At 37.9% G+C, this 72,089-nt stretch overlaps 1 long non-coding RNA gene across 1 annotated transcript; it reads right to left on the bottom strand.

Annotated features, from left to right (window-relative positions):
• Window positions 1–33,904: 33,904 nt before the first annotated feature.
• Window positions 33,905–60,015, bottom strand: LOC129524774 (uncharacterized). The gene is made up of 3 exons (XR_008668699.2): window positions 59,948–60,015; window positions 35,003–35,231; window positions 33,905–34,199 (listed from the first exon to the last, which is right to left on the bottom strand). It is a non-coding gene; the product is annotated as an uncharacterized lncRNA (long non-coding RNA).
• Window positions 60,016–72,089: the final 12,074 nt, after the last annotated feature.

Raw genomic sequence — 72,089 nt, 5'->3', positions numbered from 1 at the left:
GAGATATTCAGCCCTCAGTTCTCCTGTCCCCCTGCTGTGTCCCTGAGCAGCAGTAACATACTATCTGCCATGGTGAATAACAGCCTTCTTCACTGTGCCCCTTAGGGTGGAAATGATCCAAGGGATCCTCAGAGGGCTTGATCCTGCATGGTAGTTGCAGCTGAGCCTGAGACACGGCAAGGTTTACTGAGGTCTGGGGTTTTATTCTGCTTTTGTTCCCATCCTGATTAATATCACAGCTAATGACTCTCCAGACTTGGTGATATAAGATGCTCCACTGAGGACAGAAAAAAAATTTGAGCTTTTACTAATTAAATAGAACATCTTCATATGCTGAAAGGTTTCGCAAACGAACGTAACTCACACAGAATTATGTTGGCAGGAGAGTCCCATGGAAAAAACTTTTAAGACCAGGGAGCAGTGAAACGAAGACCTAGCGGAGAAGAGAGGGAGGGGGACTTTTTTCTAAGGCAGAGGTAAAAAGCTAATGACATGTATATATTTAGAGAGAGAAAAAGAGACACATAAAGGAAACATGTAGCTTAACATAAAGGGATAATTGGCAAAGTAGAAATCTATACAAAGTCTGATATATATTAACGGCACACTTGATTATTTTAGTGAGTAGACTCATAGAGGTATTCAATAATATCCTGCTGACATTTTGAATACTTATGTCGTATCAAGATGTCTGCTAAACTTCTGTTTGTTCAACAAATGTTTATATCGAGCACCTTCTTTATGTAAGGTACTGTGCTAGAACCTGGAGATACAATGATAAGCCAAACAAACGCAAAACCTCCTCACTGAAGTCTAATTAGAAAGACATTGATTAAGCAGAAGAATAGAAATAAATAAATAATTTTGAGGTTGCAGTTACAGTGATGGATAGATGTATGGGTGTAGAAAGACATGTCCAACAACTAAGTTCCATTAAAGTGTAATATAAGAAGGAAAGTAATAACAGAACATAAAATCTATTTTTCTCTTTATACAATTTTAAGGTTCAGATAAGGAGAAGGTTGATCAAATTCATTGAGAAATGTATCTATTACATCCATTTTAAGCAAATTAAACATTTTTGTTTAGAAATTAAATAATTGCGGAATAGCTCAAACATGTAGAAATGCATGGAACATGATACTTGAAATGGCCATTCATCACTGACTGCCATAATTTGGGCTATAATCTGTATATTCACGTCCTCCTGAAATTCATATGTTGAAATCTCAACACCAAAGGCAATAGGATTAGGAGGTGGAGTAAGAATTAGGAGATGGAGTCTTTGTGAGGTGATTAGATTACGAAGGTAGAGCGTCCTCATGAACAGGATTACTGCCCTTATAAAAGAGGCCCCAGAGAGCTCGCCTAACCTGCCACCTACATGAGGACACAGCTTAAAGGCCTCATGTATGAGGAAACATGTTCTCACCAGATACTGAATCTGCTGGTGGCTTGATCATGGACTTCTCAGCCTCCAGGATTATGAAAAATGATTTTTTGTCATTTATAAGCTACCAGCCTCCAATATTTTGTTATAGCAGCCCAAACAAAGACATTTCATAATTCTAAATTTCAATCACTTAGAAAAAGGAAAGAGGAAAACTGAGAGCCTTCTATCAGATACCTTACTTGCATTGTTTGATCTTCACAATCTCAAGATGCAAATATCACACCCTTTGTACAGATGAGATAATTGAGACTCAAAAGGTTAAGAAATTTTCCAAGCGTGAAACCTTATAAGTGGTATAGTAAATAAAATTCTGCCCGGGCACGGTGGCTCACGCCTATAATCCCAGCACTTTGGCAAGGCAAAGTGGGTGGATCACCTGAGGTCAGGAGTTCGAGACCAGCCTGGCCAACATGGCAAAACCCCATCTCTACTAAAAATACAAAAATTATCTGGCTATGGTGGCGGGCGCCTGTAATCCCAGCTACTTGGGAGGCTGAGGCAGAAGAATCGCTTGAACCCGGGAGGTGGAAGTTGCAGTGAGCCGAGATCGCGCCACTGCACTCCAGCCTGGGTGACCAAGTGAGACTCCATCTCAAAAAAAAAAAAAAAAAAAAAAAAATTCCCACCTAGGGTTTGTTAATTTCATGCTCTTTCAGAAATGGCACACTGCTCTGAGTAAAGGGCAAAGAAAGAATAAAGAACGTTCAACGCTGATATTTGGAAACAGGACACCAGAATGCTTTCACTTTCTCTTCTGTCCTGCTTCCCCTCTTCTCATTTTATTGGCTAGGCGATTAGGAGACTTATTTCTGTTCCTTACGGATTATTCACATGTTCACTCCCACTTCATCTCAGGCCTAAGGAATGTTGGCAGAAAAAGCAGCACACCTGTTCCTCCTTTTCCACTTCTTCCCTTCCTGTTCACATCAACATCTGAAGCTGCCATCCTTTGTTAACTCATTGCCATGATCCCTCACTGAAGGCAATATGCTGCCAACTCACGGGTGTTGCTATGGTGACTATGATGTCATAAGGTGAGGCTACGTGTTCGGGTGAGTGCAAGGATGAATTTTTTCTTAATCTAAGATATTAACTTCACAAATATAGAATGCTAGATATTAAAGTAGAAAGGAAACTGGGTTTTGCAGAAACCCAACATTAGTGTCTATTTTTCTTCTGAGTAATCAAGTTGGACTCAACAACCTCCATATGGTCTTTGCCTGCTCTAAGATTTTGTAATTATGGAAGTTGATGAATAATTACTTCTCTCAGACAGAAGCAGCCTCACTGGCCTAAGGTTGCAAGGGTTATGATTTAAATAGGATTCTCAGTTGAAGAGCAAGATTGTCTTCCGGAAAATCTTTAAGATCTGGGCTCACTTCCACATAGCATCCGCGAGGTCTTTCTTCCTCCTAGCCTCAGTTCTGCCATCTGTTAAATAGAAATGAAAGCATCTAGTCTCAGGGAGCTACTGTAAAGACTGCATGAGAAAACATGGTCAAAGCACTTAGCACATAGTGGCTCTACATTGATGTTATTTTCTTTGCTTTAAATTCATCCAAGGCTATGTTACTTCACAGCATTAACTCAAGCAAGTCATTCTATTTCTTTTAGGCATAACTATTTTATTGTTATTTATAAAAATGAGGAAAGTTGGAGAAAATAGAGGAGATACAAAAGGTGAAAAAAGAGAGTTATAATTTTATTAAAGTCCTCCTGATTCTAGACTCCACGATCTAGAATCTAAAGCAAATGATTCGAGGAAAAGAATAAATAGATGTGTGTGTATTGTTCCTTTCATTTATGCAAACAAATCCAATTATTGCCAAATATAACAACTGATAAATGGAGTAAAATACTTGTCTTCTTAGTGAGTATTGATGAGTAGGATAATGCCCAGAAAAGGTGGCTGGGAACTTCAAACCTACTAGAATTATTGGTTGGACTGGGGATGTTGAAATTGAAGAGAGAGAAGTTCCAGGGAGAGTCATGATTCTCATTCTCAACTCTTTGAAGGCATTTTATATCCTAGAGGTAGAAGACTTGCTTCATTTGGCCACAGAAGTTAGGAAAAGTGCCCCTGGATGAAAGTTAAAGATTATGAACTATAGGTAGAAATTCCTTATGATCAGACTTCAGCAGCTGAGTATGAAAAATTCAGAGAGGCTGAATTCTCCATTGCTGGAAATGTTTTTTTCAAGGTTAAGAAACATGTTGAGGTGATTTGAGGGACCTAATGCATTAGATGGAAGTGTACATGGCAGGAAGAAAGGTTAGGAAGCAGTGGACCAGAGACCTTCAAGACCAGTAGTCAATTATCTGATCTTAGAAGGACATTTTACTATGAATACATTGCATTTGTCTCAGGAAACACATTTGGAATTGATACATAGACCATACATGCCTGCAATGGAAATTGCTGTATAAACGCATGTTTTTTTCCTCCAGCTTCAATTCAACTGCTAATGTCTTACATTTTGGGGGCATCTTTAAGAGATGAAATCTCTGGTTGACTATGAGAGATGGTTATTTATGAATGATGCAGGGGATAGTCAAGGAAGCAGCTGGACAATGCAAAAGTGAAAAATAGTTCATCTTTGAGTAAAAGTAGTTCCATACAAATTCAGTAACTAGCCATGAACATGTAAGTCTCAATCTGTGGCTACCTCAAAGTATTCTGGTGATACTGGAGGCTAAACATGGGACATAAAATAAAATCATTCTAAAAAGAAACATCACAAATATCTTCGTCTAGAGGGATGGGCCTTATAAAGGGGGTTGATATGGTTTGGTTGTGTCCCCACCCAAATCTCATCTTATATTGTAGTTCCCATAATCCCCATGTGTTGTGGGAGAAAACTGGCGGGAGGTAACTGAATCATGGAGGAAGTTTCCCCCATATTGTTCTCATCGTAGTGAGTAAGTCTCATGAGATCTGATGGTTTTATAAACAGCAGCTCTTCTGCACAAGCTCTCTTGCCTGCCACCACGTAAGATGTGCCTTTGCTTTTCTTTTGCCTTCCACCATGATTGTGAGACCTCCCCAGCATTGTGAACAGTGAGTCAATTAAACCTCTTTCCTTTATAAACTACCCAGTCTCAGGTATGTCTTTATTAGCAGCACGAGAACAGACTAATACAGGTGTTCAGGGTAGAGAGTAATGTTGGCCAAATGTGGTTGAATGGGAATTTTATGCATCATCAGTCATAGCCTTGCTCATCTGTGAAATGCCGTAATGTGTTTTTAAATTTTTATGAATAGTCATTACAAAAATAAGCACACTATTAAGGTGATCATCTCAAACTATAGGTCAGAAAAATACTTGTGGGCAAATAAAAGATAAGCATTTCAAGGTATTAGAAGCTCTGTTGTGATGATCCAATTCTGGGGGTGATTTTTTCATTTCAGGCTTCCTCTCTGTCAGGTGCATGTGTGACTTCAAGGATCAAAATTGCAGACTGTCAACAACTCAATGCTTCATCACGTATATGGGCTTGGGCAAACTTTTCTCTTCTTTGGGCTTTAGTTTCCTCTTCTGGCCATGGCCAGGTTGCTCACCATCTAGCAGGGAGCGTAAAACAGAAGCCAGAAGCAAATATTCTTTACCCTAAGATCAAGGATCACAATCTTTTACTCCGTGACCATTGTTGCTGGTTCTCTATCCTCTATGAATCTCCCTAGATGTAAGACCCCTGCTTCTTTCATCTCCTTTCACCAAAGCTTGCAATGTCCTAAGACCAGATTGTTGATGCTGGCTATTTCTTCATTCATTTAACAAACATGTGCCAATAATCATTGAGCTAGGCTGGCCAACTTTTTCTGGAAAGGGCCAGATAGTAAATGTTTTAGGTTTTGTAGGCCTATGGTCTCTGCATCTACACTCAGTTCTGCCATTGCAGGGCAAAAGCAGCCACAGACAATGCATAAGCCAATGGGAATGACTGTGTTCCAATAAAACTTTATTTTCAAAAACAGGCAGAGGGCCAGTTTTTTGCCATGTGTTATAGTTGCACCCCTAAGTTAGATGCTGAGCATTCTATGCTGAATAAAATCTGGTATTTGACAACAGAGTTCAAACTGTCTAGCCCATTCACTTTTGTATTACCCATAGCTGTTTTTATGCAACATTGGCAGAGTTGAGTCGTTATGACAAAGGTCTTATGGCCCACAACGCCTAGAATATTTATTATCTTGTCCCTTGCAGAAAAATAGTTTGCCAACTTCTGGTTTAGAATACTAGAAGTGTTATTATTAGATAATAATTAAGAATAAGGAATTAAGAGTGAGATAGATACTGTTTCAAATTCAATAAAAATGCTATTAAAATAACAAAAATAACCATGTGTCAACTATGTGATAAGTATTTTACTAATAATTTCAAAAATTTCATTTAATGTGCTAATCACAGCAATTATATAACATAATTATTGTTGTACTCAATTTACAAATGCAGAGATAGTTTACCTGAGTCACACACCAATTAGAATGTAAGAATTCAAACCCAGCTCAATGTGTCTCCAAAGCTCAAGCTTAATTAATTTGGATCAGGAAGGATGAATAGGGAATTTGCCAAGCTGAGGGAGAGCATCTGAGGCAGAGAAAACAGCCCCTGCAAATGTGCTGAGGCATGAATGCATGTTCAAGAAACAGGAAGGAGCATTGGAATGCAGGAGGAGACTAGACTAGGAAGGGCAATGGACTGGGTAATGGAGAGGCTGGAATGCCAGGAGAGAGTTTGTCCTTGCAGTTTCTTTAGCCAGGACTGGCTGGCGTCAATAAGCTATTTAGTGATGGTGGAGAGTATTAAAGCCCTGGGACATGGATTTCTCCCACTTATGAAACTTTTTTTGTTGCATTATGACACTCTCTAGGAGATCAAAGGTGACTCTTTATGGCATAACCATCCCTAGCTTATTGTTTAGATCCTTATCCTTTATTGGAGAGAACAGTGCCTCATCCTACTCAGGATGCTGCTGGTACATAGTTGCTCAATTCTGAAATTTACTCACAACAATTAAACAGAAAAAATATTAGCCTGCAGGAGATATAATGGAATTGGAGGCCTGGCTCATTTCAGAGATTGAAGATGCTATATTATTTTAAAAGAGGCGCAGGAATGCTGTAGGACACTGACTTCCAGGGCAAGGTCAAGTGCTCCAAAATGTCATAGCTCTGGGCTTCTGTTCACCAACTAGAACAGTCAACATTAGATATGACCAGTTTGCATTTTTCATGCTGTCCAGAAAAGGAGACTGGGGCACCATAAAAGGAATGGCCTTCCCTGGGTCACAGAACTGGTGGAATGCTGGCTTTGTGCCAGGAAGGTTGTGTAATTTGGATTCTACATGGTTCAGAGTAGCGAGTTGCACTGGTCAAATGATCGGAATATGACTGAGGAACCACTTGACTGCCCAGATAAAATCTGCTTCAAGACTTTGGCTTGACAAAGAGAGAATTATATCCTATTCTGAAAATTATGTTTAGTAAAAGGATTGGGCATTTACAACAGAGAGATTTTCAATATTTAGAGATGGAAGGAAAGGCAGATCTCAACTCAAAATATGGAAGCACATTCTGTGAATTAGAAATGATAGTGAAATAATTTTAGTCAGATGATATTTGAGAGCTTGCTCATCATTTCTCCCCTCCCACAAAATTTTATGACACAAGGCCCTAAGTATGTATGCATAGGAATCTAAGGAAGTGCAGCTCGAAATGAATTCTAAAGGTACAAAATGGATTTAAAGTCCTGTTTTATGTTAACATCCCATGCAAACTTTGCATTAAATTGAACAATATGTCTCTTTTTGTTTTAACATAGCCTTTGGAATACTTATTATCCTGTAACATTGATTCTTGGTACACCCCTGGAGGTATAGATGCTGTAATCTGAAAAGGAGCAACTGATATCATCATGTAATAATTAAGATAATAACATCTCACAGTTGAAATAGGCTCTTGGAATCACCCTTTCTGATTACTGTCCAGTGCAGATATTTGTGTGCAGGGTAATTTAAGGTCATCTGATGTCCCTTGTAATTCCGAGAGTCTATGAGCTCAGACTTCAATGAATCCCTACACCAATATATTCCCAAAAAGCTGATGTTCTCACCTCTTACATATTTCACGTATTTTATATTAATAGTACTATACACACATATATACACACACACATATCATGTTTCATAAAAAGACAAAACTTTAGATTATAGGCTTTGAAGTCAGGGAAATCTGGTTTCAAATTGTAATTCTATAGATTTGGTTAGTGCTGTGATTTCGGGTATGTTTCTTAACCCTGCTTGCCTCAGTTTCTTTATGGTAGAGTGGGAATAAAAACACCTTCCTCCCAGAGTTGGTGTATGTATTAAGAGGTAAGGAACATAAACATTTTACCACAGTGCCTAGAATATACAACCTGTACAGCAAATGAAAGCTGGAGTTTGTGTGTGTGTGTGGGCAGGGGAGGTGGGTGTGTGAGTGTGTATGTGTCTACATGCATACCCATGCCTGTTTATGTGTGTGCTGTTTCTTATGGTGATGGGTAAAAAACAAATGATACACTTAATAAAAATGTGTGGACTTCAGCAGAGTTGAGTCACAGTTTGGGAATAGAGGGGTTTATGGATTCCAAGCCTAACATGTAAACTGAAAGAACAGTCCACTGAAAACATTTGTTCCTTTACTTCTTGGCTCCAGGAAGCTCCTGACACATAAAAAATTCTGGAATTCAGTTCTGCAAAACTGAGAGTCTGAATTTCTTCTATGCCCAGACATATGCACTGCATCCCCAGACACAACAGATGGCCAGCTCTTTGCACACAAACCAGCTTTGTAGAAAGGCACTGGGCATAACAGGCAGGAGAGAATCTCTACACCAACATTACTCTCCTTGAATTGAAGAATACGTCTCTGTTACTTGTCTTCGTTGACAATGAGGAATTAACTGGACTTCTGGGATACCCTCTAAACCAAGAATTACCGGTGAATAGCACTGATGTCGTTCAGTTTCTTCATTAAAATGCCTGCTCCCTAGCTCTAAATGCGAGCTTCAGATCAAGAAGACAGAGCTAATTATTTATTTTTCACTGGGAGAAGGATGGTGCCCGCAAGGTAGTGAATTTCAAAAGTCCTTTATCCACTCTAGGCAAAGGGAACTTCAAGTTATTGAGCCTGTGTGTAGTTCAACTCCCTGGAAAAACACTGTCTCTGGGCAGCTCACAGCAGGTACTCAATCAAAGTACTGGAAAAAATCTGTACTCCACATAAACTTGATGATATACACTAATAGGAGCTGTGTTATATACAGTGAATGTACATAAAAAATACAACTCTATTTATAAAATCTTTTTTCTGCTTTTTTTTCCCCCAAGATGTTCCTTTTTCCAAATTGAGCAGATGGGGTCCCGTTTTTTACTTTGGCAGCTCTGAGACCCTTGGGAATTTCAAGGCATTTGCATATATGTGAATCCTTGTTATATACGTGTTTATTACTTAAGTTCAGTTAGTTATGATTGTGCTAATGTCTTCATTACACAAAAATATTCAATAAAACTATTGTTATAAAATTAACCTCTGCCGGCCGGACGCGGTGGCTCACACCTGTAATCCCAGCACTTTGGGAGGCTGAGGCGCGCGGATCGTGAGATCAGGAGATCAAGACCATCCTGGCTAACACGGTGAAACCCCGTCTGTACTAAAAATACAAAAAATTAGCCGGGCATGGTGGCAGGCACCTGTAGTCACAGCTACTTGGGAGGCTGAGGCAGGAGAATGGCGTGAACCCGGGAGGCAGAGATTGTAGTGAGCGGAGATCGCGCCATTGCACTCCAGCCTGGGCGACAGAGCGAGACTCCGTCTCAAAACAAAAACCAAAAAAAAAAAAAAAAAATTAACCTCTGCCTAGGCGTCTACTCCATTTCTTCCCATCTGATAAAAAAACTTTTTGTTGTCGTTTAGGCTGTCATGATTTTATAAAATATTTTGAGCACTAGCATCATAATGAGAATACAATGCATTTCACTTGTAAAGTGAAATTGTAGTCCTGTGAAAGCTATACAATATCATGAAGTTGATGAAAGTGATGCTAAGATTTGCTAAAATCACATCCTAAGCCATTCGCAAATAAGGATTTGGCTGAGTTAGACCAATTAACAATTGAAAAAAAGAAAATCAACATGGAAGATGATTAGAAGCTTCAAAAGAGAAATATTTGAATATCAAAAGCTTAGGAGAAGGCTCAGGGGAAAAATGATGAATCTCTCAAATATTTTTACAAAAATTACCTTTTCTCCTAATCATGATATGAAAGTTAAATGCAAAGTGAAGGATTTCATTTCATTTGATCATACAATTTTGTCAGAAAAATTACTGTTAAAAAATCAAGACCTGGTTCATTTTCTCATCATTTTATGAATTAGCTTTCAGTTAAAATAATTAAATAAATTCTGACTATATAAGTTAAATATATTAATGCATTTTAGTTTCAAATGCCAAACTGAACTTTCTGCATGCTTTTCACTGGAATTATGTTTCTATGTAAGGTAGACTCACTTTCCAGTGGTTTTGATTTCAGAGAAGCATGCTGCGTGGTAATTAAGGTAGTTAAGACTGTGCACAGAATCTGGAGTCAGGATGCTAGGTTTTGAATTCAAGGTCTCGTACTTATTACACAACATGGGAAGGTTGTTCAACTTCCCTGTTCGACTTCCCCGTGTCTGGTATTCTTTGTCTTGAAGGTTGAATTAATAGCAGTCTTATTTGAGCAGAGGATTGGGAGTAAAGCAGACAGTATTATATTAAAATGCATTTGGATAGCCTTTGCAGTTGAGTGTGTCTGACTTCTCTGACTGTGGGGTCCATGCTTTCTATGAAGGAATGACTGATTTCATTCCTTTTTGTATCCCTTATTGGAAACAATGTCCTGTTCCTCTTCTCCTAGTTACACCTTTTCTTCTTAGCTTTGTCATCAACTATTTCCAGAGGCCTTTCCTGACCATTTCTAATGCCATAGAGATTGGGTGCCCTTTCACTGCAATCCTTATAAAATTAGTGAATATTTCTATACCTTCTCTGGTTCAATCCTTTTTTACTTCCCCAGTTTGCTGAGGGGTATATGTCTTTCTCAGCTATGAGTAAACATATACCACACAGACACTCACTCACACACAGATTTTCATCTCTGTTTTCCTAGTGCTTATCACAGGCCACCCCTAATCATTATCAATGAGAGAATGATTGTCTCAATGGGACAGGCTAGGGCAGCAAACAAACAAACACAAAAAACAACTCTAGAGTGAGAAGCACTGACCAGGTCTCCCTTGAGTTGCCCTGGACCTTTGAACAATTCATTTATTTATAAGCCTCAGTTTCCATGTACTCTAGAGTGAAGGAACTAGATTAGTTAAATTCTGTGGGCTCATTCAGCTACAATGCCCTACGGTTTGGTGACATCCATAAAACTGAAGTGACAAACCTGAAAGGGGCTATGTTGACTTTTTTTCTCAACCTGTAAAAGGGAGTTGTCTTGAAATAGTGAATGAGGTCTCATTGCTGTGCTCTGTCTTTACCCATTGATGAATAGTGAAGCCCGGCAGTCTCTCAATTTAGATCAATCTGGGTATTCTCTGCTCTATTCGCAGAACTTCAGCTAAGGTAACGGGAGTCATTAATCCTTGCTTGGGGGTTTGTGCCTCTGTCTGTGCATCCTAGTCATCCCCACCACCAACACCCCACCACTGGTACCCTTTGTTGTGAGCTACTGTCTTCCAGAAAATGTACTAAAAAAATGCTTTTTATACAATATCTCATTTAATCCATGCACAAACTCAGTGAGACTGACACTATTGTCCCTGCTTAATGATTTAGATCATTGAAGCTAGGAGGGATTAGAAAACATCTTGGAGGTTTCCTTGGCAGTAAATTACAAAGAGTCAAACCATCTCTCTAGCTTCAGAGCCCTTGCTTTTAACCACCACATTTCACAATCCCTTGAGTTGTATTCTATTGTGCCATTCTCTGACAACACCTTGTCATATGAGTGTTTCTTCTTCCAGTTGACAAACCGTCTGTTGCCTACCTGTGTGCATTGTGGGTGCAACTGAATACATGTTGAATTTTTTGGTAAGTCTCCTAAAGGCCTATGGACATGAAAGATAGCAGATACAAGAGAGGCAGAACTTACCCAAGATCACCACTGACACAGCCATTGACAGCATAGGCTTTGAACTGCCAGCTTTGAAACCTATGTCTGGCACTTGCTAGCTGGGTGGTCTTGGGAAAGTTATGTAACTGTTCATGCTTCAGTTTCCTCATCTGTAAAATGTGAATGTATTTCCTACCTCAAAAGGTTATTGTAAGAATTTAATGAGTCAATGTATGTGAAGTACTCAGAATCGTGTCTGGCATATACTAAATACAATATCTGTTAATACCTTTACCTTATACAATTTTCTTTTTAAAATGGCCAGCACAGAGCTGATTTCCTTATCTTGTTGGCCTGATCTCGTGTCTCCTCCCCAGGCCTTTTAGTGAGGGGCAGGTGTAAATCTCTGGATCATTTCTATTTTTTTTTCTCACAATAGCCTACCACTTTCTAGCTTTCCTGTTTCTAGGTGTTGTTCTTTAGGTATCACAGGCTTTTTAATACACTTTTGAGAGTACAATCAAATGATACTTTCCCCACATTTTTTCCTCTAAAACCCTCACATTTGATCCTCATTCTCTGGTATGTCATCTGAAAATTAAAAATGAACAAACAAATAAATATGAAAAACACCACCACAACCAAAATAACAACAAAATGCTACTAGATGATTTCATGTCCTGGTACTAAAAGTATTTTTTAATTCAATCTATCCCTCATTTCCATGTGTTACTCAGGCCTCTGTGCCATAAATCTTCTTTTTGTAGGCTTTTAACTTATGTGCAAAACCAGTATTCTTTTTACTTCTACCTTGTCTTGGCTGCTAGAATGCTCAGAGTCATATTTTGTATCCATTTTAATAACTGGCAAGAACATAGGGTTCTTGCCTGATCTTGAATTTCCATACAAGTTTTAGATTCTCTTATTTTAATCAATTTGTATTTTTTCATTTTATTATGAATATTTTGATAAGCCTCCACATTCTCAAGGGAATAAAATAGAATATAATAATATAATAAAGACTATATTCATCTTTGAAATTGCAGTGACTAGCACTGCTTTATATACATAGTTTTAGGTTAAAGCATGTGAACATTCCAAAATATCCAACTATTTTTGACCTATATAAAGAGTAGTTTGTGATGATTCAACCTAATTTTTGCCTTAATAAGTGTTTGTCTTATTAAAAATCAGCATAATTCTGATGTATTCGTAATAGAGGGTAAATGAATATATTTTCTTTACTTTTTAAAAAATCAAAATGACATTTCTTGATTGTTTGCCCTCCCCCTTTTCTGCTTGTCAATAGTAACTGTTTATTCAACAAATATTACGCTGTCTGCTTTGGCTCTAATGGGACATGTAGCTGATGCCTGGAACCACTGTTACTTCCAACTACATTCATATTTAATTTATTACACAACTCTCCATTACTTTTATTGATGAACTGTATAGTGTAAAATGATTATATGTTAAATATTTCACAGTGTGTTTTTCTAACTTTATAGCTACCAAAAAATCCATCTCTCTGCAAAGGCATTTGAGAGGAAAAAAAATGCAAGATAAAGAACTTTGCAGATTAAGGATCTGCCCTGCTTACTCTCTTCATCCCCTGCTTCACATAAACAGAGTGGCCTTATTTTTCAAATAGACTTTCACTTAGGAAACAGATAAGAGGGATTCAGTTCATTTCCACCAATATTGGGAATCCATCATCAGTCAGGCTGATGATAAAGTGTTAAAAAATAATCGTGTTTCCTTACTACCAGTGAGGAGCAGGCTGTAGGTTTATGCAAGAGAAAGACACAAACATTTTTCAATGTGAGTCATATGTGTTCAGTTTCTGCTTTTTAACTGAAGTTTGTGTTTTCTTTTGATAAATACATACTGTGACTAAACACAAAATTAATGACAATTTTATTAAAATGTATTCTTCCAACTAGCTCTGCCCGAGTCGCTGACGGGGTCCCTGAGAGGCAAGCCCCTTCTTCCTGGCCCATACCTTTTAACAATCACTGTGAGTGAGATAAGCACAGAGGCCCTTTCAGAAGCTAGAAAAATATACGAATGTCACATTAAAAATAACTAAGAAAGAGTTAACTTTAGAATGACTGGACTGCAACTCTTTGCATCCACTTATTCTATCTCAAATTCGAGATAGAATTTGAGATGTTGTGGTCACCAAAAACGTGGTGTTTGTTGTCACAAATTTATGGACAGAATCATGGCCTCTGAGGCTTGAATGAAATCTTAGAGCCCACCTTGTATTAAACTTTGAGTTTACAGATAAAAGAAACTGAGGTTCAAAGAGCTATGAAGTCTTACCCAAGGTTAGGATCCAGGACTCTAAAAATCTAGTGCTATTTTCATAGTCTCAGATATTTCCTTCCTACCACTGAGGAGCAGCCCATGGGTTTCAGATATCCCCTGAAAGCCTCCATAATTCCCCAGTTGTGACTTCATTGTCTGTATCCTACTCTAGTTTTATTTAATACATAAATATCCTTATTATTAATTATTATTATTTTAGACCTTTTTCTCTGTTTCGATCTCAGTTTAGTGCCCATTAGATTGCATAGTGATGTAAGAAAACATGTCTTGGGTGCTTTTGTCTTTGTGTGTCTCTCTCGCCTTCTCCCGCTCGTCACCATCTCCCCTGCTTCCATACTCCCCCAAATGGGAAGAAATTGATGGCATATAACAATGAAAGAGAAATGTTGCACGCTTCCTTCAACCAAAGGGCATAACAGACTCAATGTAGCTGTAGAGCTGAAGCAATGTAACAGCAGGACTCATATCTGTAAGCATCTTTGGCTTTCACTGAACCAGTCTAGGGTGGAGCTGACCTGGATGTAGAAGGCCTCCTTGTACAGGTGTGCTTTAATCAGTGAACTTTCAGAACATTCTTGCACATTGCTCCAAAAACAGCTCTAGAGGACAATATCTTGAGTCTGTTTTCAGAATACAACCATGAGTTATGATGATAAGACAATGTTAGAGATGAGGAAGAAGAGGAAGCCAAAGAGGAAGAGGATTCTTTCTCATGCACGTCCACATCTACAATGCTTCATAATTCACTGCAGCTTTTTATGGCCATTATCTTACCCAGTTTTTGCAACCAATTTGTAAAGCATGTAATTTCAAGCCCACAGCATGATTGAGATTGTTTGGCCAGAGTGGCCAGGAATCTCCCTGACAGTGACAAAGATGTAGACTGAACACTTATTCTGTCACTCAGTAAATATTTATTGGCCACTATGATGAAAACCCACAGGAAACAGCAGCAAACACTAGGGATAGGGTTTAACACTTAACTGATCTGAATTCAAGTTTAGAGTAGCTCCCTAGAGTTGCTGAACTAATGACAATCAGAAATGTAAATGCATTTTAGAAGTTGTGACCAACATGAAGATTATCAAAGGGAATACCAATTTAAAGCTAGGGAAGTTTCACGGCACTTTAAATCTTTAGCTCAATCGTGTATCATTAAATATAGTTGGTGATTCTAGTAAATATAATATTGCTATATCTAAAAAAAGATGTATATTGTTATAGAAAAAAAGCATAACTCAGTAGAAAGACTCTTCAATGCAGATAACCACAATTCAGGAAAGTAAAATTATCAGGATCAAAGAGCAAAACCCAGGCGCCCCCATCCATGTGGAAGCAGCTTAACATAGTCTTTGTACACAGAGTGATTAAAAATAGCATCTGAAGGGCTAATCTTTCAAACTCAAACTTATAATTATGCAAACATCTCCCCAGGACACTAGTTCACTTAAAAAACAAAGATATTTTAAATATATCCTTTGACTTCTTTTGAAATAGCTTAAGGTGACTTAGCAGTTAAGGCAAGTAAGGAGAAATAACATATAAGGTTATTTGAAAATGCATTTGAGAAAAAGCAGATAGAATTGGCACTTTCAGACACTTGAGTTGACAAGATTATAGTACAACGACAATTAGTTTATTTTCTAGCAATTAAGCTATAAAAAGAAACATTCGAAATTACACAATAACAGAAAACATACAAATTCATCAACAGAGAAAATTCTTTCTGGATCTTAACCCAACCAGAAATTTAGCATGTACACCTATATGTAAAGGAAATACAAAGATAATTCAGTGCACTTTATCTACAACCAGAATTTTACAAAAGATATAGAAATATTCTTCTCTTGAGTGACTCACATACTAACCCTCCATAAAGGCAGAGGGTATGACATTAAATCATAACTCAGGCAGGCAATTTTGTGCAAAGCTGATATAATGGTGTCCAAGCACCGACTTTTTGATGCCCCAACTTAATGCTTGAATAAAACTTGGGAACTTGAGATGAATGGCTAGTTAGCATGTCTATTAGACTGCCTTTCTCAAAAGGAAGGTCTTTAAAGCAAGCTTTGGATAAGGACTGCATCTCTTAAACTCTTCTGGAGCTATTTAGCAAGTGCTTGTTTTGCCACTATCCCATAACATTCATATAAGGGGATGTTGTGTCTGCTCTTTTGCTCACACATTCCAAGTATGGTTTAAAAATTAAAAGCCAGAGGATGGTAACAATTAATATTCGTATCATCATTTACTGTTTTAAAGGTATGTTTTTGGTCCCAAGATAGACAAGCCAGTGACTATGATACCTGTTTAGTGTGATAAGAAAGACTGTTTATCCTAAAGCCTGCGATTCATTCATACCCTTTGCAATTCACCTTCATTCATTCACAACCTGCGCAATGTGGCTTTGTAGCCTCTCCCATCAAGAAATGTAATTCTTTCTACTGCACGAAACTGTGTTGGCCTTGGGATTTGCTCTGGACAAATGTTTTATAGTTGAAATGACTGTGTTGGTTTTAAGCCTAGACCTCAAGAGGTCTTTTCCACTTCAGCTGGTCTCTTGGAACCCTGCTGCTACCCTGGGAATACAAAGTGGGGCTGACCTTCTGGATCTAGATAGGCACTAGTCCTAGGCATCCCCATTGCTACAGCCAATAGCCAGCCAACCTGCAGGAGCAGAGCTGCCTGAATGACCAGTCGCTTACCGCAGGTCTGTGAGGGAGCCTGGCCAATCCCAGAACTGCTCAGCTGAACCCACATCAATTTGCCGACCAACAGAATGGTGAGCTAAACTAATGGTTATTGTTTTAAGTCATTAGCTTTGGGTAGTATATTTCACAACAATTGCTAACTGCTATATACACCATTAAGAAATTAATACCTGAAATAACATCTTATATTTGTATAGAACTTTATTGCTAAAAGGTATTTGGCACATATTATCTGAGTTGCCTCCTATCCTGAATCTCGTATTAAATAAAGACACTTATCCACAGCTCCCTTACAGCGTTGTTGTGAGGCTTAATGGTAGCATCAGGGCTGCAACACAGTAGGTGCTCAAAGAATATTCCATCCCTATTCTGTTTCATGGTTTCTCAACTTTTTTCATTACTATACCTCCTGAGGAGAAATTTTAGACTTTTTTTCCTAATTGCCCCCCCTTTCTATAAAATTTTAATATCACAGATATACTGAATATCTGTTTCTATGCATTATGCAAGTCCATGCTTTGTATATAAAAAGAGGAAGATTTTTTTTTCTTTTTATAAGAACCAATCATCACCCCCTTGGGGAAGCAGACTGTCTCATTGTCATTGAGAATGCACGCTCTGTTGGTACCACAACGTGTGTTTTGTTTTTTTTTTTGACCCTGAATCATGAACTGATTTGTAGTAGGTCATGTCGCTTAAAGACTGCAGGCCCCAAAGATTAACCCAGGGCATTTGACACCAAGCCAAGCACTCTAGGTACTCTATCAGAGTGCTTGGGTTCAAATGCGCATTTAATCTAAGAGGGGATAAATTGAATCATCTATCTTTACAACTCTGGGGTGAAAACCAACTAATTAAACTGCTTGTAGCTGTTATAGTGAAAGAGGGAAAAGCTCTATACATGCTTAATAATCACATTGACAGAATTGGAAGATGCTATTCGCTTCTCTGTGTATAGAGACTGTTCTTCAGATGAAGAGAATTCATTCTCTGGAGCCATCCATCCAGCCTCTCACTAAATTCACTCATACTACATTTCTTTAAGGATTTATAAGACAGAAAAGAAAATAGCAGTGAGACAGATGAAAACATTTCCTTGATACAGGCATAAAACTCGAAGGACTAAAAGCACAGAGGGGAGCCACAGACAGGGAAAGACTGGAGAAGATTAAGTGTGTATGTGTCACTAATCACCATATTCAACCTTTAGAAATGCTCTTTGTGAGGAAAGGCATTTGCAGAAAGAGCGCTCATAAAGAAATGTGAAACCGACCTGAGTCACAAAGTTCACAGGACGAAATGCAATAGTTATTAAGCTCTGAGTGGCTTGCAGCCAAACGCAGAGCTGTCCACGTCCAGTCCATTTAACCTGACGTTGGTTAAAGAAGCAGTTTTGCCTATGCATACGAGGAAGGGGCCTTGCCAGGAACTAAAATGTAAAAGCATCCAGAATCATCTCAACATCATCGTGTTTTTGTTTTAAGGACCTCAGAGTCTGACTAATTATTAAGCAATAACCAACACGTGTCTAAACTGGTTTCCTCCCAGAGCTCCTGGTTCTCTTTTTGAAGAGCCTCTCCCTTATTACCCAGGTAAAAGTAATTAAAAAAGAAGCGATTTTTCTATCCCCAGTGATTTCCCACAGTAAGAAGGAATGAAAGATGTTGTAAATATTTACAAAGGAGAAATAGAGACAAAATAAAGTAGGTTACGACTTCAAAAATCTTATAAAGCACTAGTATTTTATAGATAGGAAAACTGAGGCTTCAAGGCAGAAAGTGATTTCTCGCAAATCCACGGATAGAACTAAAAGCAGAGCATATTCATCTAATGCACTTTGTACCACACCAGATCATACCTCCTATAAAACAGTGATGTGCTGCCCTCTCAAGTATGGATTTAATTCTTCTACAGTTACTTTAGGGAAACAAACAAAAGCTCTTCTGGAATTACCTGTTGCCGTTTTTCACTGAGGTTGATTTTCAAGAAGATCCCTCTTGCTACAGAGATAATTCCAGCCCTTCCCAGTTCTACCGTGAGCTCTTACTCAAGCTCAGAGATAATTCAGGGGAAGAAGCACCTGTGTGTTCTCTGTTCTCATTGGGCCAGAAGAGCAGGTCAGCCCACTAGACCACCCTTTCCTTTGCACCCTTTTAAAGGAAAACTCCTCTTCAAATAGCGCTTCTGATATCAACTGCTCTTTCTAAATTATCTTTCTTTCGTATTATTTCTCATGATTACCTAGCGCACATGCTGCTGGTCTCACTGGCAATTTCTTTGTGAGATTCATTGATTCTGGAAGAACCCGAAATTTCTCTCCTTTTTCTCTCCCTTTCATTATCCTGCTTCATTTTTCCTGTCCTTGATATCCTTTCCTGTTTTTGGCTCTTTTGGAAATTCAGCTTGGCAATTTCACAGGGTTGACTTTCTTGCAGCGTACATGGAGCTTTCTTGCTTAGTGGAACCTGCAACTCCCTCTACACACCTGACCCTGCCTCACCTTGTGAGCATGGACCTCTTATGGTGGATCCAAGGAGTTCATGCACTCATGTACTTTCCTGCCTCTGGGGCTTTCTCATGCCTGGATTTTCCTCTTGATTTACTTCTGAACTCACTAGCATAGATTGAGCCTGAGGGATTTAGATCAAACATTGCCTTCATGGTTTATTGTGGCATAGCTGTGTCATGACCCCATCCCTGCTCCCTGAGCTTCTTCAGAAGACCTGCTTCTAGTTTTGGCACTATCATTCACTTGCAAAACATTTGGAAAATCTTTTCACTTATTGGCCTTAAGTGTTCTCACTTATAAATTAAAGAGAAGTGCTTCAATCTTTAGTCATTCATTTATTCATTCATCCATTCATTGACTCAGCAAACATATATTGAGCCCCAGCTGCCGGGAAGCTTAAAGATATTAGTTTGAGTGATCTCCAGGGTGCCTTCACAGAGAGCTCATATGAGGTTGCCTCCTTACCTTTTCCTACATAAGCCAGAGTGACTCATCCAAGACAGGCAGCACATCATCCCAGATCAGCCTGTGAAGGGTTGGAGCACCCTTATCTACAGGAATAAGCCAGAGTTGGAGTTGTGGTTTGCAGAAGGGGAGACCGAATTGGGGAAGGAAAGAATGAAGGAACAGCAAAGCTGCTGTTTCACAAGTCCTTCCTACGGCATCCTGTGGTTGAAAATAGACAGGGAGCAGAACAGAAATAGCAGCACCTGCTTAAACCCACAGTCTCTTACAACCTGAGCTTCCTGAATGGGCTCTGCCTGCAGGTGAATGCCCCTGCCATGGGGAACTGCAGAAGAACAAGCTGGCCCTTAACATTCTTTCAATTATCCAGCTGCCTGCATTCCCTGGGCCTCTTGTTCCCCTTCCTCTCACAGATAGGGTGGCAGAGAGCACACTGGGGAGAATTATGGAATGGGGATTGGCTTTGGCCTCAATTTGCTGAGAGACCTAGAGCAGGACTTCTGTTCTTCCTGAGCCTCAGTTTTCCCATCTATAAAATAAAAGATTGGTCTTGAAAATTCTCTGTAATTCTACAGCCTGGACCCAGTGGGTCTCCTCTGACCTACATTCTTTTCTTCTTTCCTTTCTCCTTAGTGTTATGCAATCCTTTCCACTGTTTTTTTTTCTTTTTTTTTTTTTTGCAGGAAAGGCAGAACTTTGTGTTCGCAGTGCTGATGTTGGCTAGACAGACCAACAGTGATGCCTCAGCTCACATCTCAGGCCTTGTATTACCTCTCTGCCTTGGGGACTTCAAGGGCCAGAGATGATGTTGGCTTCTGTGGAGAGGCCAGAGTCAGAGGAATCCAAGTTAAGTGCCTAAGTGGGCCAGTTTTGTAAAATCCACTGGGGCTCTTCATGGTTGCTATTTGATCCTGGGATCTCTCAATTGTGCTGCTTCTCCTTCCCTTTCTCATGGTCTCTTTCCATCTACTGTATCCGTTTCTTCCATAGCATACACTCAGACCTTTTAGTTCACCTGCAACTTTCTTACGTCTGCATGACCTTATCATCCTTGCCCACTCTGCTCATTAACTCACTGCCTCCATTCCTCACCTGGGGCCTGCCTTCTTCTAAGAACCAACTTCATTCTTCATTATGTTTCTTTCCTCTCTTCTCTTGCACACTTCCCATCCTCTCACCTTCTATTGATCTTCCCTCCCTTCTCCTCTTAGCAACATAGTGTAATGGAAAGACCATAGTCTTAGATGCAAGATGAACATGGATGGGTTCACATTCTGTGAATTTGAGAAAATTATCTAACTCAAATATGGAATTTACTCACATTCAGAATGTGTCAATAATAGCTATTACTCAATACTGCTGTGTTAATATGAGATAATATCGTGAGAACCTAGATCAGGAGAGAGAACACTAAAGGCAGTGCCTTAAAAACAGACATTAGCTGTTATAATTATCATCATCATTTTCCTTATCTACATAAACCATGAGGAAATGTTAGTCTGCTCTTGCTTTGTTGTCTTTCCATTTCCTTAGTCTCTATCCCAACTCTAGTTTCTCCTGGAGGAGGTTAAGTGCCCCTATTGTGTGTTCTTATAACCCCCTGAGTACCTCCTCTCAAAGGTTGTATCACACTGGCTTATAATTGCCTACTGACCTTCCTTCTGTTTTCTCCATTTGGAACGAGGGTTGTGTCTTGTTAAGCACTATGTCACCAGGGCCTGGGACAGTGCCAGAGCATATTAGATACTAAGGCCAGGGCTACATTGGATCATAACTCTCAAGGAGGTGCTCAGTCTCAGGGTCCTGCACCTATAATAGGTATTCCGTAAAAATGTATCAAAAGCCTGTAGTCCCAGCTCCCTGGGAGGTTGAAATGGGAGAATTGCTTGAGCCCAGGGGTTTGAGGCCATAGTGTGTTATTATGGCACCTGAGAATAGCCATAGCACTCCACCCTGGGCAACATAGTAAGACCCCCATCTCTAATATCTAACTAAATATAGAGAGTAGCAAACAGCCTAGTGGATTTTTTTTTTCTGTCTCCACTTCCCCTACATTTTCTCAATCCCATCAGTCTTCTTTTTGTTCTGTCTCTCTTCACTCTCTCTCCCTTCTGTTAACTGCTGTCCTCACCCATGCTTTACATGGCCCAACTCTGTCCCTTGAATAGCATCAGTATTTTATCTCCTTTTCTCCCCCTACACTCCTGCCATCAGACCTTCCCCAGCCCTTGCTCCTTCTACTTGCTTGAATCTGGCAAACTCTCTTCTCACTGCCTCTTCCTTTATTGATTTATGTGAGGTTATTTTGTCCATGAAGGAAAAGGATTTCTTTGATGCTCTAAAGGATAAGACCAGGCACAAAAGCTACGGACAGCTTTTGTTTGATGTGGACAATTTTATTCCCATTCAGTTCGCTGGGTTTTCAAACGGCTGCAGATCTCTGAACTCAAAACATCTGAGCCAGTACATTCTCTCTCTCTCCTGAAAGTGCACAGGCATTTTAAAGTCTTTAACAACCTTTCCTGTATCTCACTGAACGGAGGTCATATCATTAGTTAGGCCTTGAGTTCATACTGAAAAGGTAAAATTGTCAAATTAAGAACAGATCTACGTATTTTAGAATAAAAGAGAAAGGCACCAGTACATATCTAACTACTTCCTTCTTCTTGTCATGCGTTTGTTGCACCCTCCACTTTCTAAGGTCAAAACCTTTTGAACACTTACTTCTACCATTTAAGTGTTATTCACAATTAGCTGTGCAATTATGTCTCTAATGAGAATATTCCCCCAAATAAAATCACCTTAGAAAGTTTCAAAGGGTATATCAAATAGGGCACAGGTGGCTTTACAAATTCTGAGATCTGATACGTAAGTTTGCAAAAAAAGTTTTTAGGAAAACTGAACAATACATGAGAGAGGGTATGCTTTATTCTCTGTGATATCTCCCACCCCAAATTCCTGTGACTCTCTACAAGTTTACCATATATTGGCTAGCATACCCTATTTGTAATGCACGATACTGGATTCAATATTTGCTCTAGTAACTCAGGTATAAGGGATTAAATTCAAGGAGGTGAAAATGTAGATTCATGGGAAGCTCCACACTTTGGAGATATTCTGTCTCCCTGGGGAAGAATAGACAGTGCTGAGCTGGATGAAACCCAAGCGAAGAAGGAAAAAGGACCATCTTGAGCATAAGAAATGCCTAAGATTTGGTGGAAGGACAAGCTCCTGCATCCTCTCTGAAGAGAAATTTAGCAATATTTGGCAAAATTTTTAAATGCATATATGATTTGACTTCACATTCCCACTTCTAATAATATTGTTTACAAATATATTGGTACATCTAAGAAAGACACATATAAGGTAAATATTGAGGCATTGTTGGAAGTGAGAAAATGACTGGAAATAACATAAATGTCCATCACTAAAAGCAGTTGTTACACACATGCCTTGAAATATCGTGTAGCTGCTAAAAAGAGTTTTTTATTTAATAGTATGATAAAGCTTTCTGACACAAGACCAAGTACTAACATCACGTACAGCATGGCATCACTGGGTTGCTTTTTGATGTAGCAACTTGGCTAGGCTAAGCCATGGTCCCAGGATGTACTTCATAATACATTTCTTATTAGGGACAACTGTAAGGAATATTCTATCAGGAGAGTTGGGAAATATAAAGAAAGCTGTGGCCACTTTTTGTAGCATACCCACACTTTCTTCCAACTATTCAATCAAACACTAATGTAGATGCTACTGTGAAGCGATTTCACAGGTGTGATTTTAGTCCCTAAGCAGCTGACTTTTAGTTAAGTAAAAGGAAGATTACCCAGTGTGGCCCTGATTCAGTCACCTGGAAGGCCTTTAGAAAGAGTCTCATGAACTTCCTGAGGCAGATACTCCAAACAGCTGGGTCTATAGTTGTTCTTTCTTGATCTTCCTTCCTGGCCACTGCCTGTGCACAATGGGTTTCATCTTGTGTTTGTGAAATTCCAGTTTGCATGTGATCTTCCCTTCCTACCTGTCCTACAGACTTCTGACTTGTTTAGTGAGCCCCCACAATTGGATAAACTAGTTTTGCCTAATAAATCTCTGCATATGCATGTCTGTGTGTATGCATGTATTAGTGTATGTGTGCATAAAAGTGTATGTGTGTCTCATACTGGTTCTCCTCTGATTGAATCCTGATACATCTTCAATGTAAAAAGACAAGAAACAAATACACACACACACACACACACACATACATGTTTTAGACTCTCTGAGAGGAAACACAGAAATCATTAACAGCTATTGTCTCTGTGCAGGAAATCTATGGATTTAGGAGACAGAAACAATGGTGGAGGATCAATGTATTTGTAAACTTTTATATTTAACCTTGTGCTCTAAGTTTTTGAAAAGGTCATGCTTATTTTTTTCTTTACTGTGGTTAACAAAACACGTTTTATAACATTTACCATCTTAAGCATTTTAAGTGTACAGTTCTCTAGTGTTAAGTGTATTCACACTGCTATGAAATAGCTCTCCAGAACTTTTTTAATCTTGTGAAACCGAAACTCTATACCCTTTAAATAGCAACTGTCCTTTTCCTCAACCTCCAATGACCTATCCCACTTTCTGTTTCTACAAATTGAACTACTTTAAATACCACATATAAGTTTAATCAGAACGCTTGTTGTCATATTTAATTTTAATACAATGTTTGAAAGTGCTGCAAAAGTACAGGGTTTATCCAGTAATAACTTTTCTCTCCAGGGTAAGACTCTCATGAGTATTGGTTGACTGCTTGATTAAATGTTGTCTGTCACTTAAACACAAAACTTACTTTATAGTTAACTTCCATTTATTCCACAAATATTCAATAACTGCCAAAAAGTCATTATCAATGAGCCACTGAGTCGGATAGCTCAGGATATGAAGATGAATAAGGGGAAATAATAAAAGTTTTATTGATCTTATGGGTTGTCTTTGGAGCTACTGAGATAATGGATGTAATGTGACCACCACAGTTGTGGTATTATTAGTAACAAGAGCTAAGGTAGAGACCAAGGAGGAAAATTTTTATACTCTACTGCAAATCTGCTGACTGAATCTGAGGAAGTCATTCACCACTGGTCTGGATGTTTGTAGAGATAGACATTAGAGCTATACACACATTGGGTTGCATTGATTGATAAGTCATGTGCTCTTGTATATAAACAATTGAGGTATGCATTTTACCTTCCTTTAGATAAAGGAAAAGACAGGACGAGAGTGCATAATGCACTAGAGGCTGGTTTATTCTTTGTTGTGTTTAATCCTGATTCTTTGGACAACTGAATATTTTAAAAATTCCCTTTGTTCTTCTTCTTTCATCGAAACAGGCTATTATTACTACTATCAAAATGATCATCTTATGAATGATAATTTTAGCCACTCATTGTGAATATACTCTGTTACAGATACTAGTCAAAGTCTTTACATGATATATTTATTTAGCCTTAACAAAACTCCTATAAAGTAGGTTAGTGTTATTGTACCCATTTTTTCCAATAAAGAAACCAAGGCTTAGAAATGTCATTAAATGTGCATTATGGTCATGCATAGTCCAGACCCTTTGTTACTGTATGTGCTGCTCTACCAGCTCATGTGTTATGGTGGGCAGGGGTGTATGGAGATGAGGAAGATCCAGCCTCTGACCTTGGAGATAAGTGGGAGGCAGCAAATATAAACAATGAATTATAAATCAAAGCAAGACGGCATCAGGGTCTCAAGAAACATGCAAGCAAAGGAAAGCACAACAGAGAAATGTCAGCTCTTGCTGACCTCCTATGTGGGAAGCCACATGTGCTTATAACAAAGCTGTCATCATTCAAAACAGATGTCCTTTTGGCAAACACTTTTAGAATCAGTTTAAATTACACTGAATGCATACACACATGTGCAAATAAACACATTATTTGGTAAACTCCTGACCCTTCCAGTTCTATACTAGGATTACTTAGTTTTTCCACTCTCTGGTTCATATTGAGAGGTTATTCAATTAAAATTAAAGAATATATCTTAACAAATAGTATGGATTTTGGATTTCAGAAGATCTGAAATCAAATACTACTGCATGAGGAAGTTATTTAACTTCTTCAGTACTTACGAGTCCTTGTTTATTAAAAAGGGAAATTACAGTGTGATACCAACCTTATGAAATAAGATAACTCAAACAACATTATTAGCATCATGGCTGGCACATAGCAAGTGCCCAGTAAATATATGCTATGTTTGAGTCCTTAATAAATGACCCAAGCACCTTTTGAAGGATTAAGCCAGTAGAGGTTAAAAAAAAGGCTGTTATATAAAACCTCACTGCATTTTGTGTATGTGTGTGTGTGTGTGTGTGTGTGTGTATGTGTGTGTGTAGAGAGAGAGAGGTGCTAAGCCATGTTTCTTTAAAATCTTACTCTGCAAAGTATAAGATACATGGGCTATGTAAATTTTGGATAAAAGCAAAGTAAGTCTGGTTTGTGTAATCCCTTTGTACATTCAGTGGGAAAGTGAGCTAAAAAATGAAACGGTATGTTGGTAAACTCTGAACTAAGTACCAAACCTGAACTAATCCAAGTCTTCTATATACTCACAGCTTGGAGTTCACCTTGTCAGACCTCAGGATTTCAGCACTGACAAGTTTATTACTATCTTTCATCAGCTATACCATACTCTCCAGCTGTGGGCATTGTATTCCTCCAAACTTCTCCCTCAGTCACTGATACAGAAGCAGGCTGCCAGGTTGTCAGTGGATGGCTTCTGAATTGGGATGAGGATCAGACATCCACATTCAAATCAACTTGCTTTTCGAAGCAATTTTCTCTCTGCCTTCCCCTCCCAGATGCAAGCTGGAGTCTGGAAACCGCTTGCATATTACGGCTGTTATAGAACCAAGCTATAATTTTCAGGCTAATGGAAGATGTATTGGCAAAAGTTGACATTAAGTGGAACTAATTGCACTGTAACTGCTAAATAACTAAGAAATAACTACCCTGTAATTTATGGTGCAGTGTGGACTATTCAGTAACTTTGGAGCTCTTCATATAGCAAGGAGCTCAGTGATGCATGAGCTGCCAAACTTTCCACCATTCAGAGGGCCTCAGAAGCTGAAGATTGTGTGTTGTGTAAACATGCAAGGCTGCAGTTTATAAAGACAACCTGCCTTACTTAGGGATAATGGCTTCACTCCAGTACTTAGTGAATGAGAATTGTGCCTGAGAGAGTCTTAGTTGCAGGTCTATAGTAGGTTGAAATCCCAAGCCTAGTGCATACGTATACAGCATGCCTTTTATGCTGTGATTCTGCTAATGGATGGACATTCTTCCATGGACAAAATAAATTAAAGGAGAAAATAAGGGCAAGCGATGAGGCATAAAGGGTGTTACTCTCATCTAAACATGACAGCCCTCACGTCTAGTTCACAACCATCTTCTAACCATAGCCCTAATACTGACTCCATTAATTTTACATTAACTATTGTGATAACCTTCTAACCGGTCCCTCATGACTCATTTCTCTTTCCCACTGCAGGTGTGTCCCCAGTCCATTTCTGCACAGTTACTACTTACCCTCTAAAATCGGACATATGCTCAGACCACTTCCTCTGTTTAACGTCCTTAAATGATCTCCTACTGTCTAAAACGTCATTTTTCAAAGCTGTGATCCATGTAACACTAATCACAAGAGATGCATTTCTAAAACAATATGTATCTGGTTAAATATATTTTTAAAACGCTGAATACTATATTCTCCTCTTGGAAAATTACATCTTAAAGTTATAATAAGTCATGTAGTGAAGAATCTTGTTTAATTTTGGGTAAGTTTGCTTTGCTCACAGTCTGACCTCAGGAATCTGTGTGTATGCACAACTGCGCACGTGTGTGTGTGTCTGTGAAAGAGAGACAGTTTGTATATGTGTCTCCTCTAAATCTAATGTTGAAATCTGATTCCCATTGTTGGAGGTAGGGTCTGGTGGAAGGTGTTTGGGTCATGGAGGCAGATTCCTTATGAATGGCTTGGTGCCATCCCCAAGGTAAAGAGTGAGTTCTTTATTAGTTCACAGGAGAGCTGGCGGTTTAAAGAAATCTGGCATCTCTCTTGCTCTCTCTTGCCAGCGTGACACGCCTGCTCCCCCTTCATCTTCTGCCATGAGCAAAAGCTTCCTGAGGGCCTCACCAGAAGCAGATGCTGGTGCTGTGCTTCTTGTACAGACGGCAGAATTGTGAGCCAAATAAACCTCTTTTATTTATAAATTATCCAGCCTCAGGTGTTCTTCTATAACAATGTAAAACGGGTTAACACAGTGTGTGTATGTGTGTGTGTGCGCGCGTGCACGCATGTGTGTTTAATACCTTTATAATCCTATGCCCCTATATACCTTAGTATTCCCTGGAAAGAACTTTCAAGAAATGCTGTCCCTATTTTAGATCCCAGCTTTTTAATGTACGTTTTTCTTTGATGACTTTATTTGAATCTGTTCTTTCAGACACAGCCCATGGACACTGTCCCCATGAAACTTCTTCTTTCCTGCCCAGCCAGAGTTTGTTGCTCCTTTGGGTTCTAATAGGGATTTATCTTGATCCATGCACTTGTTTTGTAATTATCTGCCCTCTTGAAGTAAGCCAAGATTTTACAATTTTGGTACTGTTGACATTTTGGACCTGAACATTTTTTATTGAAGGGAGCTATTCTTTGCATTCTATAATGTTTAACAACATCCCTGGTCTGTACTTTCTAGATGCCAATAACTCCAACACCAGCTCACCATCCCAGTATGACAATAACAAATATCTCCAGATATTGACAAATGTCCTCTGGTGGAGGTTGGGGGGAGCAAAATAACCCCTTGTTGAGAACCACTGGTGTCAGTTGTGAGCTCCTAGAGGCCAGAAGTTTTATCTTCCTCGTTCATGTATCTTTACACCTTATATGCATGGTTGGTTATATATAAATATTTAATGAACAGTTATTTTTCCCTAAATCTTTGCTAACTACAGAAACACTGACAAAGAATTAAAAAATTACTTCATTACAATTGATGTCTGCATATAGCATTATAATAATCATTAAATTACTGTCATCCAGCCTCATTTTCAAAAGTTTACTTATTTTTGAGAGATTTATTGGGAAAAAACAAAAAGAAAAAGTGAAAGTATATTGTTGATATGGTAAGTAATAGTTGGAGCAAAATATTATGTAATAATAGCTCCTATGTTTAGTGCTTTTGCATTGATCAATTTACCTTCTTATCCTCAATTTCTTCATTTATAAAATTGATATTCTGCTACCTTCTCCATCAATCACAAATAGTTTCTCGGGAGATCAATTAAGACACATGTTTTAGAAAGACTTTGAATATTTTAGAATACTCAAGAAAAGAGATGATAATCTTTGTTTTATTCAACATGTCTGAGGACTAGAAGATGCTATCCTTCATAAGTTTATTTTTCTCCAGATAACTCAAATATAACTCCCTACAGACCAAAAATGGTTTTTAAATTTTAATGTAACAATTTTAGATAGAAGCTTCTGTGAGTTACTTTATTAATTTTCTGTTTTTTAGTAATTGCATCATGTTACATGTAATTGAAGTATTATTTTATGAAATGGAATCATCATTACAAACATTCATGTGCATGCTGAATCATTTCAACCTCTTTCTAGAAGGCTCAGAATGCTGTAACTTCTACTATTATTCCTTAGTTCTATTTGTTTTGTATTTGTTTTGTATCATTCTTACTTTCATCCATTAGTTGCATACCTGGAGCAGTCCCTCTTATTGTTTTCATTGTGTATTTGCCTAAAACTTATCTTAAATAGTGCTGATTCTGCCTATCTTCTATAATGATAAAAAACAAGTAACACAGATATGTTCCATTTACTTAAAAGTAAAGTGAAAATAAATAGGGTCTGAGGATCTTTTCTAAAGGATATACATGAACATTACTGCACAGATACTAGGTACCAATTTTTAACTGCTCATAAGTCTTTTATTATTTCACCTTTTAAACCTTCAAGTAGTATTACTATAAGGAAATGACATTGTTGTTTGGGTGGGTAGCACAGGCAAAGTAGGGATTGTGTAATATTTCCTGTAGAGCCAGAAGCAGTGAGAGTAGGGAAGGATGGAAAAGAAGAAGACAAGAAAGGATTTAAAAAAGAATCAATGGAATATCAAAGTCGAATGAAAGGGAGGAGATTTTGGAAATGGATTTGCTCCTTTAGATGATTTATTCCACCTACATTATTATCATGTGGTAGAAAAATATTCTTCAAAGGAGGATTCTTTGAGAATGTGTAAGAACGTTTCTCAGGTGAAGAGGTTCTTTCTGTTTTTACTATTTTTAGTCAGACTAACATCTGGTATATCAAATAATGGTTATCTTGAAAAACAGAATGCCTGCATCCACATGTAACAGCACTTTCCTGGTATCAGAGACCCTCTCTGGAAGGAACTAATTGATTTTCTCTAGGGAGAAAAAAAAAAGTAGACTCCAGTTCTTAGTTTTCCCATTGTTCTAGGTTAGGCTTCTGATAAGAAAGCCTTATCAGATACAGTTGTCCCTTGGTAGCTACAGGGGATAAGTTCTAAGACCCACTCCAGGATACCAAAATCTGTGGATGCTCAGGTCCCTTATATAAAATGACATAGTATTTGCATATGACCCATGCACATCATCTTGTACATTTAAGTTATATCCAGATTACTTACAATACCTAATATAAATGCTACGTAAATAATTGTTAAGCTTTATTGTTTTTAAGATTTGTGTTGTTTTTTATTGTCATGTTTTTTTTTTTAATTTTTGATCCAAAGTTGATTGAATCCACGAATGTGGAACCCATGGGTATGGAGGGCTGATTATATTCTCTTCTCCAGTATTCTCCATCTACTGTTGCAATGAGCTCAATGAAGCAGACAGTTAGTAATCATTAACACCCCCCTCTACCTTTGCTATACGTACTGTCCCAATTGCTTGAGAAAACTTGAGAAGATCTTCACAATCTGAGCGGAAAACTTTTTGTTTCTGAGGATTTTGATCTGTAACATAAGAGTAATCTTATCTAACTCAGTGTTTCTCATTTTAATACAAATAGGGATTAACTAGACATTTTGTTAAAATGTAGATTCTCATTTAACATCCCTGAGATGTGGCCAGATGCTGCATTCCTATCATTCTATTTAGTTCCTCTGTGTCTCACACACACACACACACACACACACACAGAGGCAGAGAGAGAGAGAGAGAATTACTGTTATTTTCTAATAACATATACTAAAATAGAACACAGAGTATAGATGAATTTTTTTTTAAGTATAAAGATGTTGGGATCTGAAAGTCTGGGTCCAGTCCTGTAATTTTAGGCAAATTACTTCCTTTCTTGAGTCACCACTTCCTGACCGATAGAATCAAAATGACTGCCCATATTACAAAAGTTAAATCAGAAAATGTATGTAAATGTCCTGGTATTGATTCCGGCAATCAATATATGACAATTTTATTATATTGTTACAAAAGGCACAAGATGCAGATAGTGGTATCTCGTTTTATACAACATGTGTGTTCCAAGATGGTTTCCAATTAGATTCAGAAGACTCAAAGAGGAAAAAAAGCATAATGAGATAATTAGTATGATAAATGGAAACGTTTTACTTGCAATCAGTACAAAAGACACTTGTGTCAAAGATGATATGGGAAGGAATTTGAGGATGTATAGCCCAACCTTCATTTACTTTCAATAAAAATAATAAAAGGAATATATTTTCATGCTTGTTAGAATTATGAAGTTAAAGTTTATAAATCCATATGTATTTTATTTATTCAGAATAGTTCAGACTGAATTGGATGGAGGTCTTCCTTGGTGCTATTTATGAAAAAAAAACACATTTTGCTGTGAAATTAAGAGTGTGAAGCACATCATACAGAGGAACAGGAGTACAGAGAGGGTGCAGAGAGAGAAATAGTTAACTGTTAGATCGAGTCATAATTTACTGCTCACTCTTTTTATCCACATTAAACCATTTTCCTAGCAGCACATCCAAGCCACTGGATCAGAAGCTTTAAATGTAGCCTTTGCTATAGCAGGTAATATGTAAATGTATGCTCTAGAGCAGGGATTGATAAAGTATGACTGTAGGGCTAAATTTGGCCCTCTTTATCTTGTCATGAATTAGGTTTTATTGTAATACAGCCATGCTCATTAATTAATATATTATCTATGGCTGCTTACACACTGCAACAGCAGAGTGGAATAGTTTCAACAGAGACTGTATAGACTGCAAAGTCTAAAATATTTGCTATCTAGCCCTTTTCAGAAAATGTTTGTTCAACTCTGCTCTAGAGCAAAATAAATCTAACATCTGTGAACTTCCTACTATATGCCGTGTATGTCATCCATGTAATTTTAATCAAGACCATTCTATAAAAATGTCCTGAATGACTTCTGTTTGCCAGGAAACATTGTGAATGCAGCAATAATCAGTAAGACACAGTTGTTGCTATCATGCATTTTGGAGGTGGGTAAAAGTAATGGCTCTTATTAATGTGAATTGTAGGGTGTTACGGACTCACATAGTTAGGATATGTAACTGATGTGGTCATGGAACACAATACAACTTGAGATAAATATTATCATCTCCATTTTAACAACAAAGAAACTGAGACTCAGAGAAGTTAGAAAATTGCCCAAAGCTAAGTAGCTAATACGTGTCAAAGCTATGTTTTCTTTTTTTTAAGAAAAAATGTATATAACTAGAGACCCATGCTAATTGCCCAACTGATACCGTGCTTCTGGAGTTTGTCTCAGAATTGTTTTCTCCTTGGTGTCTTATGCCTCACCTTTTCTGCCTTGTTCTATTCTATGGTTTCAGGAAAATGGATTTAATTCTGACCATATTTCTGACATATTGTGATTCCTTAACTCCATTTTCTCTTTTGCATCTATGCTTTCCTAGTGCCCGACCCAACTGCCTTGACATTCTCACTGATATCTCATTTATGTGCCTCGATCTGAAGTTTGTGGTGATCCCTGGTTCTGCTTTGATCACATTTTTTTTTTCTACTCAGGTTTTCCCTCCATATTTCAGAGCCAAAGGATCTGTGAGCCCCAGCTGACAATCACTTTGGAACTAATGAATAAGTATTGAATATGTTGAGTCAATTTATCTTTGGGATACAGATGGAAACTACTGATTATAGAAGAGTCTTGCCTGTTTCTTTTGTAATTCCATAAGAAGTGATATTCTAAAATCATTACAGGGAAGACCCCCGGGCATGGAATTAGTAGATCTGAGTTTAGGTTCTACCTCTAGCACTGAGTGTTATTTTCTCATTTGTAAAATTTAGATAATTATAGGTATCTTACAACTTACTATGAAGTTAAAATAAGCCAAGTTTTGTGATGAAACTTTGTATAAATACAGGTAATTGCACATATATAGGACAATGATAATAACATTAATTTTACCATTAGGTATTGTGTAAATGCATTTAAACTGTCATGCTAATTCTTTAATATTGCAATATGATGAAGAGAAAAAAATATGAACATGGAAGATTAGAAGTAAGACTTGAATACAAAATTCTGTTTTAGGAGAAAGCAGAAGCTCTTGGAAGAGCCAAAAGACACAATGTCAGCAAACCTCTAATCCATGGGAAAATCAGGCACAAAGGAGAACATATCCCCTCATGCCCAACTCTTTCTTGAAGACCTAGAAGTCGTTTCTATAGCTCAAAGGAACTAAATGTTTCCTCTTTCCTAATGCATATGTTATTGTTTGTAAAATCAAATGTGTTTTATAAATAAAATAATGTTTTCTTTTTTTATCTGATTAGTTTTCATTAAATCAAAAGTGTAGAGAATGACAATTAATGGGTATGGGTTTCTTTTGGGGCTGATAAAAATATTCTAAAATTGACTGTGATTATGGTGGCGCAACTCCGCAAATATGCTAAAAACCATTGAGTTGTATATTTTACACTGATTCACTGTGACACTCACCATGCTATTCACCACATATGTGCTGTAGTTCATTCATCTAGGCACATGGAAGAATTCCATTTTTTTACCACTTTGAAATTAGGCATGCCAGGTGACTTTCTTTGGTCAATGAACTATGAACGAGAGTGCACATGTCACTTAAAGATGGAGGCTTTCATAAGCCAGCATGTGATTTAATGTGTTTTATTTTTCTGCTTTGGTAATCATAGTTGAGAATGTTAAGATTAAGTCTCCATCAGGCTGTGTCTCTACTCACACTTGTTGGACAAGCAGTATAAGCAGAAGCAGAAGTTAAACCTTTATTTAAAATCTACTAGAATGTTGGTGTTGTTTGTTACCCAGCATAACCTAGCCAATCTGGACTGATAAATCTAGACAGTTATAAACTAAACTGAAAGATCCCAAGCCTTTCTTGCAGAAGAGTTTGCAAGGCAAGTTTACCACCTACCAAAGAGCAGGTCAACATGTTAGGCACCTCTAAAAATAGTAGTAGTTTCAGGAGGGATGAAAAGTAGCAGACATTCTCAATTTCTTCTCTAAAATTCACCAATTAAATAAGCCATTCTTCCCTGAAAGAATAAAGAGAAAGATCATGAGTTAGTCAAGTGAGAGTTCCATCATAGACACATGATTCCAGAGGAATTCTTCTGACATGGAGGTAATTCACCTGCACTCACTCAAGGGATGTGAGATATCTCAAGTGAGAAGTGTTACAACTCTCCCCACTCCTCTTCATTTCTACCATTCCTTATCCTCTCCTCTTTCGCCTCATGTTGTGAGGATTAAGTGAGGTGACATATAAAAACATGCTTTGTCAATTGCACAGTATTATATTACTATGAGTTATGACTTTCTGTTTTGTGAAATGAAAACAGTGTTCCCTGCCCTGTTAACCTTCCAGAATTACACAGAATCCCATTTGGATTGGTGCATGCAAACATAATAACCTCATAAATTTTAAATGACTACACATATCTAAACCATTAGTATTATTTTAATGTGTTCTTATTAATAATGTATGAATTTATTTGCTACCACACTGTACAAGTTACTAAATCTCTAATATTAAACTAGTGGCTCCTCTTTTGAGGAGTTTCTCTTTTCTGAAAAATGGGGAGAATATGGCATCTACATGTTAAGAACTAAATGAGAAGTTACACGTAAATTGCTCCACAGTGTCTAGAATTTTATCCTTAGTAAGTTATAGCTGTTACTGCTAGGCTTATCTTTATAAAAACTATACAACATTTTGAGTCAACACTCTGTAGATGTAACGTTATTTGCCATTGGCTGAAAGGTTATCTCATTAGCTGAGATAAGGCAGGGTTACACGTGAAGAAGACCACTGTGCATACACATGAAAGCCACATACCTCAATCCACCTTCTGTCTGTAGTAACAATGGTGTGTTCACTTTCTCTTGAATCGTGTTTCCACCTATCAATTTGTCTTCAAATTTCAAAATCAGGCTGGACCTTTTAGGGTCCAAAGTGAAGATTCCCTCTTCCAGTCCTTGTTGGATATGCAATATCAGCAGAAATTAAACTTTTTCTTTAGCCCACTGAATTGTTGTCATTGTTGCCCAATATAACCTATCACATCCTGAAAAATAAATTTAGCCAGTTATAGAGCAAGCTGGGCAACTCAAAACCTCCTCTGCAGAAAAGTTTGTTTTGGCAAGGGTGGAAAAAAGAAATGTTACTTATTGACTTCCCAAATTTCCAATTCTTGGTTAATACAGATGACTAAGATAACTTGAGGTTTGTATGTTTGGGTCTTCTCAATTTGCCCATTGCTATTTGTAATACAAAATTCTGGTTAGACTTCTTGGTAGAGGCAATGATAAGAAAAAGGAAATGAATAACAATAGGATGAAGAAAATTAATTAACCTAGGGAATTTTAAGTCTGGAAACTACATGAGGTAGTGTTCAGTTTTATATGTCATACTTGGCAGCCACAGGTAGTGCTGTAACTGAGCTTAGATTTCTTTGCAACAAAGGGAAATAAAACCAATGCTACAAAAAATGTAGCTGCCCCCTCTTGCCACCAAATAAAAGAAATGGAGCTGACTAATCCAAATTCTTTTTGGATTTAACATCACTAGTTTGGTTTTTAATTTAAATTGTGACAAAGGTCAAAAAACGTTGCATTTTTATATTGGTTTTTTGAAGTTCTCATGCAAAAAAACCCTACAATTTTAAAGAAGGAACAACAACAAAAAAAGAACTCTAAGACATGAAGGGAGATTCATTACCTATAGAAAGAAACACAGGTGGGCTTGGGAAAACAAAGACAGAATTTGAACATTAAAACCAGAAAGGCAATAAAACAACTCCCATATGAATGCATTTACTCAATGTGAAAAGTAAAGAAGATAGTGGAGGCTTTCAGAAATTAAAGTCAATCTACAATTTGTGATATGGCAAGGTAGAGGAGTCTAACATTTACTGAGCACCTACTGTGAGACGGTAATTGCACCACGTTACTGTGAGCCTCATTTCCCCAGGAACATGTATTAAACACTTATTTGATGAGTACTTACCAATAATTTTACATACATAGCTTCATTTAATCTATTTTTTAAATTGCCAATCTGCTGACTTAATTTTTTCAGCTTTATTGATGTATAATTGAGAAATAAAAATAACATTTTTTTTAAGGTGTACAAAATAATTTGTTTTTTAAATTTTGTTTTTGGGGCATTTTCTTTGTGTTTTTGGATGTTTTTCTTTGAGACAGTGTCTCATTCTGTCATCCAGGCTGTAGTGCAGTGGCAGGAGGATCATTGCTCACTGCAGAGTAGACCTCCTGGGTACAAGTGATCCTCTGGCCTCAGCCTCCAGAGTATCTGGGACTACAGGTGTGCACCACCACGCCTGACTAATTTTTGTATTTTTTGTAACAGATGGAGTTTCACCATGTTGCCTGGTCTTGAACTCCTGGACTCAAGTGATCCTCCTGCCTTAGCTCCCAAAGTGCTGGGATTATAGGTATGAGCCACCATACTTGGCCCTTGATATACATATACACTGTGAAATGATTACTATGATCAAGCTAGTTAGCCTCACACAAATAATCTGTGTGTGTGTTTGTGTGTGTGTGTGGTAAGAATACTTAACATCTACTCTCTTAGAAAATTTCAAGTATATAACACATTCTTATTAACCGTAGCCACCATGCTATGCAATAGGTCTCCTGAACTTATTATTTACCTTTTATTAAGCTCCCATTTCTCTTTCCTCCTGGCCCCTGGTAACCACCCTTCTATGAATTTGAATTTTTAGATCCCACATATAAATGAGATCATGTGGTATTTTTCTTTCTGTGTCTGGCTTATTTTACTTATCATAATGTCCTCCAGATTAATTCCTATTAAAATTCTAATAAAATTTTTATAGAAATAGAAAAAAATTAAATTATATGGAACCACAAAAGACCTCAAATAGCTAAAGCAATTTTGAGAAAAAACAAAGCTGAAGGCATCACACGTCCTGATTTCAAATTATATAACAAAACTATAGTAATGAAAACAGTATGATACAGGCATAAAAACAGACACATAGATCAATGAAACAGAAAAGAAAGCCCAGAAATAGGTCCATGCATATACCTCAACTAATCTTCAACAAAGACGCCAAGGAAAGGGAGAAAGGATGGTTTCTTTGATAATGGTGTTTTTAGTAAACTGAATATTCAGATGCAAAAAAAAAGAAAATTGGATCATTATCTTATACCATACACAAAATTAAAATCAAAATGGATTAAAGATTTAAATGTAATACTCCAAATTGCAACACTTCTAGAAAAGATAGAGGAAAATCTTCATGACATTTGTCTTGGCAATGATTTTTTGGATATGACACCAAAAACAGAGACAACAAAAGCAAAATTAAGCAACTAGGATCACATCAAATTAAAAGTTTGTTCATGGCAAAAGAAATAATTAACAAAATTAAAAGACAACCTATGGAATAAGAGAAAATACTTGCAAACCGTATATTCACTAAGGGTTACTATCCAAAATATACAAGGACTCATACAACTCAATAGTAAAAACACAAATTTTTAAAAAAAGAAAAACAGACAAAGAACCTGAATAGACATTTTTTTAAAAAGATATAAAAAGGTATACAAATGGCTAACAGATATATTCAAAGGTGATCAATTTCTCTAATCATCAGAAAGACGTAAATCAAAACTACATTGAGATATGATTTCACACTGTTAGGATGGCTATTATCAAAAAGTCAAAAGCTAACAAGTGTTGGCAAGAATGTAGAGAAAAGGGAATCCTTTTATATTATTGTTGAGAATCTAAAATTAGTACCAACCATTATAGGAAACCATATAGAAGTTTCTTAAAAAATTAAAAATAAAAATACCATATGATCCAGCAGTCTCACTATTGGGTATATATCCAAAGGGATGAAATCAATATGTTGGAGACTTATCTACTCTCCCATGTTCATTGCAGCAGTAATCACAATCGGCCAAAATATGTACACAACCTAAGTATCTACACACACACACACATATATACAAACACACACACACACACGTGCAGGAATATTATCCATCCTTAAAAAACAGTAAATCATATCATTTAATCCTAACTACAACTCTAACTAGGCTGTTTTTATTTTCAGATGAGGAAAGATAAAGTTAAGTAAACTCCAACAGTCAGCCAGCCAATAACTTGGTGATGTTAAGATCTGAACCCTAATCTGATTAACCCCAAAGTTCAGGCAGTTTCCACAATGCAGAAGTGTCCCCTGAGCCTCTCTCGTCTCTTGTCCTCCATGGTTTATGAAGCTTATCCACAGCAGCCCTCTGCTGACATACCACTAAGACCAAGGCTAGCAATTTGTCCTGTAAAGCTGGATTCCACAGAATGTTTCCCCTTGAGCTGGAAGAGAATCAGATGCTTTGCAACTTCCATTCATTGGTATTAAAAGAGTCTTCTAAAACAACACAGAACAATAGTCATTTCTAGATTGAAAATAGCAATTTAGGCACTATTCAGTCTTCACTATAATATTTCTTGACCCTTCAAATCATTAGTTCAATGTTCCTTTAAATGTGATGGTTGTAAAGGGACTGTTCTCTGTTGTGTATAGAGAAAATGTGCTTATTTTCTTCTCATTCCCTGAGTACAGCATACAAATTTAAAAGTTTCACTATAAGATTCATAAAACAAATTCTCTATCACTTAAGACTCCTCTATTTATAATTATTTGCATTTCCCAATTGCGAAAGAAGTGATACAAGCTATAGTGAAAAAAATGGCATTTAATTGACACACAGTGGAGGATAAAATGACATAATTATGTCCAACATGCATGAATATTTTAGAACTTTGCCCAGAGAATGTTAAATAAATCTCTTAACATTCTGCAACTGCAGCAAGCTTTTGGTTCCTCTCTCAATCTACTTTTGGCTCAGTGGCTTTTTAAGAGAATTTTGTCACTAGACTCATGAGGGCTATTCCTTATATTTAGTCATCTATTCCATTTCTATCATTCTCAAAGTAGCTTAATATATTTATTCCTTTGACTCTCATGGATTATTTATTAAACACAATTTTTAACTTGTGAATTTTCAAATTCATAATTTTGCTGTCTCCCACTTGGAGAAAGTAAAATTATTGTTTGAGGGGTAAACACAAATAGAATCATTTTTATTTTTCAAAAACATTCTTATTCTCATTGCACACCACATGACCACTGTAACTTGAGATATATGTCCATACCTCCAGCTCTTTTGCAGAATGTTTAACATCCAAAAGACCCTCAATAAATATCTAATAATCAAACATACTTATAAGAATTTCAAGGGAATTCCAATTGGCTATTTGCATGATGGGAAGGATGGGGCATGGACATGAACTTTTGAACCTTTGCATTTCTAACTAACATTCAGTGATTTTCTTTTTTTTTTTTTAGATTTTTATTTATATATATATATATTGATTATACTTTAAGTTCTAGGGTACATGTGCACAACGTGCAGGTTTGTTACATATGTATACATGTGCCATGTTGGTGTGCTGCACCCATTAACTCATCATTTACATTAGGTATATCTCCCAATGCTATCCCTCCCCCCTCCCCCCACCCCACAACAGGTCCCAGTGTGTGATGTTCCCTGCCCTGTGTCCAAGTGTTCTCATTGTCCGATTCCCACCTATGAGTGAGAACATGTGGTGTTTCGTTTTTTGTCCTTGTGGTAGTTTGCTGAGAATGATGGTTTCCAGCTTCATCCATGTCCGTACAAAGGACATGAACTCATCGTTTTTTATGGCTGCATAGTATTCCACGGTGTATATGTGCCACATCTTCTTACTCCAGTCTATCATTGATGGACATTTGGGTTGGTTCCAAGTCTTTGCTATTGTGAGTAGTGCATGTGTCTTTATAGCAGCATGATTTATAATCCTTTGGGTATATACACAGTAATGGGATGGCTGGGTCAAATGGTATTTCTAGTTCTAGATCCCTGAGGAATCGCCACACTGTCTTCCACAATGGTTGAACTAGTTTACAGTCCCACCAACAGTGTGAAAGTGTTCCTATTTCCCTACATCCTCTCCAGCACCTGTTGTTTCCTGACTTTTTAATGATCGCCATTGTAACTGGTGTGAGATGGTATCTCATTGTGGTTTTCATTTGCATTTCTCTGATGGCCAGTGATGATGAGCATTTTTTCATGTGTCTGTTGGCTGAAGGAACTTTGGCACTGTAAGTTTAGCCAATGGCTCTCTGTTGTCCTTCAGATACAATTTTAAAACTTTCGCAAAGCTTACAAGGCCTGGAATAAACTGGCTTCTGACTGTGTCTTCACCCCAACTCCTTTCATACTTGCTTCTGTTATATCCTCCCCTCTAGCCTTGTTTGAGTTTTACAAATAAGTTGAAGTAGTATACACCAGAGCTTTTGCACAGGCTGCTCTTCCTGCTTAGAATGCTTTTCCCCTTCCTTGGCTAACTCCCTCACTTCAATGTCACTTTCCTAGACAGGCCTTCCCTGTATACTCCCAGCATAAGACCAAGCATATAGTGGATCCTCAATAGCAAAGGTCTGAATTATTAAATGTCCATTATCAAATATACCACCCACAACGTGTATTATCTTTACTTGACTGAGAGACATAACATAAGAAATACCCTTGAAGAAGTTTTACATTAAGACTAAATTCAAAAGGATCTTTGCTTGTTTTGATGAAATAATTAGTATTGGGTATGTTCACACAGCACCTTTTCTTGAGGAGGAGCTAAGTTGTTTTTTTTTTTTTTTTTTTTTTTTGAGATGGAGTCTTATTCTGTTGCCCAGGCTGGAGTGCAGTGGCATGATCTCGGCTCACTGCACCTTTCGCCTTCCCAGTTCAAGCGATTCTCCTGCCTCAGCCTCCCAAGTAGCTGGGACTACAGGCGTGCACCACCATGCCCAGCTAATTTTTGTGCTTTTAGTAGAGATGGGGTTTCACCATATTGATCAGGCTGGTCTTGAACTCTTGACCTCGTGATCCACCCGCCTTGGCCTCCCAAAGTACTGGGATTACATGTGTGAGCCACCACGCCTGGCAGGAGGAGCTAACTTCTTTTTTGAAGTCTTAGGGCAGCAAATGAGGTTTGGACTACATGTAAATGAGCATGAGAACATATGACTTCTCATCCAAGTTACTTAGAGAACATTAGGGTTTATGTTTTGCTTGGAATAGCACCATGAGGTATGCAAGTCTTTTCTCATTATCCATCTTAATGGATGAGGGAACAAAGAAGTAATGAGGGAGATTACAAAGAAGTAATGAGGGAGAAATGGGATACAGAGGAGTCAGATAAGACGCAATTCTGCTGAATTTTTGGTTTCTGACTTTTTTTAAAACTATAATTATTATTACTCATAAATAACTCAAGAAGGAGGACAGGGCCAGTTGCCTATAGCAACAAGGAAGCATGAAAGTGTTGCATTCTTCTTGTCTTCATGATGGAAATGGCTATAATCTCAATGAATAGCTGCCAGTCCAGGGTTTGAGTTCAGTTTCAGGTGATGGATCACATTGATCAACCAGAGGAGTCCTACCTTATACCTTAAAGTAAAGGCCATTCTATCGTTATAGGAAAAGCATACCTGGAGTTAGGTAACACTAACTCATACCCATGATCAATGCAGAATAGGCAGGTTATGCTGAATTATTAACAACCCCCTAATTTCAGAGGCTGAAAACAACAGAACTTTATTTCTTTCGGAAAATACGTGTCTCTTGCAGGTCAGCAGAGTGCTCTGCTCATTATAGTTAATTAGGGAATCTGGTTGATAGAGGGCGCATCCCTACACATATTTCCAGGATCACCAGAGCGCTACAGTGTTTCACCCTGACACTCTAATGTTTCCTCATCAAAATGACACACAGCATGTCTGTTCATATTTTTTGATCAAATCCAGTCGCATGACAATGTCTAACTTGAAGAAGGCAGGAAAATGTGATATTTTTCATGTGCCAGGAACGGAGAAAATCGAGAGTATTTTTGAACAGTCCTAAAAACTATGGCAGAGTGCCTTTCTGGTGACAAATATTTCTTTATTTCTTCTTCCTACTTGTAAAACAAATTCATTCCCAAGCCAAGAGTAACCACTTCAGAGACAGCTCATCTAGCCAGGGTGACCAACTTGAAGTCCAGATCCCTGAATGGTTTCCTGTTGCTTCTTCATCATTTCCAGAGGTAGTTCCTTTTGGTTCAGAGATTTGAACAAAAAAAATTGAACCAAAAAGTTATATGATAAGCCAGGAAAACGTGCACAGGTTTACTGCAATGAACACTCCCAACCATAAATAGAGTAATACAATCATTGGTCTATAAGCAATTCTGAAATCCTATGGAGAGATGTAACAAGGTCCCCCTGGGAGTAGAAATGTTCCCATAACAGTGCTCCATTCTGCTCCCTGGTTGGAGCTCCTGATTCTTCATTTCCTAGAGCCCATGATCCTGTCCTCTGGAGTTCTTCCATTTCCATTAGCATCCTTGGTCACATCAAAAGTTGGCATTAGGGAATATGCTCTCAGAGTGGCTGAGCATTGGTTTCAGCCTCTTTTCTGCTTAGGAATTTGACAGCCCTAGTGTTATTTTAAATCACAAATAGTCACAGACTATTTGTGATTTATTTGCAGCGCCACTCAACATGTTAGTAGGCTTCATATCTCTTTGGATCGAGTCATTTCTGTGTGCCAATACCACCCTCACTGTTCTTTCCTAGATTTGTTTCTTAGATTTGCTGTGTCTTTGTTTGCTTGCTTCCTTTTGCTCCACCCCTTGTAACCTAAATTACAGCAACTTTAACCTACAAGGCTTCCATAGGCAAGCCAAGATTTTTGTCTGTCTTTCCCCGGCAGCATTTTGTGCAATTGAATGCATGTATTGGATATCAAGCTCTTAATTATACCTTTTCTCTGAAACACCTTAATTGACTGAGAAACTTACCAGCGGTTTTGATGGCCATTTCTTTCATTTGATTCTTTCTGCAAGTCTAAGGGTTTTTTTTTTCTTTGGCTTTTGTTAAATTCAATAACATTCTTAATGATACCTTTTTATAGACTGGGTTTGAAAAAGTTGCCTCTCTCAGTCCTACAAATTCCTGAACTTCTTAAATCTAGTCCCTTCTGCTTTTAGTCAATTATTTTCGGAACTCATTCTTTTCTAGTAATATATTGCCAAATGTTGCCAAAAACATCTACATCACATACCAAATCACATTAGAATGATGACGATGATGATGACGATGATGATGATAACAACAGAAGCTCTTAAATCTCAATGCTTTAATACAAGTCCAGCTTGGGTAAGCAGAAATTCTCTGCTCATTGTCATCTCTTGGCCCAGGTAGTTAGAGTTACCACCTGGACACAGGCTTCCACTGTCACTGCAGAAATGCAAAGAGAACATAAGAGAGGATGTGCTGTCTTATAAAAGCTTCTGCAAAAAGAAAATACAGAATGCTTCTGTTCACATTTTATTAACACATCCCATGACCATGTCCAACTTCATATCAGTGAGGAAGCACAATACTAAGACATAGCTCACAGAAGGGGGAGCCCAAAATATTTAGTGACCAGCATGAATAACCACAACACTCCATGCAGCTGAAGGATATTCTGGAATATCCTTTTTTTTTTCCTTTCTTCCTTTTTTTTTTGGCTCAATGTACCAGGCAAGAATAATGAATTTAGAAGATCACTAGATACTTCATTAAATTCATGCTTATAAATATAAAGAAATACGTTTAGAACAATATAAGTGTTAGGTTAAATATTGCACAGCTGTGTTTGATTGTTCAAGTGAAATGGAGAGTGAATCAGCCATATACAACGTTAGTAACTGATAAGGAACACTGCTATACTGAGTTAGCTTCACAAAATGGGAGAATCTGCCTTACCTCTGGGGCAGTCTGACACTATGGAATACTCTGGTCAGGCTGAACTGCCACAAAGGTTGGGTGGAACTTATTCTTTTATAGGCTGAGGGAAGATGACCCAGCACCTTTGGAGTAACTGATGAGGGATTTTTCTTTTTCTTTTTTTTACATATTGTTCATTCTGTTGGAATGCATTAGTTCTTTCTCTGTCCAGATGAGATTGTTTGGGGTTGGCCCACTAGCTAGATTTATTCTCCTTACTCCCACCTGAAACCTTGGAATTAGGGAGCACTGACATTTGGCAAATAAAAGTGCTCAATTGTGGATCCTGTCACAAAGCATAGTCTAAAATGAGGATGTTGAGACAGATCTATAACTATGGCTATTACCTGGCTAACGTTTTTTGGCCATGACTGTAACTGTGACATTGGTAATTATGTGATCTTGAAAATACTATTAAATCATCTCCTGACTCTGTGGCCCCATCTTTAAGATGGTATGATTAATTAAATCTACCTTGTAGAGTTTTTATGAAGATATTTATAACATACTAGTTGTATCAATTGCTGTACTAACATTAACACTTAGCATTGATTTCAGTAGTAATACTAATGTTGTTGTTGTTTATTGACTTTGCAGATCCACAAGGGAAACTCTCATGCATAGATGGAAGGAGAAATTAATATCACCATTCAAATTATTTCACCACTTCCATTTATGAATCAGTACAAACTGTACCAAGTATCAGCAATCTTGGGGGGATCACTTTGCTTGTGCACACTGCTAGAATTTACCTTTACCCTCCTGGTAGGGGTGGTGGTATCCATTTATTTTGGCCCAAATTCTAACATAAATATTTAGTATATAGGAGGATTTTCTGGAAATGATGACTGGTCATTATAATATGAAAGAGATTTTTGGAAAGCGTTCTAGGTCTGGATAAAGTTGGTTATAGCCATCTGCCTGGAATGGTTTAAGTTCAAGCTTTAAGAAACAAAGTGAGTGGATATCTGTCAGAGCCCAGCAACAGATGGTACAAGTGATTCAAAACATTCCATGATTTTAAAATTATCACATTCTTATTTATCAGGGAAGCAAGATAAACTAGTGGTTTGGAGCATGGCAGCTGTATGAGGCTACCTCGGCTCACCTGACAACCTTATCAGTCACTAGCTGTGTGCCCTTGGGCACATTACTTAACTTCTGTTCCTGCATTTTTCTATTTCTACCATTTAGCATCATATCACCTGACTCATAGGGTTGTTGTAAGAATTAAATACCATTGTACATGTATAGTACTTAGAACAATACTGACACGGGACATAAATTTAAAAACTATTAACTACTTTTAATAGGATGGCACCTCAAATAGAGTATACTTTATGTGACTACATATTTGCTTTCTATATTTAGATAGCGAACAGCTTGGCGTTGGCTAAAGGTGTCACTTAGCACTGTTATAAAGTAATATCAACAATGATAGTAGTAACAATGATAATGAGCATTGATTGAACACATACTATATCCTAAGAATTTTTAAGGTGATGCATAAACATTATCTCATCTATTCTTGTTTTACCCTTGAAAAAACTGAGGTTTAGTCCATTTAAGAATTTTGTTTAGATGGGAAATCATAGGGCTTGACGGTTAACTTGGGTCTGTATGGTTGTAAATTCAATGCTGTTAATCAACAGGCTGTATTTATTCCATGACATACTCTACTGCTTCTTTTGAATTCTCAACCCCCCGTAGCATCTACTTATTGAATGCTCCTTAAATGTTTGTAGAATTAAATGGGCTCTTAGTTTTGGGGAATGATGATTAAATATGATTGCTTAAGATTAAATTACCTGGGTACACTGAGCATATTTTAAAGAGTTCTTCATCCACTTGCCTCTCACTCTGTATTTCTTGTATTTTTTTTTCTGAAATTTAATTCTGATCCTGTCTGTTCTTTCCTTGAAATCTTCCATAGCTCTCCATTTATTATAAGATAAAAGCCAATCTCTTAGTTTTGAGTGTTATTTTTTTCATAGTCTTTTTCCCTCTATTTCAGCTTCACAACAAAGCTGGTTAAGAAGAAGAATGGTAACATGCATTCAATGTCAGCCCATGCTTTTATCTTGTTAAATTGCCCATTTAATTCTAAAATACCTAGTATGTAACCCAAGGGCTAGATGCTAATATTATTTCTGTTTCACAAGTGGGGCAAGTGAGGCACAGAGATATGGGTTAACTTGAAAGAGGTCACATAACTAGTAAATGGTAAAGTGAAGTTCTAAACTCAGGGAATCTGGCTTCAGAGCCTGCAAACAGGACATTAGGTAACATTCTACAGTGTGGGATGGGACCATATACAAATAAACCAATTCTTAATCTAGAAGCCAGAAAACTTGGCTGATGAAGTGTATCCAAAGAAGAATCTGTCATGAGTAGGCATTCATCAGTCAGAAAACACAGGAAATATCATTTTTGCTAGAGAGAACCACATTTGTGAAGACCTGGGAGAAAGAGAACAGAGAGAGATAGAGAACACAAGAAGAGAGAGACAGAGAGACCGCGAGTGTACACACATCTTTTTTAGAGAGCTTTGCAAACTATGTTAATGATAATGAAAAGACCCTGAGTTTTTAAGCAGAAAAAAGTAAGTGATATGTTGAGATTTGCAATGTTGGTAGCAATTCACCATGGCTGGAGAGAGGTTACAAGGACAGAAAGCCTGGAGGAAGGAAAATCAATTAGAAATGTGTGAAAGAAGGTGAGATGGATAGTGCCCTGGTCTTCAATAGTGATGGTGGAGATAAAAAATAGTGCTAGTGCAGATTTTAGTGATATTTACAAAGTAGACTGACAAGACTGAATGTGGTAAGGAAGATTTTAGAATTCAAGATGATTATGTGACATGGGTTGATCGTGTCCCCACTCAAATCTCATCCTGAATTGAGGTTCCCATAATCCCCGCCTGTCATGGCAGGGACCCGGTGGGAGGTAATTTAATCACGGGGTGGTTACCCTCATGCTGTTCATGCTGTTCTCATGATAGCGAGTGAGTTCTCAGAAGATCTGATGGTTTTATAAGGGGTGTCCCCCTTTATTCAGCTCTCATTCTTCTCCTTCCTGCTGCCATGTGAAGAAGGACATATTTGCTCCCCCTTCTGCCATGAGTGTAAATTTCCGGAGGCTTCCCCCGCCCTGTGAAACTGTGAATCAATTTAACCTCTTTCCTATATAAATTATGCAGTCTTGGCTATGTCCTTATAGCAGTGAGAGAATGGACTAATACATCATATTTGTTGGTTTTTACTTGAGCAACTATTTATTGAAAGGGTCATCAGGTTGAGGAGGAAGGTGGAAAATATGATGTGCAATAAATACAGTTTTGAACAAGTTGAGTTTGAGGAACTCTTAAAATGTCCATATGGAGAAATCTAACTAGGATTTATTCAGCACTCTCCCTCTCTCTATGCGAACAGGTTTCTTGTCTGTCTAATTCAGTCAATACTCAGATGCTAGAATTGGAGTGGTATCAGTCAGGTAGGCCACAGGTATCTCAGACGCTTTTACCAATGAAGTCTTTTGTTATGTTCATTTTCATATTAAGGTGGGTGAGTGGGGCTCTGCTCTCTGTAACCACAGTAGTACTTCGACTAATGGAAGCTCCATTAAAACATAATTGTTCATAACCACTAAGCTGGCAAAAACTGACTCAAACACTATCTATTATTATTTGCACCTGAAAGTGACACATTTCATTTACCATAGCCGGTCACATGGCCACACCTAATTTTGACAGACAGGGAAGAAGGATCTTTGTTTAATATTACATTACTTGTTTTACAGTACTAATGATAATCATCAGTTACCAATCTTAGTTGATAGCAAGATATATAAGTTGAATTATAAATATGAATATATTTACATTGATGTCTGGAGTTCAGAAGGCCAATCTGAGGTAGAGAGATTTTCGAGACTACTGAAATACCACATCTATGGTATTCACTTTGCTTGTCCTGTATCACCAAACCTGCCCCAGATTTAGCTCATGTGACCAGCTTTAGTGTCCACTATCTTTATAGCCTTATATTTAACTAACCTCGTTATGTTTAATTACATGCTTTCATAAGTAATTTTGCTATGTGACTGTAAGATCTGTGAAAGCAAGGTCCTTTCTCAGGCATCAATATATCCCAAGTCTTTGGAATAACAGCTAACTCAAGGCATCAAATTTCCACTTTTTTCTTTTCTTTTCTTTTCTTTTTTTAAGAGACAGATTTTGCTCTGTTGCCTGGCTGGAGAGTAGTGGCACAATCATAGCTAATTACAGCCTCAACCTACTGGGCTCAAGGGATCCTCTTGCCTCAGCCTCCTGAGTGACTGGGACTATAGGAGCATGCCACCATGCCTAGTTAATTTTTGCAGAGATGGGGTCTTGCTATGTTTCCCAGGCTAGTCTCAAACTGCTGACTTCCAGCAATACTCCCATCTTGGCCTCCAAAAGTGCTGGAACTACAGGAATGTGCCATTGTGCCCAGCCTAATACCTTTTTTTTTGGTAATTGAGGTATTTTTTTCTCTCTCCCTAATATTTCTCCCTTGATCAAAATGTGTACATGCACAGAGAAAATACATGCCCACGTAAATAATACCCCAACAACCTCACTGGGCCATCAAAATGGTCTGCTGAATTCATATTGCATGTAAGTGGAAATCACCGTGATAGTTCACAAGGGGGTATTGTGTACTCATTTTCATCTGAATAATCTGAATCATCTTTCTCTGTATCTTTCCAACACTTCAGCCTCTGTAATCTCCCAGCCACCACTTCACCTCTTTTGCCTTCCAGATCTGGCTTCCTTCCTGACATTCCTTACGTTTATGCTCCACTGAGACAGAAAGACACAAATCCAGTTCCAGCAGAAAGCACAGATATGGAACAAGAGAAACATTTCAGTTAAACAGATTGAGTGTTACAGGGCCCAGAACCTGTAAATGCATCTGTTCAACTGGTCTTTTTGTTGAACTAAAATTTGGTGAAGCTAGGTCAGCAAAATATAATGATGTCAGGACTTTCACAGAGATGAGGAAACTGCACTGCTAAACAAAAGCCTTCATTAGGTGATTTTTATTGAAGGGTTTATTTCTGCCTTTATGAACAAAAACATGTATATATCATATAGATATATTTAGTATCATTAATATTTCAATGCTGATCAGCCAAACTTATCAATAGCAACTACTGCCTCGTAATAATAGGTACCACTTAATCAGTTGCTTTCTATGCATCAGACACTGTGCTGTTTTAAAATAGAGCCTTTATCCCTGGACTTCCCTATTTTCCATGTGGATGAATTTCTACTCCAGTAACACTCCTGGCTTCCCATAGCAACCCTCATTCTAAGCTTCTCTCATAGCAGATAAGTGAGTCATCAACTGCTGTGTGACAGACATTGGTCTATGTTTCCCAATTTGGTAGAGAGACTTTATTACAACTCAGTGAATGCTAGGAATTCAGTCTCTTCCTTCCCTCTCCATCCAGTGATTCTGTAGGACATTGATTATGGATCACTTGACTGAGGACTTCACTTGTCCTTTTGATGCTATTGCAAGGTCTGAGGAGTATAGCAATGGGCTTTAGCCAGTCCATGTAGCCTCACACTAAACTAAACCGCACTGTTTGACAACTTTAAAAGTAATAAATGTAACATGTGATTTCAAACTGACTGGCTCCTGGATCTATTTCTGCCTGTGTCAGATTTAAGACAGACCTTCCTACACTATATATATATATTTATGTGCTACATAAACATAATAGATATATAGGCATAGATATATTATATACTATATATACAACATCATATATTATATATACAATATATCCTATATATACATACTATGTATGCATATATACGTTTATATATATATCCTAAATTTATTATGGAGAATCAAATTATACATATCTGCTATATATACATAATATATAGGTAATATGAATATATATCATCAGCTATAATAATAATCTTAAGAGGTATATATTGTTATCATTTTACAAATAGCCCTGCTTAAGCTAAGGGACCCGTAAGATCTTGTTTACAATTGTGCAACCATTTAGCTAATGTTTAAACTAAAGTTCATCTTAAATTAAAACTTATGCTCGTAACCAAAAATATCACCTCTTAAAAATTATTTGGCATAGTTGGAGACCAGCCTGACCAACATGGAGAAACCCTGTCTCTACTAAAAACACAAAAATTAGCTGGGCGTGGTGGCACATGCCTGTAATCCCAGCTACTGGGGAAGCTGAAGCAGGAGAATCGCAGTCGGGCGCGGTGGCTCATGCCTGTAATCCCAGCACTTTGGGAGGCCGAGGTGGGCGGATCACGAGGTCAGGAGATCGAGACCATCCTGACTAACACGGTGAAACCCCATCTCTACTAAAAATACAAAAAATCAGCCAGGCGTGGTGGTGGGTGCCTGTAGTCACAGCTACTTGGGAGACGGAGGCAGGAGAATGGTGTGAACCCAGGAGATGGAGCTTGCAGTGAGCCGAGATTGCAGCACTGCACTCCAGCCTGGGTGACAGAGCGAGACTCCGTCTCAAAGGAAAAAAAAAAAAAAAAGAAGAATCGCTTGAATCCGGGAGGCGGAGGTTGCAGTGAGCCAAGACCGGGCCACTGCACTCCAGCCTGGGCAAGAAGAGTAAAACTCCGCCTCAAAAAAAAAAAAAAAAAGTTATTTGACATCTTTTAGAATCCTGGATAAACTGTTTATGGATCTAGGAAACTAACTTAAATTCTGACTTTGTTATATTGACTATACGTTTTGAGAACCATGAGAACTTGGACATACATTATGCAAAGAAAAAGAGAGGAAGGTAAGACAACTGTGTAGGTTCTCAGTAATGAAAGTGCATAATGTTTATACAATAGTGAAAGATATAGTTTAATAGAACACAGAGTTTTGGAGGATTGGGGACAGAGTTACTCCCAAGAAAGTGGCAGAGTTTAAGACTAGAAACTAAGGCTGGAACTTGACTATGAAAAATTTTGAATTCGACGCAAAGAACTTTGGACGTTATATTTCCTTGTCAGTAGGAATAATAACCAAACAAATGCCAATTGTTGAACATTATCCATCAAGTACTGTGTTAGGTTTTTTATATGTTATCTCTATTTTTTCAATAAACACTGAAATATAGCTTTAACTATTGGTGGGGAAACTGAGAATCAGAGGGATTCAGAACTTTTCTAGGAATTACAGAAGATCTGACAGGACAGCAATCACATCCTACTTTCAGAAAATGAGGTATCTTCATGGAAAATGAGACATTAGAGGTCAACCCTGAACAACTGGAAGTATTTGAACATAAGAATATGAGAAGACGTAATTCTAGGCTAAGGGAACAACCTAAAAGAAACACAGACATAGAGAATTAATGAGGCACCTAAGAGTTTGGGGAGGGCAGTAACCTAATATGTAACCCTGAAATTTCTTTGTAAGGTGAACTGCAAGATGAAAACTTGCTCAAATATATTCTTCTGAGTCTATATGCATTTCTTTTTTCCATCTTGCTGTATAGGCTTCATAGAGGAATTTAAACAAGATTTCCTATTACTGAATTGGATTAACATCTTTAAAAACAGCTGTATCTTTATCAAAAGACAACATAATATTAATTTCTCACTGGTCTTGGGAACTCATGTAAAATGTATAGGCTGATTTTTAATTTTCTCTAGTGCAGGTGGCATGCTGTGGTGGGGGTGGCGGTGTGGAAGGGGAGGAAGTTTGTAGCAAAATCAGTTAAGTCACGCAGACCCATGCATGGAATGACCTTGCTTGCGTGCCAAACTTCAGGCAGAACGGTAATGAGAAGGTAGCAGAACTAATCAATTTGGAACAGGGCCCATTCCCTCCATCAGTCGGGCCACTTAGAATGCAGGCAGTGTCCTGAGATTTTCCTCAATCTTGCCCTTTGAACACAAACACAATGCCTTCTCTTACATAACTCAACAGAAAATGTAGATTTGCCATCTAAAATATAAGCAGAATTTGTGTCCATGCTAACGCAGCTATTTTTTTTGTGTGATTACCCTTTTTCTTCTTCAACTTTCCCCCTTTTCAGACCTTATGGAAGATTTAGTGCATTGTGCTAAACCTAACTCCATGTCTTTGATGACCCCCAGAAACCAAGAGTACTTCAGGTATCCTTCTCATAGAATATTTGCATGTTTTCTCTGAAAAAGTATCAACTTTCCCTGATCCTCATTGTACTCATCTATGAAATGGAGACAAAACAGAGCTTTTATGCAGATTGAAAAAGAAAATGTATATAAGGTACCTATTAAGATTATTTATGAGTGTGTTTTAACCCTTCTCCCCAGATAGATCTGCATTTGAAACATAGTTTTAGCACTAACTTGCTAATCTTAGGCAAGTTTCCTCATCTTTTTGAGCCTTGATTTTTGCCCTTTATAAAATAACGATCATTATATCAATCTTGTGAAATTGCTGTATAGATTAAATGATATGATATTTATGACATAAATATTTAGTTGTTACTCACCTCTGTAATTTCTACAGCTCTTTTGAAAGTACATATGACTTGTACAATAGTGGGATATTAGGGAATGAAAAACCAATTCAATAATTCCAAATTAAGGCCAAAGGCCTGAAGTCTGGAGTCTCTTTTAGCATGTGCTGCTCCATCTCTCTTGTAGGTGAATATATATTTTCACTTTCATGAGTGCTTTTGTCATTGGCTCCATTGACAAAAGCCCAATAGAGCCCTCCTCCCTAGAATTTGCTTGAATCAGGGGCTTAAAGGATTCAGAATCTCTTATATGTAGATGGTATCAAGCATCTTCGGTTAATGGTTCTGTTCTGTCATGCCCAGACAGGTATAGCAAAGATTATAATTGTTCCCAAGATCAGCTAAGAAAACGCATTAGATTACAAATAGAGAAGCTCCTCTGCTTAAGGACTTTCTTTTTATTATGATTATTTTTCATTTCAACTATTTTTTTTTTTTTTGGTTCAGGAGGTACACGTACAGGTTCATTCCATGGGTATATTGTGATGCTGAGGTTTGGGGTATGAATGATACTGTTATCTGAGCAGTGAGCATTGTACCCAACAGGTAGTTTTTCAACCCTCTCTCCTCTGCTAGTCCCCAATGTCTATTGTTCCCATTTTTATGGTGCTTAAGGACTCCCAAACTAGATAGGGAAAAAGTTTTGAATCAAAGTAAAAACAGATAATGTATTTGTCCACCACTAACGGTTGGAGTGTTAGCCTACACAGCATCAAGTAAGGCTACGAACAAAAGAATGTTCTTTCAAACACAACACAGCTTTTGAGAGAGAAGTCTCAGTGCTTGTAAATTCTCTGGAAACACACAAACATACACATTTTCTGGATTTTCGTCAAGATAGTTGTGTCTCAATCATGCAGAAAATGACACTAACGTGCTTTTTTCATTTGCAGTTTTTTTCTGGACTACTTTCGAGCTAATGATAGAGAGGCTGATAAACTTTAAGAGACTGAGATGTCCCCTAAACACTAACACAGAAAGAAGTTATGGAACAAATGAATCATCATGTGTAGTTAATTAAGGAGAAATAAACTAGTACGCACTAAGTTTCTACCAGGCTCCTCTCTTTTGGGTTCTATGCCAGGTTCTTTTCACATTTATTCCATGTGATCACCACAACTCCATGAGGTCAGAATCTTTGTGGACATCTTATAAATGATGATTCAAATGCTTGAACCTGAGGTTAATGATGATTTGACTCGTTGGGATTTGTTGTCCAAGCATAGAGATACAACGTGTACATCATTTTCTAAGGATGATAAGTTCCGCTCATTAGAGGACCTTTTATTTAGCTGAATAACTGTGATGACTTTGGATGAGCACTATTGGAAACAAGAGATCATTCAGAGTTGAATTATGGCATCTAGTACAGGCAAGAATAATATAAAATGCCTAGAGAAAAATATTGGAGAGATGAGCTCTAAGTAAATTAGAATGATATTTTCTTGCATTCAAAAAGGAAAAAGAAAGCCCCAGTGATAACGAGTAGAAAAGAACTTCAGAGAAGTTGTATCTTTACATGGGCATATTTTTAAGTTGTCTGCTTAAAGATGTGTGACGTAATCTCATCCCTGTTCATTTTTCATACAATTTTTTTAGTTAAATATGTGCTGTTCACCAAATCTCTGGTACAAGTGAATCAGTTAAAGGATTTCAGGAGGGTCCAGTTTCTGAATACAACTGTGTTGCAAGATAAAACAGTATCTTCTTTGAAACATGCAGCCATGAAATAACACTTGTAGTTATGAAGCTAGGGTTCCAGGGGAAGACCTAACGTGTGTCAGGGTTATATATTTTCAACACCTAGCACGTGGTTAAAAAATACAGCTCTCAAGATATATTGAGTTTAATTGAATTAAACAGATTAAAAAAACCTAGAAAGTGATGAAAATCAAGAATTCCATTCAAGAACAAACAGGATGTTATTTAAACAACCATTAGAGTTCTTGCTTTCTTCATCAGTGAGATTAGATTTTTGGAAGATATGCTTTCAAAGACCCCCTTAGTTCTTACATCCTTTATTTCTATAGACATGTCAGTTTCTCTTCAGACACAGGCAAGGTCATTAATAGCAGGGCCTTTTCCAATGTGGTAAGCAAGACACCAGAATTCCTTATTTTGCAGAAAGCACTATGTTCTATATTTCTAGTATGAGTTGGAATTCTTATCTTGGCAGATCTGTTCATTGGTCCCAAAGACTATCCAAGGAGAAAGTGATATCTGTCAATTATTTCTTAATGCCAAATGTTATATCCCAGATATGGTTTGGCTGTGTCCCCATGCAAATCTCATCTTGAATTGTAACTCTCACAATTTCCACGTGTCATGTGAGGAACCAGTGGGAGGTGACTGGATTATGGGGGCAGGTCTTCTCTGTGCTGTTCTCGTGATAGTGAATGAGTCTCACGAGATCTGATGGCCTTCCCTGCACAAGCTCTCTTCTCTTGTCTGTCACCTTGTGAGACATGCCTTTCACCTTCCACCATGATTGTGAGGCCTCCCTAGCCAAGTGGAACTGTATGCCCATTAAACCTCTTTTTTTTTGTAAATTGCCCAATCTCGGGTATGTCTTTATCAGCAGCATGAAAATGGACTAATACAATCCCTCTCTTTTCCCCACAGTCAAATAAATATGCTGGTATCTTCAGCCATTCCTTATTTTACTCAAACGTTTATTTTTTGAGTACGTATTATGTGCTAGGATCTAATCAAGGCATAGAAGACTTAACAGTGAAGTGATAAAGACATTGTGCTCACAAAGCTTACAGTTCATGAGTATTGAAGACGAAAACAAAGTAAATGAATGAATGAAAAAAAAATAGGCTCAGATCATTTTAAGTACCCTCACACAGGGTGGTAAGATAGAGAGTGAGTAGAAGGGATTACTTCACATTGGGAGATCAGAGAAGGTCCCTCAAAGAGTTGACATCTGAGCTGAGACCTGAGTTTTGAGAAACTCATGAAAATACCTAGGTGATGGGTGTTCCTGGAGAGGGAACAGTATGAGTAAATGCCTTAAAGTGAGACGTTATCCCTGACTCCTCTATTGACTTTCAAAACCCAGTACTGTCTACCACTTATTTTTGACCCTATTTATACTACTCTACTTTTTCCTTTCTGTTTCATAAAGGAATTGTCACTTTCTAACATGCTATACTCTTTATATTTCCATTTTCTTTATTGTTTATCTCTCTCCCCTTTCTGGGATTTAAGTTCCAAGAAGATAGGAAGCTTGATCAGTTATGTTCACCGATCTATCTTCAACACCTAGGAGAGTTCCTAGACACACGTATTACTTAACTATTTTTTTTAGTGAATGCATGAAAAAATCAATAATAAGTGGTTAGTAATGGAAACTGTTTAGGAACAAAAAGAAAGGCAGTGTGACTGACACATTGTGAGTACAGGGAAATATGGTATGACAGGAAATAGAGATGGTAAAATAAATCATGCACAGCTGTGTAGACCATATCAAGGAGTCTGGTTCTTATTTTAAATGTGTTCATCCTCTACCAGAGAGTTTTGAGTGGGAGAATAAAGAGATTGAATTTACATTTTTAAAAGATCACTATGGGCACTGTGAAGGATGAATTTTAAGGCATGAGGGGAGAAGCAGAGAGATCTTCTAGGGAGTGAAGACATCGTGATGCATAAGCCCATATCCTCAGGCTTAACGGATTGCTCACTGTGAGCTATTCTTCAAGTACAATTTGCATTAGCTTTACAGTAATGCATTATGGGGGATCTGCCAACTTCCTTTCTCCTGGCATGGTCAAAGGTAACAGCCTGGGGCTCAGTACAGAGCTAATCTGATAGAGCATCTTTTATGCCAAGAAAACATAAACATACGTCAGAGATGCAGCCTTGATTAAAAATACATGGACACTCTGTGGTTTTAAGCTGATAACATATGGCCTTTGATTGCCTGGCATTTTCAATTCATACAAGAACATTATGGTGCTGCATTATGGATTAGAAGACACATTTCACTATCTTAAACAGAGGGGCTTTATGAGTTTTTGTTCTTCCCATCCCCATCCTCCATCACCTCCCCCCACCATTTCTTGCTGGGAGATTGAACTGTTCAATTAAGTCCTGATTAACTGTACTTCCAATTTTGTCATGAGAGTGAGTTCCACAGCCTTGGCTGCTGCCTTTCTTAGTGAAAATGAGGGCTGGCTATGCAGTAAAGATGAAGTGTCCATGCCATCCAGCTCTGTTTGGTGGAAAGTTCTCTTCCATGTTTCCCTCACTATTCTCCACTGCAGCTTTAACATCCTCACTCCAATCAAGAAAAAGTGAATTAACCAAGTTTTATAAAAAGCATCCGCTATATGCATTTTCTGTTTTTGCTTAACACTCACCAAAATATTTATCTGCCTTTCTGATTATCAAAGGCAAGACAGCGTAGTGATTATGAATATAGACTCCATCATAAACACACACACATATGCATACATAAACCACACACAAACATTGGAATTGTGGGTCTATCACAAACTAGCTCTGAGATCCTAGCTCAAGTAAATGGATACCTTTGATTCTCAATTCTCTTTTCAGTGATGGGAAGAATTATAGTTCCTTCTTGTTGAGAGGATACCAGGAGACCATGCCATGAGGTAATATTGTATAAAGGGCTTAGCACAGTGCCAGCGAAATAGTAACTCCATTAAAAGTTCTGGCTGCTATTATTCTTCAATATTTCTGTATGTGCTCTACACATATTAGGTGCTTAACTAACATTTTTTAAGTTAACCACTTAAGGGAAGTCATGATTCATTATTAGCTGTAGGTATGCCAATTCAATTCCTTCTCATCTGTGATTGCTTTCCATAACACACCAATCAAAAACAGTGTTTCTGTCCTTCTCTGGCTTATATTTCTGCATTCGTTGTGCACCCAAAATGGCATAGGAATTAACACCACCAGTGTGGAAGCCAAACTGCCTACGTTTGCATTTGGGCCAAAACACATTCTAGCTATGTGATGTGTTCTGAATGTTGGCATCCCCACAGCATTCATCTGTTGAAAATCAATTTCCAATGCAACAGTATTAAGAGGTGATGCCTCTGGGAGGTGATTAGGTCATGAGGGCTGTGCCATCATGAATGGGATTTGTGCCCTAGTAAAAGAGGTTTTATAGAGCTTGTTTGTTCCCTGTGCTTGTGAGGCTACGTAGAAGGCACCATCTCTAAAGCAGTCAGCCCTCATCAAACCCCAAATCTGCTGAAACCTTGATCTTGGACTTCTCCACTTCCCAAATGGTGATCCATACATTTCTATTGTTTATAAATTACCTCATTTAAGGTAATATTTTATAGTAGCCCAAACAGAGATATTGTGAGACCTTGCAGAACTCCCATAACCTGCTTGAACTGTGATTTTTTCATCTAGAAAATGAAGGTAATAGTGCCACTCACCATATATGCTTGCTGTGAGGATTAACTAGATAATAGCTGTAAAAGCCTTAGAACAGAAACTGGATTAAAGTAAGTGATCAATAAATATTCTCATTATTGTCGTCATTATTATTTTCTATTTTTCCCTCTGATAGCTCCTATACAGACTTGAAGATGAGTATCATACTTTAAATGGGTTTTATTTCCTCTAAAAGAAGCTTGCACTTCTAATATATGTAATATTCTTGTGGTAACAGTAGGCATGTTCTGTTACCAGGGGCGACTGGGAAAAAGAGCGACCACCATGCTGGTTTGCTTATGTCTAAGTATTATCACTGAAAGTCCTACATTTCGGAAAATCCCTCCGTCCTGGGACGGCTACCCTGGTTAGTCATCTTGGCAGGCTGGAGGAGATTAGGGTTTATAAGTTGACCTATTTTACAAAGAAAAAATGGAACATGGGAAGAGGATGGCAATTGGACTCAAATGTGGAAGAGATAATAAATATTTGTTTATCAGGAAAGCAGAATGTGTGAGAGCTATGGTAATGGCAAACCATCTACTAGGTGAAACCTTGATTCTAGAAATGTAAGGAAGATAATCAGAGTAGTCCAAATAAAGGCAGAAGAAGCGGATTAATGCTAATTGAACACTGCATCTTTACATATGTGAAATTAGGTCCATATGCTTCTAAACCAATCAAGATAAACCAATCAACAAGAAAATACTAATTGACCACATGTTATGTACCAGGCTTTTGCTAGGCTCTTCACATCATCTTAATAATTTTTCCTAACAATCCAGTGTACTTGTTAGAATACCAATATTACAGATCAGAATTTTTAAGGGTGAGACCCAAGCTTTAGTTTATTTTAAAGCTCCCCAAGTGATTCCAATATGTACCCTCGTAGGTTTCTAATTTAATTTATCTGAGGTGCAGCATGGGCACTGGGATTTTAAAAATCTTCCCAGATGTAGTCAGTTGAATAATATTTCTCAAAAATTTATGTGCTCCTAGAACCCGGAAATTGACCTTATTTGGAAATAGGGTCTTTGCAGATGGAAACTTAAGATGTAGATGTTTTGCCTCATAGATATTAATGTTAAGATAAGGTCATATTGAGTTAGAGTGGGTCCTAAATCCAATGACTGGTGTCTTTATAAGACAAAGAGAGGACAAAGAAATACATACACAGGAAGGAGGCCATGTGACAATGGAGGCAGAGATTGGGGTGGTGTAGCTACCAGTAAAAAACAGCTAAGGATTGCCAGGAGCCACAAGAAGCTAGGGGCAACGAAGGATTATTTTCTACAGTCTTTACAGAGAAAGCATAGCCCAGCCAACACTTTAAATTCAAATTTCTGGCCTTCCGAAGTGTGAAAGAATAGATTCCTGTTCTTTTAAGACAACCAGTTTGGGATAATTGGTTATGGCAACCACAGGAAACTAATAATATCAGGTAATTCTAATAACGACTGTTGTAGGTGGCTCACCTGAATCACATTAAGTTTGCCTTTTCCTCCTTCATCAGGGCATAAATTCCCTCTACGATGTCTCTCACAGCTGCCCTCAAACAGGGCACAACAGCTACTTTTAAAAGACCCCATATGACCCTTGTAGGGCAACATGGACACCTGCATTTCAGGAATCATGCACCCAATCCACATCTGCCCCTATAGATTTGTTCCCCTTTCTTTTAAAATACTCCCTCTATAAGTATTCCGAAGAGAAAATTTTCAAAGAGAAAAGCACAATCATTACAGTTGAGAAACCGCTCTTGAAACTTATTAGCTCGTGACTCATACTCATGAAAGGAGCTAATACCTTAATTTTATATTTCTCTGCTCAAATGCAGACCAAGGCGTAAACTGAAATGAAACTTTACACTAATGGCTTCTTAATTATACCCATCTAAAAGCAATTACCTGAGTTTTAGCAGATACAAAGTTAGGGTTGATGGGACCAGCAGATGAGAAATAAGATGAAAGGTCATCTGCAAAAAAAAAAAAAAAAAAAAAAAAAATCAGCGGAAAGGAGATAAAACACAATGAGGAGAAACAAAAATTGGAGATAAGTAAAGGTTGATAGATTCCTAACAATAGTTTTGCCTCTTTTCTGAAACAAGTTTGCCCCTCTGTCCCCTAACTCAGAAATGAGACAAAAGAAGAAATGTATTATTTCAAGGGAGAAACTGACTAGATAGGAGACCTTGATCTCTGAACTATGATTACTTTATGCCATATTTTGAACCAAAATTTACTAAATTGTAGAACCGGGATTTTAAGACTACAGTGATTGAATATACATTCTTAGTAATTTATTCATTAAAAAGGAGCATACATAACATGAGCCTAGTTTGCAAAATCATACGTAGCATTCATTGTGTGTTTATCATGTGTGTGCGTATGCACAGGCATAGAAGAATTTCACTAAAATTTTCAATTGTCTTCTGAGTGGCAGATTTTGATGGTACTCTACTTTATGCCATATGCTCTTCTGTTTGAATTATTTACAATGAGCATACATTTATTGTGGATGAAAGGAAAATTCTAAAAATAACAATCAGATATAAGTAAGCCAATGTAGTAGAAAGAAGTCAAGTTAAATTGATTTTATTTCTCTCCATTAAAAACTGAACTGACTCATCGATTTGAATCTAGGAGCAGGCTTGACATGTTTCTCAATGTAGAGCAGGGTCTCAAACTGAGACCTGGGGGCCAGAATCCATTCCATAGGGCACACGTTTTATTTCAGTCTGCAAAGTCATCAAGCATTTTAAAATGTTAATGCCTTTGGATGTCCTCTTTAGTCTAATTTGTCTCCTTCCTTCCTTTTGTTCTATCTTCCTTCCTCCTTTCCATTTCTCTCTGTCTTTTACAAACACACTGAGTTCATTTCACTTACTTCTTTTCAGTTGCCTGACTCTTACTACTTGGGTTTGCAGCCCTCTGCAGTAAGATGGAGTCTGACTGTCTATTCTCCTTTTGAGGAATAAAATCAATATAGGCATAAATGAAGCAGTCTTCAATAAGAGTGATAGGTCTTCCAGCCCTTCATAATTTTTCTACTTTTTCTCTCATACTTTAGTCATTTGAGCCATCTCTTTATTATTTTTATTTCAAAAGCTGACATTATACCTTCTCTGTAGCCAGAAACCAGTTATAGATGAAGCATCATGACCACGATACCAACTTCTAATTAATGATGCCCATTCAAAAACCTGCATTTTTTGCAATGTTTCTAGATTCAGAGTCAGTAGTAAGAGTAGGTTTACAGTCAGATAAGATCCCATGTCCTATTGCAGCATTTAGGTATTTTTCAACTTTGTGACAGAATTCAAAAGACACGAAAACTTTTCTATCAACACCAACAAAATTAAAAACAAAGCTAACATATGTTAGTTGCTTTCTATACTCCCTATTCTATTAGTTGCTTTGTAAGTGATCATTAATTTTAATTTTCATAAGAATCCTCTGGAGCAAGTTTTATTCCTACTTTACAGATGAGGACATTGACACTTATCGAAATAAATAAAATTCTGACAACAGCACATCTTTAAGTGCTAGCAAAAAAAAATCAACAACCTAAGTTAGTCTGATACCAAGGCATGAACAATTTCCCTAGGTAGACTCCTGAAACAGATCTTTGGAAAGTGGTGTGCTGGAGCTGGCTGGCCTTGGCTTACAAAATCTGATTATGTGCATCCATTCCCCAGTCCTCAGTTCAGTGATGTCATGTTGGTAGCTTGAAATTAGCCACGATGGGAGTATTTACAGCCTGGAAATTGGCACATGCTAAAAATCAGATTTTGCGGGGGAGAGGACTTGTCAAACACTTACTGGCATACCGCTGCTTCTAAACTAGAATAAAGTTCCTTTCATTCACTGAGTTTTTTGCTAAGGCTCTACTGTTTGTCAGGCATATGATTGACACCAGAGAGATAAATGGTACTAAGATGACTCCCGATTTCAGAAATGCACAGGTTAGTAAAATTTGACATCAAAGAAAACCAAAGATCATGATATCAAACAAACATCAAAGCAAGAAGTTAAAAGTAACCTCACTATGCCATAAAGAAAATAAGGATTAGAGATTTTTTAAAGTAAATTACAGATCATAAGTAAAACTCTAATAAGAATTGTTAAGATGAATTCTACTTATTTACCTCTTTAACTTTCAAATTATATCATATCCAGTTCAAATTGACTGAAGCCATAAGGCTTTAGTCTTTTGTATTAAGACTTTTTTACTGCTGCTTTTTTGACTCTTTTTGTTGTTGTTTCTTAGTATGTAACATGTAGAAATATATACTAACTTTTTTCTTTGAAATGTTTTTTCTCTCTAAATGTCAGATCTATTCTTTTATTTTCATCTTCTCTTTTAATTATAAGAGTGAATATCATGTCCTCAGGAAGGAATTTTATGATCTTCCACATTAAGACATTCCCATAGTCACCTATTCTCATTTTTCTGTGTTATGGATAGAATTATATTACTTTCCCATCCTCTACCTCAACATATGTTGAAGTTGGAACCTTCAGGGCCTCCAAATATGATCTTATTTGGAAATAATATTTTTGAAGATGTAATTAGTTAAGTTAAAATGAGCTCATTAGAGTGGGCCCTAATTCAATATGATGTTTTCTTTTTAAAGGGGAAATTTGGACCCAAAGACACATACACACAGAGGGAAGACAATGTGAAGACAAAGAGGAGACTGTCATGAAGGCAAAAATTGTGGTGATGAATTTACAAGCCAAGGAGTGCCAAAGATTGCCAGCAAACCACCAGCATCCAGGAGAGAGGCATGAAATAGATTCTCCCTCACAGCGCTCAGAAGGAAGCAAGTCTCCTGACACCTTGAACTCGGCCTTCTATCCTTCAGAACTGTGAGGCAATAAATGCCTGTTGTTTAAGATACCTACTTGGGGGTCCTTAGTCATGGCAGCCCTAGTAAACGCACATACTCTGTTTTAATTTTATCTTTCTGTCTACTTTCTTGTTTACTTACAGTCATGTGTCACTTAACAACCTGGATATGTCCTGAGAAATGCATCACTAGACAATTTTGTCATTGTAGGAACATCATAGAGCTTACTTTCACAAACCAACATGGTACGGCCTACTACACACTTAGGCTATATGGTACAGCCTATTGTTCCCTAGGCCACTAACCTGTACAGCATGTTATCATACTGAATACCGTAGGCAGTTGTAACGCAATGATATTTGTATATCTAAACATCTGTAAACACAGAAAGAATGCTGTAGAAATATGGCATAAAGGATAAAAAATGATACAGTATATGGGACATTTATCACAAACGGAACCTGCAGGACTGGGAGTTGCACTGCAAGAATAAATTATTAAGTGCTGAGTGAATATGAAGGCCTAGGACATTGCTGTACACTACTGCAGACTTTATACGTGCTGTTCACTTAGGTTGCACTAAGTTTATTTAAAAATTAAGTAATTGCACTACAATGTGGGTATGGCTACACACTAGGCCAGAGGAAATTTTTTAGCTCCATTATAGTCCTATGGGACCACCATTGTGTAGTTGACTGAATTGTTGTTATGCCGCTCATGACGATTTGTTTTACTCTCTCCTCACCTTGGGTGGGGGGGGACTTCTTGTTCAATGCCACACCTGGTCCTTGATCATTGTCTGCCACATGATTAATATTCAGAAAATGTTCTTGGAACCAATAAAAGGGAGTTTATTGATATAGCTTAAGGAAAAGCTAGAAATATATTTTTAGATTTTTAGGTAAGTTTTGATGAAGCCACTTGATGATGTCACCAAAATCTACTCTCTTTCTCTCTCTCTCTCTCTCTCTCTCTCTCCCTCTCAGTCTCCTGGATAGTGATATCAGCTTTGTCCTATGTCTGGCTTCTCTAGTGGAAACCAGATTGCTCCAATTGTTCCAGATTTTATTAGTCAGGATTTTTAGTTATAAGCAAAAGTGGCTAACTCTAAAATAAATCTTCTAAAATTAGAAAAGATTTCACATGATTTTTGGGGGAACCAAATACAATAGATAGTTGCTCCCTTGGGCCGCTTGCATCCATGTTCAAATTCAGCAGAAGAGAAAACATGGACTTCTCTGCTAACGCAAATGAAGGTCTGGACCTCATTCTTACTTGCCTTCATTGGCTAGAATGAGGATGTCATGGGTTCATCCTGGGTCCAGTGACCATATTACTGTGGCCAGGCGCAAGGGGTAGAGCCTGAGGATGGGGTCATTGCCACCAAACTCAAAGACTTACACAGGCTAACTGGGGAGTTTCAGCCTGAAGACAAAACCGAAAATACTCTCCACATTTTCCAAATATAGAAGACATTTAAAATGTTTTGAACCACCAGCCACCACCAGCATTACATGCACCAAACACTTACCATGTCTGAACTGGTGTATTTTCTCTGCTTTTCTTCCAAGTTCTACTCTTCCAGGTTAACTAACTATTTTGTTTACCCTGCAGAACCCAAATTCAAATTAAACTGACACTTGCATTACTTACATTCCTTTTTCAAAGTGTGATGACTCAATAAATGGATTTGAATGGTTTGAAAAGATTTTCCACCTCTCAAAAGCACCCAACTGACCCTTTAAAGATACAAACCTCTGTTCAAAATGGATAGATACATGAATATGGGTCTTAATATATAAACCAACCATTAAACATGGTTCTATCTACAATTCAGAAAGAGAGAAGGCAGAACATTTTTCAATTTATTTTTTCTTATTGTTGTGGAGGGAGGATTATTCCCTTCACCAATTGGTTTCATGTTTTTAAGTTTTCTTGATTGATGCTGTGGGTAAAAGCTTCAAATGAACAAAATTTCTGCTAAAAGCTGTACTTACGTGATTCTCTCAAACCACTAGCATTTAAAGGCTAGAAAGCACTGGTTTCTGGGGTATAGAATAAAAGGATTTAAGAACACAATTAGTAACTTATTCCAGCAATTAGAGCTGAGTTTAATTACAAACTAACCTCTTGATAGACCATTTGACAGTCAGTGTGAAGTGAGAAAGAGATCAGAAAACTGCTAGAAGCAGCAGCAAAAAAACTTTCCCACATATTTATTTTTGCTCACATTATCTCCAGGCCTGGTGTTGCTTTTATGAGAGAAAGGTAACAGATTTTGTTCTTTGAAATGTGTTTCTTTTTATTTTTTAAAAAAACTTGCCAACAGCGTTTTATTTTTGCATGCTTTCTCTTCCACCAATCCAAGAGCCAAGCCAGGACCCTGGATTTACTGCTCATCTCACACTAGTGGTACCCAATGTGTCCCCTCTCCATCCCCAGAGACATGTCTCCTTAGTGGGGAAGAGGGCAACAAGCCTACTCAGAGCTTAAGGTATTAAAGTTAAATGGGGCTTAGAGATTATCTGGCCCAACTGAGACATATTACAGATGTGCACTAATGAGTTCTGGAAAGGATGCACCTGGCTCAAGATCATGGGGCAGAGCTTGGGCTAAGTCCTCAACATATGATTCTATAGGCTAAGTGGGGCAAGGGCCACTCTTTGGAACAAAGATAGGGTTTATAGTTCCTGTGGTTGCTTTGGAGCTATTTATTTTCTTCCCGTTAGCATTTCCCAAAATGGGGCCCTCAAAAAGATAAATAGGAGGTCAATTGTACAACGGTGCACTTTTTTTTTTTCCCTTAAGTACCAGGACTCAGATCCATTTACTGAGCATGTTGCATTGCTACAGCTCTATGCAGAGCCATGCTGGCTCTGTGCACACAGCCAATTACATCAGAGGCAGAACCGAGTTAAGTGGGAGACAGCATGTGGTTAGAAATTAGGAGAATTGACATGATGTCCTATTCTGCTATTTTTTAGCCATAAGCAAGCCCTGTCACCTCACTTATATCACTTCCCTTGACTTCTGAATGGGAAAAAAATAATTTCTTACTCAACATTGCATGTGTTAAGCAAATATTACTGGGCACATACAATGTGCTAGATACTGTACTAGATTCTAGAAATATGATGCAAATGAAACAAAGGCCCTGAACTCACAGAGCTTATCTTACAACCTGAGAAGGCCTCTGACAAGGTGACTGTTTCAGTAGAAGGATAAAGAAAGTAAGGGAATGTGTCATGTGACAAGTCAAAAGAGAAGCATTCAAAGCTGAGGGATTAGATTGTGCTAAGTTCCTGATGCTGGACACAGCAGGCATGACTGATGCAGAGCAAGAAATCCATAATTTTACATGAATCAAAGGCTGAGTGTATAAAATAAAAATGAAAAGTTTGTAAAAATCTATGCTAATAATATATAGTATAATTCTTATTAATGAAATCTATGTTAAGATTATATACAAATGAGTCATAGTTTTCTGATTTTTCTATTTCTCTGAAATGAATGCATAATACTGATATTATTTATTTATTTATTTTTGAGAATGAGTCTCGCTCTTTCACCAGGCTGGAGTACAGTGGCGCGATCTCAGCTCATTGCAACCTCTGCCTCCCGGGTTCAAGCAATTCTCCTGCCTCAGCCTCCCGAGTAACTGGGACTACAGGCACCCACCACCACGCCCAGCTAATTTTTGTATTTTTAGTAGAGATCGGGTTTCACCATGTTGGCCAGGATAGTCTGTATCTTTCGACTGCGTGATTCGCCTGCCTTGGCCTCCCAAAGTGCTGGGATTACAGTTGTAGCCACTGCGCCCGGCCTACATAATTTATTTCTTTAAGCAGTTGTTAAAATTGCAAAATATGAAACTAGTAAACACTGTGTTGCTTTGAACACTTTGAACACCAGCACTCTGGGATTTCAGGTGGAGGTGAGAGGATCACTTAAGGTTCAAGACCAGTCTGGGAGATATACCGAGACCTCACCTGTACAAAAAATTAAAAAAAAAATTCTCCAAGCAGGTTGGCATGTGCCTGTAGTCTGAGCTACTTGGGAGAGTGAGGTGGGAGGATTGCCTGAGCCCAGGAGAGAGGATCACTTGAGCCCAGGAGGCTTCAGTGAGCAGAGATGGTGCCACCACACTCTACCCTGGGTAACAGGGCGAGACTCTTCCTCAAAACAAAGAAACAACAAACATTGGCCCCTAGTGTACTAATTTTATGTTTGGCAGAATCCTAGTTCCCTGTTCTCTTTGGCTAATTTACTGTTTATAGGATGGTTCAGCCTAATCTTCCAAGTGCTTGGGTTACTTTTAGCTAGGAGACTCTTTGAGCAAAGAAAGAGTTGGGAAGATCCTCCCTTACCTGCCCCCATCTCCTTTCCTAACTCTTAGTAGTTTCTGCCTAGGTTCCTGAGTTCCCAAGGGTTCTCCTGGGTCACACAGCCTGAAAAGATTTCTTGGGCTAAGCCTAGAGGCATTAGCTTGGTACATAGGCAGCAGAAAGCTGCACAGTTTATTTCCCTTTATTGTAATGACATTGTGATGGAATTACATATACAACTTCCACCAAATATTGTTTTTTGTTGTTGTTGTTGTTGACAGGGTCCTGCTCTGTTGCCTAGGTTGAGGGGCAATGGTGTGATCACAGCTCACTGCAGACTTGCCATCTCAGACCCAAGAAGTCCTCCCATCTCAGCCTCCCAAGTAGCTGGGACTACAGGTGTGCATTACCACATGCAGCTAATTTTTTAAATGTTCTGTAGAGAGAGAGAGAGTCTAGCTATGATGGCCAGGCTGGTCTCAAACTCTGGGTTCAAGTGATCCTCCTACCTCAGCCTCCCAAAGTGCTGGGATTACAAGTGTGAGCCACTACTCAGGACTGCTTGCTTCTTTTAATCTACTGCACATTATGTACTCTTTTTATTTTGTTACGTTTATATATCATCTGGTGGACACAAAATATCAAGATTTAGCTGCTACCCTCAATAAGTTTACAAGTAAATAAAATGATGCCTTATTAGCAGTAATGATATTATTTGCATTAATTACCATATTGACAATTTATAATCAAAGATGTCAAACATTTATTGAGGAATCAGGTTCCCTTTACATTCTTTAACTGAATTATCAAAGTAACTCCATGATGGGCATTGTAATTCTTAGATCACAGATGAGAATAATGAGGAAGAAACAGGGTAACTTGTCCAAAGTCACACACCTTCTAAGTGGAAGAATTTCCAGCTGTTAGACTCTGCTTCTAGACACTATACTTCATCGCCATTCCTATTCATCAGAACACTTTTTTGGGTAAGATTAAATTCTTTTATGAATTACAATAGTCCTTGACTATAGGTCTTATTACAACTGCCTCATTTTCATAAATAAGAAAGTGTATTCTGGAACAGTTAAGTGACTTAAACACAAATTTACCCAGCAACAAGTGATAGACCCAGGATTCAAACACCAAAATCATGGCTTTAATTCAAGGGCGCACACACACACACATACACACAAGCCTGGGGAAAAATGTGCAAAGAAAAATATAAATTAGAAAATTATGACTCAAGATACATAACGGAATAGTAATAAATTTTCCAGGTAGCTGAGAGATTATGGGAAGCACTTGGAACTCCAGAGATCTGAGATCTAATCAAGCCCCTGTCACTACTACTGTAACTACTTTCTTAAGCAGAAGGTTTGGGACATAACGGTACCTTATCTTAGCACCTCAGAGTCATGGTTATGAAAACTGACAATTGCTCTTGCTGTGATGCACTGAAAACCTCAGGATCCACCAGTTTGTAGAAAGGTGTATATTCCTGTATTGAGTGGACTAAAATTTACCTGTTTTCTAAGTTTTTTGCCTATTGGTTTTGTTTGTCTCAGTGTCCATCCTAGTTGCCAAATATTCTATAGTCTTTTCATCTGTCAGAGCCAGGAGGGAAAGGAGACATTCCCCAGAGAACCCGAGGAAAAACTGTGTGTGTGTGTGTGTGCGCACCTGCGTGTGTGTGTGTGTGTCAGAGAGAGAGAGTTTGAAAAAAAGGATAAAAAATTGCCATTTTTATGATTTGTTGTCTCTTTGTTAAATTTTTTTGTTCCTTTAATTTTTTCCTGACTGTGAAAGTATTTACTTTGACATTTGAAGTGCTGTTAACCAAGATTATGAAATTTTTATGTCTATCCAAAGGGTAACATGGGTTTCAGGAAGACTGAGAAATATTGTTCCAAGATGGCATCCTTGTTTTTGTGCTAAATGTGTGGCTTCACTTTGTTGTGTGCTTCTCCCCGTCCTCTTAGTTCTCAGGAAATTGTGTGCCCAGGAATGGGCCACAAGAACACCATTAAAAACAAGCTGCTTACGATATCAAAAATTCCTTCAGGGTTGAGACTGGTGGCTCACACCTGTAATCCCAGCACTTTGGGAGGCCGAGGTGGGAGAATCACTTTAGTCCAGGAATCTGAGACCAGTCTGGGAAACATAGTAAGACCTTATCTCTACAAAACATTAATTTTTTTTTTAATTAGCCAGGCACAGTGGTGCACACCTGCAGTCACACACACACACACACACACACACACACACACACACACACAGCTTCTTAGGAGTAGCCAAGGGATGATGGCTTGAGCCCAGGAGGTCGAGGCTGCAGTGAGCCTTGATTGCTCCACTGCACTCCAGCCTAGACAACAACACCCTATATCAAACAAACACAGACAGAAATCCTTCCGGTCTATTTGTGTTTATGTCTTGGTTCTTGACTGTTACTGAAGGTACTGAACCTTGGATTGAGTAAGGTTAACCATAGTAGAAGCCATAACAATCCCTTTAATATATGCTATTGCTAGGTTTCTGTTATCCAGGTGATCACACTATCACTTATTGTACTTGATCCTCATAGAAAACCTGGTAAAATACAACACACCTGATTTATCTTTCTACATTTGGTCTATTACTCCTTTGGGCAGATGTTTTTATTCACAAACTGATTTAAGGGACAGTTGTCAGGTCGACTGAAGAGTTGGCTCAACACCCATATGGTTTTTCATCATCTATGTAAACGCATTGTGTAGGCTACTGTGCATTTAGATATGCTGTTTGCACAATCTTTTGGGATGCATTGCAGGGATTTTCTTTCACCTGTGTAAAGTGTAAATGTACACATTTATCCTAAGTCTATCTCCTCACATTTTTATTCATTTTCAAGTGGGGAATGGACTAGGAATGGGGAGTATAATAGAATATATCCTACTTTATTTTCTAGTAGAGCTTATATTATTCCTTTTTTTTAAAAAAAAAATGCCCTGTGATCATCACATTTTTTGCTACAGTGTGGAAATCAATATCTTTTCTCCTAAATCTATAGTACCTCATAAGGTTCATTTGTAAATACGCATTGGGTCATTGGGAATGACACACATGCCACTTCCTTTAGTAGATATAAAGTTCTTTGAGGGCAGGGAGCATTTACTTCCCCAACTTCTCTTGAGGGCAGATCATTTACTTCTCTTGCTTATTCCTTTATCCCAAGCCATGTACACCAATGGGCTCAAAGTTGGTTCTCTCATGATGACATATAGTCACTTTACTCACATCTTGCATTGTCATGCTAACCTGACTTTTATCCTCCCTTTGCTCTTCTCAGACTGCAGAGGCCATATTTGTTTCCCGTGTCAGGGAGGGATCTGGTGAATGAAATTAACATTACAAATCAGCTAAGCCTAGTGAACCATGCCAGATGCTTGCAGTTCTGCTATTTCATGGGGCAAGTGGAGTAGGGAGATTGAAATAGGTTCCAGAGCTTCAGTACATAGGTTTGAATGTTAATACCACTTATTAGCTCTGTGGTCTTGTCAAATTATTTAACCTGTTTGTACCTAACTCTTCCCATTTATAAAATAAGGGCACTAATTATGCCTACTTCATTAATAGTTAAGAGTATTAAAATAAATAAACCACATAAATTGCTTAGAATTCGTGCTAGGCATATAAAAAAGACTCAATAAGTATTAGCTCACGTAATTTTGTCCTAATATAACATTGCAAGATAAATGTTTACATATTAATACTGTTTACAAATGATAAAACTTAACACACATTAAGAAATGTAGTTAATAACTGATAGAAAAACACCATATGAACTCATTTCTAGAGGACAATAATAATAATATGAAAGAATTGAGAATAGCCATACAATTTAGTGTGTTTCATATGTGCCTTGCGGTGTGCTAAAAGCTTTGTAGACACCATCTCATTTAAACTGCAATAACACAGAGGCAGTTTCTATTACTGTCCAAATTTTACAAACGGTGATCTCTTGCCTTGTAAAGGTGACATTAAGTGTCCTAGACAAAACAGCCAGTTAGTGGCAGAGCCAGGTCTGTCTGATCCCAAAGCTCATATACTTTGCTTCAACTCTACCAAGGTGCCTGCCAAAATGGAAAGCCATTCTTTGCTCTAAAAGGTGAAGGTTCAAATAGTAGAGAGTGTGCATGTGTGTGTTGACAGGGAGTGGGGCGTGATGAACGAAGAGTGGGAGCTGGATGCTGGTAAAAGAATGAATATAAACAGCATTTTGAAAGCCATTTAGAAGCAAGATTACAGAATCTCTTTGAAGATTTTCCCAGAGGACACGTTAAAAAGATGGCTTGCACGCAACTTAACGAGAGGTTAGCTGAAACACACTGGGCTCTATGTAGGCGAGATGCGCACCGAAAATTAAATCCACGTTGGAAATGTTAATAAATGCATACACATGTTCTTGTTTGTAACGTGCTCCTTGTTTTTCTCATTTTATTCATGCTAGAACAACGTGAGGGCATCTCTGTTGGGTCTCCTGGGACCTGCCTTCCCCCCTCTGGTTGTTTTGCTTTCTCTCTCTGTCTCTCCCCATCCCACACCCATACCCCCTGAATGTGATTTCACAGATTGAGATGTCCAGGACCCAAGAGGGTGTCTATGCAGCAGGAATGAAGAATGTGAGAGCAGATTCTTCAGTCTTCTAGACGACACATCACATGGTAGTCACAGTGATGTTAAAACCAACAATATCACATTACTTTCTTGATTAAAGATGTCTAAGGGTTTCCTGTGGCTTATACAACAAAGTTCAAAGACTTCTGCAAGACGTTTAAGGCCTGAGGGAGTTGAACACACTCCAGCCCTACCTGGCTGTCCGGACCGTTCATGCTC

Source organism: Gorilla gorilla, chromosome 13 (genome assembly GCF_029281585.2).
Source record: "Gorilla gorilla gorilla isolate KB3781 chromosome 13, NHGRI_mGorGor1-v2.1_pri, whole genome shotgun sequence".
Classification (NCBI taxonomy): Eukaryota; Metazoa; Chordata; class Mammalia; order Primates; family Hominidae; genus Gorilla; species Gorilla gorilla.
This window is presented reverse-complemented; position numbering and strand designations above follow the sequence as displayed.